Source organism: Pipra filicauda, unplaced genomic scaffold (genome assembly GCF_003945595.2).
Source record: "Pipra filicauda isolate LSUMZ 115617 unplaced genomic scaffold, ASM394559v2 scaffold54_size4384275_pilon, whole genome shotgun sequence".
Lineage (NCBI taxonomy): Eukaryota > Metazoa > Chordata > Aves > Passeriformes > Pipridae > Pipra > Pipra filicauda.
In genome coordinates this window covers 2,663,587-2,735,675 of record NW_024104698.1, presented here as the reverse complement: position 1 = coordinate 2,735,675, position 72,089 = coordinate 2,663,587, and the positions used below count along the sequence as shown (strand labels likewise).

The 72,089-nt window shown below is 37.4% G+C and overlaps 1 protein-coding gene across 3 annotated transcripts; it reads right to left on the bottom strand.

Moving 5' to 3' along the window:
- Nucleotides 1-35,058: 35,058 nt before the first annotated feature.
- SLC6A15 (solute carrier family 6 member 15) lies at nt 35,059-71,832 on the bottom strand. 3 transcript variants are annotated; one of them, XM_027718306.2, is made up of 12 exons: nt 71,605-71,832; nt 60,706-61,185; nt 51,616-51,773; nt 51,037-51,163; nt 49,020-49,201; nt 47,694-47,804; nt 43,971-44,212; nt 43,673-43,865; nt 42,299-42,491; nt 40,281-40,440; nt 37,905-38,067; nt 35,059-36,521 (listed from the first exon to the last, which is right to left on the bottom strand). In XM_027718306.2, exons 2-12 carry the CDS (start codon nt 60,992-60,994, stop codon nt 36,150-36,152), a joined length of 2,190 nt encoding a protein of 729 aa, XP_027574107.1. In that variant the 5' UTR covers nt 60,995-61,185; nt 71,605-71,832; the 3' UTR covers nt 35,059-36,149. The 3 variants fall into 3 exon arrangements, with proteins under 3 accessions (XP_027574107.1, XP_027574108.1, XP_027574109.1); XM_027718307.2 differs by lacking the exon at nt 71,605-71,832 and adding an exon at nt 71,191-71,208; XM_027718308.2 differs by lacking the exon at nt 71,605-71,832 and adding an exon at nt 54,339-54,421 and having other exon boundaries at nt 60,706-60,842.
- Between the last annotated feature and the right edge of the window lie 257 nt (nt 71,833-72,089).

The following is a 72,089-nucleotide window of genomic DNA, read 5'->3' as shown; positions in this document are numbered from 1 at the left end:
ATGATATAACCAATTATAACTTCCCTGACTATATGGAGAGATGGGCTATTCTCTTACCATCAGATACCTTGACGCTATCAAATGATTTCAAGCTGATGAGATCAGTACTAAGATTTCTTGAAAAAATTTTGGAATGTATAGATATTTTTAACATTTTAGCAATGCTAAAAAGAAATCACTTTAGTTTTCTGCTGTTTTTCAGATAGCTTTGTAGCTGCTACTAACAAAACACCTCTCTCTCTTTTGAAAACAAAATCCATGTTCGTTGTAATAACTGCAGAGAACATAATTAGAGAACTGCCTACAGTTTCAAAATGCAATTCATGTTGTATTACATTTGAAACACCATTACTTCAATTCTGATTATAGGGTTCAGTACATATATAAGGGACTTTGAAATCTGACCACAAGTGCTCTGAGCTGATGCATTCTTCTCATCAGAGTTCGTGAAACTAAGCAATGTGGTAAGACATTAATTATACAAATCTTTTAAAATCTTATTTCTGCCATAAATACCATTTGTTTGTTATTAGTGCATTTGGTTTGACCACTTAGATGCTGTGACAATCCAAGAAGCTGGCAGAAGTTGCAGCTTGTGTGTGTTATACAGTGCTTCTTTTGGATAGAATTAGTTACAAGAATTCATTTTATTTACGTTACTGAACAGCTAGAAAGCTCAGATCTTGAATGAGGATCCCACAATGTTAGATGCTGCCTACACTAAAAAGGGAAATGAAGGGAAGGGCAAAGGAACAGCATTCTTGCTTTTTAGAAAGATAAAATAACTTACATTGAAAAAGGGAGATCATCAGCTCAAAGCAGATCCACTTAGATAAGGTAATGCAACCTTTTTCCAGGTGAGTTTTGAGTATTTCCAAGGATAGAGACTCCACCCTCACAGAGAATAAGGTTTTCTTTCTATCTAATTAATACATTTTGAAAAGAATCTGGTTCCATCATCTCCACACTCTGCAATACACAGCAAAACATGGCAACAGTCTCTCTCCTTTGCAGGCTGAGCAAGCCCTACTCTCAGCCTCTCCATATGCCTGTGTTCTCTAGCCATCCTGGTGATCCTCTGTTGAAATTGCTCCAGTCTGTCGATGTCTTTCTTGTACTGGAGAGGCCCAAATGGGACACAGGCCTCCAGATATGACCTCACAAGTGGTGAACAGAGGGAAGTCCAGTCTCCAGACCCAAATAGAGGTCTGGAGGGTGTTGGATTCTTCTGCAAAGACACACTACTGTCTTATGTTCAATTTGCTGTCTAGCAGGACCTCCAGATACTTTCTGAAGATCTGCTGTCTCCCAGACAGGTCCAGCCTGAACTGCTGCATGGGGTTACTACATCACAGGTGCATACATATCTCATTGAATGTCATGAAATGTCTGTCAGCCCACTTTGCCAACTTGCAGAGGTACTTCTGATAGCAGCAGTGCCCTCCAGGGTACTGGCTTTTTCTCTTAGCTTTTTACCATCCAAGAACTTGCTGAGAATATGTTATGTCTCATCATTCAGGTTGTTAGCACATATATTTTTCAATATTGCTCCAATATCAGCCCCTGAGAGATGTCACTTCTAATCAGGCCCCAGTAGGACATCGTAAATTGTTCACAACCTTCTGTGTCCAGGAATTCAACCGTTTTTTACCTGTTTTATTCTCTCTATTATCTGTTCCATATCTAACCATTTTGGCTACGGATGTGATGGGGGACCATCCATTGCAGTCTTATGACAAGCAAAATCCTGCAGGAGCTGGCCCCAGGAGTAACAAGACACGAGAAGTTACCCAAAGTTGATCACTGAACAAGCTCCTAGATTTTTCCTGATTGTTCTTAAAAGAAAAGAAGTCAGGAATCTTCTAAAAAAATTGATGCGTTTCTGCTCACTTGTATCCTATTTTTCCATTTTTTATCTGGTATCTCAGAACAGGACCTTACAGAGTCCATTCTCCTTCTAAGGTATTTATTCAACCAAAACTCTGCCTCAGTCCTTTGGTGCCTTGGTCATTCTTCAGGGTCTCTCATTTGATCCATGGATAGATTTCAGACAACTTTGCTTCTCTGATCAGACAAATATATCCATTTCAGCTGAGACATTTGAAGGAGGCAATGGAAAACAAGAGATAAAGATAAAAACATAAGGGTGAAAATTGTAAATAATGAATGACATGATTAATATCACATAAAAATCACATAAGGTCACATAACTAATCATCATCATCAAATGTTTTTAATAGGTATCAGTTCTGACATAATTTTTAAGAAAGGAGATAAAAAATCCTGAAACAAATTTTTGCTGCATATGTCTCATGAACAATGGGATTAGATATGAAAAATTTAGGGAAAAATTGGGAAGACTAACCACAGTGATAGACAGCTGCTCATTGGCAGGATGTTGTGCAATGCTCAGTATTTAAAATCAAAAAAAAATAATTTCTGTTTATTTAAGAGGAGAAAGAGGAACCAGATAAAAAGTAAAACCAGCACGTTCCAGTGATCTAGCAGTGAACTAACAGGGTGAGCCTGTGATAGTTCTCTAGCACATATTAATCTTGCAGATGATAAAATGAGGCTTAAATTCCCAAAGTGAATTTAAGGTTATTACTGTTTTAAAAAGTAGTATTTTCAAAGTGTTTTCTTCTTGCACTTTTCTTCTGTTATTGTACATTTCTAAGGACAATAGAAAAGAGGTAAAATATATAATATATTCTGGAGATAAAATTAACACTTTTAATAATACTCAACGATTTCTGAGTTAGCAAAGAACTGTGCATGACAGGTATAAAATTACACAAGATAAGCAATATAAAGGGTTTTTTTATTTTTTTGTTTTTCCTTAGTCTTGTTGATGTGAAGAGGTGTTTTATTTTCATTTCAGTGTCCCAAATTCTTGTAATGTCTTTTATGGACTATACCTACTGTTCTTGCCCTTTTTTAAGACCCTTAAGTGATAATGGATTAAAATGTCCACAGTACTATCATTTGAATTTCTCTTTGGTCATAGAATCATAGAGTAATTCAGGCTGAAAAGGACCTCAGGAGGTAGCTAGTCCATTCTCCTATTCAAAGCAGGATCAGCTTTGAAGTCAAAATAAGATGCTCAGGGCTTTATTCAATTGGGTTTTGAAAATATCCCATGAAGTTACTTTGGTAATGATACTCTCTCAGAAAGCAAAAAAAAATCTGAACTTGCTACAGAACTGATGACTGGATTAATTCCATTCCTATATAAACAATAGTCTCTTAAACCATAGTGTTAAAACAAATAAGATATTATAGGTTTCAGTAAGAGTCTCTGAATATATATTTTATGAACTTTAAAAACTTCCAATAACATTTTCTTATAAAATGTAAACGTGACAAAATAGCTCTAGAAACAAAAGATTCTGCATCTTTACCCCATCTAGGATTAAATTTAATTAGTTAAACTATACAAAAGTAACATCATGTGCCGAAAAGGCAACAATATAAAAGTTACTATGTTTATATTTTTAAATTACTTAAAACAAGGGGTTTATATTTTATCCTCTTACATTTTGTACTGGTTGGTTCTTTCTTCCTTTTCTAGCAGATCTCACCATGTGATCCTTTTGAAATACATATTTTTCACTTCATACTACAACCCCGTAATTTCAGTAGGGGAACTACCTGGGGTCTCCTTATTCTCCCTGACTCATCCATGAGACTGAGGAAACTAAAACACAGACAAAAGGCTTTGGTGGCCTGGCAGCATTTTTCAGGCTGTCCTTCATCACTTCTGGATTGTGACATCATTTAGGACAGTATGACGATTAATTGTACAAGCAGTTCCCAGGCCAGTACTCTCTCATCCACGATTTACCAGCTGCTTTCTTTTCTTAGTTACTGAACATGCTCTCAGCCAACTGTCTTAAATTTTCACGCAGTGGTTATATTCCCTGGAAGTCCATAATCATATTCTTATCTTCCCCCTAACATCTTCCGTATGCCAAGCTGCTGTTTTCTAGCTTATCACCTCCCAGTCAAACTATCCTTGCAAACCATCCCATCTGTTGCCTTTCTGTTACAAAATTCAGTATCTGAGAAGGTTCAGAGGAGGCTACAACTCCTGCGTTACTAAGCGAATCTCCCTCCAACTTCAGAAACATTGGCTCGAGTTTCTGGCCTAGGCTCAGATCCTCTCAGAGATTTTAAACAGTGCTTATAAATGTGAGGGAGGTAGTTTGAAATGAGACTTGTGAAAAGGAAAAAAAAAAAACAAACAGAAAGAGATGAAGAAAAGACCTGGTACCAGTTCCTTCTTAAAAGTCTGTGTTTAAAGATATCAGATATTTACTGGAACAGAGATGGGGCTTTGGAGTAGGTTTACACATAATTTCAGATATGAAATTGTTCTATATCCTGGTACTTGTGTGCATTTCAACAGTGACACTTGTGTTTCATTTTTGAGCTTTGTGGGATACAGCACAGTATGGAAGGTGAGGAGAAGGCAGGGCCAATACAAATCTCAAATGAACCTCCTTGCTTTTGCACTAAAATACATCATTCTGAAAACAACTGCATACATCATAAGAACATGTTTCAGTGTTCCACTAGCATTATTTCAGAATCTGCTGTCTTCCTAATATTGGGGTAGATTGGTTTGGTGAAAAATATACCTACTCATATCACTCTTCTTATTGAATCCAATCACTGTCCTCACCCTCTTTATGGCCTCTAGTATATTCTACTGGCCTCTGTAATCAAAATAAGACAGCTTTTTGCTCTTGCTGTTGTCTTTTTTTCAGTTTTAGAAGGTAAATATCTTCTTTCAGCTGGTCACTAAAGCTTGCTTCCATCACTGTTGATGGCTTTTTTATGCATATGTTTTCTTCTTGATAGTCTTGGGATTAATTTCCTGTAAACATTCATAAAGCTATCCCAATTTCCCCTTAAAATTCCTGTTTGAAACCCTTCTCTTTTAGGAATAGAAGATATCTGAAAATTATTAGCTTGGTCTAAATTCATGCTCCTCATACCTGGACATTGTCCAGGCGAGCTGTCTCCCTGGTTGTCTTTTTATTTATATTTAATGTCTCTTGTCCCCTTCCAAGACATTTCATACACACACACATACATAAACAAGCATACTCCAATTAATGTAAACCTACCCTTCTTACCCCCTGAGATTAGCTCAGTTGGTTGGAGCATGGTGGTAATAACATCGAGGTTGTGGGTTTGATCCCGTTATGGACCATTCACTTAAGAGTTGGACTTGATGATCCCTGTGGGTCCCATCCAGCTCAGAATATTCTGTGATTCCTTCAGTTTAAACAATTGCCTCTAGTCCTGTCACTACCTGCCTTGGTAAAAAGTCTTTCTCCATCTTTCTTATAAGCCCATCTTATATAGTGAAAGGCCAAAATAAGATCTCCCCAGAGCCTCCTCTTCTCCACGCTGAAAAACCTCCACCCTCTCAGCCTCTCTTCGTAGGAGAGGTGTCCCAGTCCTCTGACCTTCTCTACCAGGGCTGTGTCCTTCTTATGTTGGGGGCCCCAAAACTGGATACAGTACTCAAGGTAGAGTCAGACAAGAGTGGAGTAGAGGGGCAGAATCACCTCCATCAGTCTGTTAGCCACACTTCTTTAAATGGAGCCCAGGATACTATTGGCTTTCTGGACTGCAAACTCACATTACCACATCATATCCAATTTTTTGTCCACCAGCATCCCCAAGTCCTTCTCTACAGGGCTTCTCTTAATTAGTTCATTCTCTAGACTCTAATGGTATTGGGAATTGCCCTTTGTCCAGGGGGAGGACCTTGCACTTGGCCTTATGGAATGTCATGAGGTAAAATAGAAAAGCGAAGAGATGCAAGTTCACTGAGGCAGCCTGGACAAAGTGCTTGGTTACCACATCTATTAATAACATTAAAAGCTTCTGTAGTAAAATTTTACAGAAAAAAAGTCAAAACCAGATAATCAGAACTTTGGTTAAATGCTTGTGTATGTAAATTATTTACATAAAATATTAAATATATGTTATAGTAGCTCTAACAAGGCTTAAAGACATACTTAAACTGCTCAGGCCTGGCAAAAAGAGTGAGCTAGCAGTTCAAAAAAAGAAAAAGTAATCCTCTCTCAGAAAAATGAAAAAAATACCTGCAGTTATATAGATTCTACAGCTGGTTAAACTATAACCATTTTTTAAACTGAATCGAGCCATCAAAGAAATATGAATTTATATCCACAGTCTAAAATCTAGAAAGTAATTAAGAGATAAAGATGTACATCTTAAGGCATACATGTATTAGACATGAAACCAGGTTAAGGATGAAAAAATATTATGAATAACTCAGAAGAGGAAGAGGATGCCCAGTCATCAGTCCCAAAGCCTTGCAGTTTCTAGCAAGTTTTGTCTTCAGAATTGATGGAGATCTTTAGGCAGGTGGCATTTCCTGAAGTATCTCAGGGAGGCTAGCTCAAAAATACTGCAGACATCTGGTTGTTGCATTTAAGCAAGACCTGCATTTCGTATTTGTTTTACTTGTAATCTTTTGCCTCTCTTCCTAAATAAATCTTTTTTGTTTTACTATTAAGTTTGATGTGAAGAAACACTGTAAGTCAGCCCCAGGTGACTTAGAGACTATGCCTTGTAGAGCTGCTGGTAATTGTTATCAAAGAAGCCAGCTTGATAGGCCATTTCAGGGATGCTCTAGAGCGTATATAAAGACATAGAAGGTAGATGACTATTAACTAGGTAATAAAGCCTAATAAATTTGTAGGATTTTTTGGTTTTACCTGTTCTGTTAAGGGGTTTCAGCTCTTTGCCTCCTTGCTGAGGTGGGTAGTTGGTTGGTTTTTTGTGTTTGTTTTTTTTTTTTTATTCAACTTGGGAGGGAGGACAGCCCAGGATGAATCAGAATAATGCAAACTTCAGTGGTCTGTATGAATGCCTTTGACATCTATATGAAGTGGCATGCTATGACTGGATAACTAAGTAGGAAAAACAGGTAGGTGAAGCTGAGAGTAAGGAGTGTTGGCTTGTAAAATGCTAAGTTTGTATATGAATCTTCTTATAAGTCCAAAGTTAGTGCCCTTCTTGTAAAAATCAGTTACCTCTGAGACTCTGGGTCTACTTTTAACCTTCTATGAGGTATGGGGAATAGTAAAAACATCTAGTCTTTTTTCAAAGTAGAAAAGAGCATTTATATTAGTTTTGATGTAAACCTCTCCCAGCTGAAAGGCCAAGCAGCTTAAAATCAAGGCTGATCATGATAGAAACAATGTGAGATGCTAATGGTGCTAATTTGAACATAGCAGTTGAGGTGAGGCTGCTTTGCAGAAAGTCTGAATACCATGTTTTTCTCTTGTACACAAAACTGTTTGTATATGGTTGAAAAAACAGTTAATATTTACTTAAATCAACTTGTTTCAAATGCTGGGAATGGACTGACAAGAGGCAAAAGTAGGGTCAAACGCAGACACAAGGACTATTAGAGACCTGTTTGCTGTGACTGGTACAGATGATACTTTCTGACTCTGTCACCTGAACACTTCCTAGGGGTGAAGCCCAGCTGTGATACTCCTGTGTTTCCTCTCTACTAAGCTTCCAATAGATCATTACTCATAAATAACAGTCTTTTAGCCTGATTTTGGAGGGATCCCAAGGAAGTCTCAGACAGTTCCCACAGATGTTTTTCTGGATATGCTGTGCCTAGGCCTAAGAAGGAAATAGGCATAAGAATCCCCTAGAACTGATTGACTCAGCAGAACTAACATCTTTCTGTTTCTATTTCTTTTTGTTGATGCTACAAAAAAGTCATGGATGGATGCTGTGTAAGATGTTTCATCTGCTTGGATTCAAGGAGTACATTGTAAAAATCCAGTCCACAATGCATTTATTATAGTGTACTCTTGCACCCTCAGCAACAGCATTCTTGTGTCTCACTTTTGTAATCCATTCATGGTATTATTCCTATGTGTAAGTGTTTCTTATCAAATCCAGATGTTGCACAATTTCTTGTCATAAACTTGCCAAGGCGTCTGATGCTAGAGCTGTGATGGCATCCATCTTCTATTCACAAACACATTAATACATTGCTCTCCTAATCATAGAGCTGAGCACCTTTTCAACTCACATTCATACTAAACCAACTTCTACAAAATAGTAGTTTTGAGAGCCCCTTTTCTCTTTGATGTTGTTCTTGTTGTAGCACATCAAGCACAGATGGTTTGATACTGGGGAATGACTTGCCTAGCCTAGAAATTAGGCTGGTAAGGGTGACCCATTGGGTAATCCTGACACAAAGTTTCAACCAGTTTAAAGACAGGGCTGCCATGCGTATCCTGTCAGTATGTCCCTTGTACACCGTGTGAAGAAAGGTCAGGTACAGTGATTTGCAATCGGCTTTTAGACAGCTGTTCAAAGACAATGTTCTCATAGTACTGATGTTTTACCCCCTTGAAATCAGTGAACTTAGAACTCTGCTGAATTTCTTTGATGGTGACCTGCATCTTGAAGTGTTTAAGAATCTGACTCTGAATTAGTAAATTCATTTAATAAATAATACAAATAAACCAGCTATGCTTTCCTCAGAACAGAGCAGATATTTATGCCCTCTTTAATAAATGTTACATCACCAGTGAGCAGCAAAAAGAAGTCCCTCTGAAAAAAAAAATAGTATTTTTCCTTTTTTTATTTGAAACTGTAATATTGCATTTCTGGTACAATGGGATGCTGTTCAAAGATGAAAATTAATGGTACTTCCCATATCACTTTGTCACTCAGAAATCTGCCCTTCAGGAAAAACTTATTTTTTCCAAATTTTTAGTGTAAATGAAATCCAGAGCAACCAGCAAAAAGAACAGGCAATACTGTCCTGCAGTAATGTAATACCCGCCTCTGTTGGAACTCTGTATTAAACTTCGAATTCCATTTTTCATGTTATCCAGATTTTTTTTTCTTTAATATTTTTACTGAGTTTTCCATTGAACTCTCTCTTGCTGAGATGGTAGATTACTGCCCCACTGAGAATCTCTGGCTTATGCTTTTATTTACTTATCTGTCCATCTAGTTATACATTTGTGGCTATGCAATATATAGAAACATAAACCAGAGAGTTTTCATATTGAGGTCTTATGTAATATATTGAATTCACACATTTTGTTATGTGGCTTTTATTACCTTAAGCTAGCATGAAGGAAACGAGAGGTTAAAGGGAGAATTTTTAGTCTGATCAACTACAGACATTTCATTTTTTTAACTATTACATTTTCCTTAGCATCTTTTGTCCCTTCATCATCTTGAAGAAATTTTTGGATACCTTTATATTTGAAGATGTTGACAGTGAGGACAGCTGTTTAGGTAACTGTTACGATTTTTTTTTCTGTTTAGTACACAGCTACTTCTGAAAAGTACGAGAACTAAGCAAAGCTCAGAAAAAGTGAGCTTTTACATTGTAACTTCACATAGATGCCCCCAGGAGTAAAAATACAATTCCTCTGCGTTATCCATGTAATTGCACACATTCCATCAGATGACACATAGGAGCAAAGTGATTAACTGGTATTTTTTATTATATTGCATGTATTACAAGGATTGGCTATTAAATAAATTTTTGAACTATATTTCTTAGTGTGAAAACATATACTGATTTATTTATTTAGCCTCTGTTGGCATGTGAGCTCAGACCTGTGCAAGTCCTCATTCTTGAAGTAGACTTGTCCTTATGAAATTGTTGTAAGTCTGATAATACTAAAGAAAAGAATGGCACATCTGATGATTTATTCTCTTAATATAGAATTCATGTATATCAACAGAATAATGCCAATTTTACATAATTATTAATAATAGTATAGGAACCAAATTTAGGCAAGTCAATAAAATGCAAATATTTATCAGCCCTAATAATGTGAATCAGTTATAAAAATGTGCAAGTCTCAGGATTTCAGCTAAAACAACTAAGAAATTGAACAAGTTCAAATGTCAGTTTACAGGGTATCATTTTATTACTTGCAGACTTTTATAAACTCAACTTCTTGCAAAATAGTAAAGTTAATTGGAAAGTAAAGATGGAGAACATTCCTCATAAGCATATTTTACCCTTTCCTCTACAATTTTTAATGGGAAATCTACATTTTTTTGTCAAATCTAAAAACCCAAACACTGATTTTTCTTCTTTAGAAAACGGAAACCTAGACATTTTTGCTCATAAAATTCAGAGATCTGTATATGTGTTGGCTAAAGATTCAGCATTCTTGCCAAAACTATGTGTTGGTCAAAAGAGCGTTTGAGGAAACTATGCACTCTTTTCATTTAATTGAAAATTAATTTAACTATTGAAAAAATATCAATAGAATATATTTCTTAGCACAAATAATAAGCCAAATACTGTGTGATTTAGGTTGCCCACCCAAAGGAGCAACCACTTATTCATTTTTCTGCCATCAAACATAGTTTTGAAAGTATTTAATGACAGTGGTCACCAGGATAATAAGTTTTCATATTCTACAATTCTATTCAGAATTTTTAAAGAGCCTTTGAATCATTTTCCTTATTTCTCTGCAGCTGAAATACTTCAGGGAAAATATGGGCTCAAAAAAGGAGAAAGAAAAAGCAAGTCATTATAATGAAATTTTTGGTTGCACACAAACATCAATTTGGTGTTTCATTTTGTTTTAAAGGGAATACTATAACCTTAGGAAGCAAAGAGATTTCTGAGTTTTTAGGTTATGTAATTATCTAAAGTCCACTGAAGAAGCCTGAGTCGCTTGAAACTTGTGTTTTGCAGCTATAAAAGAGGTAATGATTTAATTTTTTCTTAAAGAAACATTTAAAATGTAACAGCAACTCAGTTTATGAAAGTACAAATATTAAATCTCACATTAAAAAAAACCCACTTTCCTGTTTTGACCTTGAGAAACATTTCACTGTGTGGTCTGTACAGGTACTTCTGGTCAAATTACAATAATGAGTCAGATTTCCTCTCTACTTTGTGCTGTGAATAGGGAATGCAATTAATGTGGAAACAAACATTGCATAAAGCAATGTACTTTATTACAGGATGCTGCAATAGACACGAATTCATGTAATGAATTGTTATTGACACACATTCACCCATTCTGCCTCATGGAATGAAGGTTGGATAAACCACGTTTCCACACCCAACCAATATAACTGTAATGTATACTGTAGCTTTGGGAACATCTGTGCACCATTTGTCATGCCAATAAAGATTAAAGATCAAAATGCTTAAATCATTTACCTGTTTTACAGCAGAGGGAAACAGGTGTTGACACTACAAAGCTAGCTAAAATAAAGAGAATATAGAGGACAACAAGAAATTCCTGTGAAAGTCATTGAATATTCCAGATGTCATTGTATGATTATAATCTGAAAAAAACCCAATAACCAACAACCTGAGCAGTTTAGTGTCCTGTAAAATAAATGGCAATCTTTCCTTCGAACAAGGTACCTGTCCCATACTGCACAGTGTGTATTCGCCATTGCATTGGTTCAATTTTAAAAGCTGTACTCATTTCAAATGATATGAAATTGAAATCTAAAAGGAAATGCAGAATTGTAGTATATGTAGAAGAAAATTTTATTAGACTTCAGAAATAGTTAACAAAATGCAGTCTTGAAATAGAAAAAAATTTGCAAAACAGAAATATGAGATAAGACTTTTGTCTCAATCAAGAGGACTTTTCCAAAAAGTGTGAAATGTAATGGAAAACAGGGTTACATTTTTATATCATTTTTAACAACTTGGAAAAAAGAGTACTAGAGCCACAATGTTGCCTTTAATGTTATTTTCAATATTCCATCATGATTTTTATCAGTCATCTCCCTTTGTAACAAGTCCTTTTTTCTCTTTCCATGTTGGGGCCAATCTTACTACAAAGCAAAACAGATCTTTATTTCCTTTTTCATCTTTAGCACAGTCAAATACTGAGTAGAAACATACCATCTGAGACTGATATGCTCCCACCCTCTCTTTTTTATTTTGTAAAATGAGATGTCAATAAAACCTTAAATCATTTCAAAGTGTTAGGTAGAGAAAAGTGAGCTATCTTAGGTGCTAAACACAATAGGAAAATCACAAGCCATATTTTAAAAAGCATCAATTTTCAACTGGTTTTACAAGGACTAGGCAAGGAAGGTGAAAATAAAACAATGTTCAAAAAAAAAGAAAAATATTTGAAGGAAGACTTCTTTCAGCAAGGAGGAAAAAAGCTGATACAATAAAAATCAAGTTTTTTTAATAGATGTGGGGGAGGTACTTGCAGGCAGTTGAAAAGAATTGGAAAATGAGAAATCACAGGGAGAAAAAAGTTTAAAAGGTGAAAATAATGAAATGTAAATAAATGAAACATAAATCAGAACCAGACTGGCTAGAATAAATTGAGCAGAATTTACAAGGGAAGAAAGAAATAAAAAGAGGCAGATTTACTTCAGAAACAAAGGCCCTTCAAAGGAATCAGAAATGTGTAAGAAAGTTGACCTAAGTGAAATGATGCGCAGTTAAAACTGGAAACATAATTAAAAGTAAAGTAGTTGGATATATTATTATGAACAAAATCTGAAGACTTAAAAATTGAAAATAACTAAAGAATAAAAATTAATACTGGGAACTGAAATATAAAACTCCAAGCAAATAAAATAGAATTTGATTCAGAGTGCAAAAATAATAGCACGAAAAGCTGTAAGAATTGAATTTGCTCATTTCAAAAACCTAACCCAATGGAATAGATCTGATCTTCATTTAAATATACAAATTAAAATGGGAAACCATTCTTTTCCATAGGCAAAACCAAGAGCTGTCATTTTTAATTTGCAGCAGAGTTTTGGTTTTTTTCTTACAATTTCTCAATATAGTAGTTGAAACTCACACTGAAAACACAGATCTCTATTGTTATTGACATTACATTGGCAAGTACATACCCTGAAACAAGCCAAGACAATACTCTTTATTCCCTGATTGATTCTCTCTTGACTGACATGTGGCTACAACAGGGCACAGAAGTTTGTTCATACAAAATCTGTTTTCTTTGCATATATATTTATGCCAAAGGACAAAATTAATATTTTGTTCAATAAGTGGCAGAATAAGTGAGAAAAATCAAATTTCTAGCAACTTTCTTGAAGTCCCATGAAAGTTGCTATTGAAGTTCCTTAACTGATCAAAAAGGCAGGATCAACTTCATCTTTATTTTATGTACTGTTATGGGCTACATGAGGTAGGAACCTGTTCTTTTTCTGTACTCAGTAACTCAAGATGAGCTCTGAAGATGGCATACCTTTCTGAAGGTTCCTATAGAGGAAGACTAGACTTTTAACTCATCAGTGGCTTAAAGGTATGTATCTGGACATAAATGCCTTTTCTATTTCAGCTGTTCATTAATTTCAACTTGAGGTCAGTGAAAAATAAGAAACTGCAGTGTGAGTTTGGTGAAATGAGGCTGCCAGGATGTGTTTCAGGTATTTTTACTTATTCTGTTTTTAGAGTTTTAAATTTGCTAAGATTTTATTCGTAGTATTTCCTTGAATCTGCTTATTTGAAGTATCACTACAATAAATAGCTCTATTTCTTGTTTCAGAGTCATTTTCAGGTTATAATATGTGGATCAGAACTAAGGAAAAACAACATTTCTGAAATTGAAATACCATGCCACCTTTGTTTTCTTAAAAAAACTTTAGGAATGTAGTATAAAGTTATTCTGATCCACATTTACAGTAAGTAAGTATGTGAGAAAGAGACTTTCAAGACATAAAATCTTACTAATGAGTATTGTATTTCCTACTATTGGAATAATAATATGCCATTCTCTTTTAAATAGAGTATTTTATTTCAAAGTATTACCTTTGGTTACGATTATAGTAGCAACCCCAAAGGTTTAAAGATCCTTTTAAAACTCACATTGATGACAATAACAGTGAACATGTGTTTCCGTTGCCTGATGATTTGGTAAATGTTTTCATACTAAGAGACATCACTTTTCTATTGTCTCCAAGTCAGCTGGCACAAGGACTCATGATAGAGAAAAAAGGTATTCTCTCATTTCATTGGAAGAGATAAACTTCAAGGAGATCCTACATCAGGAGTGCAAATCCTTCATGATTCATAGGCTGACATACAGGATCATAGGGCTGTCACAGCAATAAAAGCATTGACACAGTAATAGGCTAGGAGAAGATGATTCTTACAATGAGGGAAAGGAAGGATGAACATCTGTTAGTGCAGCCAAAGGCTACACTTCTGCACATTCCTGGATAAAGTCCTACAGACTATATTCCACAAGACATAAGACTAGGTGTCAGGATCATTAAACCTATTCTCGGTTTCCATTTGCCATACTCCCACTATTTCAGCAGTGCCAGTGCTGCTGGGGTTTGACCTATTCAGACAAGGATTCTGTGTCCCTAAGTTAGACCCTTCATTGAAGGAAGGGAGTCTTTGCTATAGACACTATGCAGCTTCAAGCACAGTTTCTGAAAAACATTTGTGAAAATGAACTTTTCCTAACCAGAGGAGGATGGAAAAAAAATAGAAAAAAAGCACTCTTTGCTCTTTTGTCCATACTTACTGCACCAGAGGGGGGTTTAGCAGAGTTTCAAATTATTAGTAAGTCTTCCAGTTAAAATATGGCCCTATGCTTCAGTGTAACTTACTGTGGATAAGAAAACACACTACTGAAAGTTAAATCATCTGTATCAAATGTTATTATGTTGTATGAAAACTATCTAAAGGAACACTATCAAAGGTTTATGAAAAAAAGGTATTGAAATTCTAGAAAGATGATTAATTGCTACTTGCCACAAACCTGGTGCATGATTTGGAAGTTTTAAATACATTTATCAGTTATCTAGGGAAAATGAGTAGATATGAATACAGCATGCATTTGTCATTAAGTTGAGAGGACAGTTAAAAATAAAGTATGAGAATAAAGAATACAAAGGAATCTAATATGTACGTAGCTAATGATTTTTAGTATATTTATTGAGAGAAAACACAAAATTGTTCTTCATTAAACTTGTAGATGACACAAAAAGAGAAAGGGTATTTGTATTTGATTAATGTGGTAGAGTTTGGCAGCAGGGGAGCTGCTGGGGTAGCTACTGTGAGGTCAGAGCAGGTTAACACACCACAGACTTTTCTGGTGCCACACGTGGGCTCTGGAGGAATTCAAGAAAAGGACAGTAGGTAATGGGCAAATCTTGATCTGGACACTGCTAGAAAGCAGAATATTTGTGGGGAATGTTTTGTTGTTGTAATTTGGTATAGGAATGAGGTGTGTGGTGTGCACGTGTTGTCCACTGTAGTTGGTGCAGTCATGATATCTGTTCAACCTTGTTGTGGGCAATTCTGTTTATTGATGTGAGTGAAGTTTATGCAGACTGTATGAAGAATGTATACTTTATGATAATTCTTAAATACGTGTTTCACAAAGGTGAGAGGTGGATGTCTGGGGTGCAGACGACCCGTTGCTGGCAGTGGGGGTTGCAGAGGCTCCTTGAGGAGAGGCCAGGGCTGCCCTGGGCCGGTCACGGCCAGTTCCAGATGTCAGACTGTCCTGCAGGGCACAGCTGAGGCTCTGGCTGAGGTGGTGGCACTTCTGGCAAAACAGATTTAAGGAAGAGTAAAAGATGCTACATGGCAGCTGGGAGAGAGGAGTGAAAGAAAAGTGAGAGAAACAGACGTGCAGGCACCAAGGTCAGGGAAGAAGGAGGGGGGAGGAAGTGCTTCAGATGCTAGAGCTGAGATTTCCCTGTAATCCATGGAGGAGATCATAGTGGGGCAGGCTGTCCCCCTGCAGCCCATAAAAGACCACATTGGAGCAGATTCTGCATCCCACGAAGGACTTGATGCTGCAGCAGAATAGATGTAACTGAAGGAAACTGCAGCCTGCAGTAGCAGTTCTGGAAGAGCTACAGCCCATGGGAAGGACCCCACGATGAACAGGGGAAGAACATGAGGAGGAAGGAGTAGCAGACCTGAAGCATTATGAACAGATCACAATCCCATTACCCATCCCAATGCTCCACTCTGGAGTGGGGAGACAGAGGTAGAGGAGTCAGAAGAATTTGAGCCTGGAAAGCAGTGGGAGTGGTGAGAAGATGCGTTTAGTTTTGGCTTTGTTTTGGCTTTGTTTCTCACTATTCTACTCTATTTTTAATTGGCAATAAACTAAATTAATATCCCTCAAGTTAAATATGTTTTGCCTGTGACAGTAATTGGTGAAAGATCTGCCTCACTCAACTCATGAGCTTTTTCATCTTATACTGTTCCCTTGTTCTGCTGAGGAGCAGAAGAGAGAAAGTAGCTGGGTGGGCACCTGACAGTCGGCCAAGGTCAACCCATTGTGGTATTGAATAATGAAAGATTAGTTCTTATCAATATCCATGTTCTGTGCAAAGTTTGTGCAGATAAAAATAAGGTCAATCAACTAGTGAATTTTAAAAAGCAATGACTAAGAAAAAGGTACTGAGACAGCCATCTGAATGATAATCAGTTGAAATTGCCTTCTGGTAAATGTAATTTTAGGGAATGTCATGGTGAATCTCTTACGTGTAAGCAGAACATAAGGATTGAAAGGTGCAAATGTATATACTGTCATTTCCTACTGCTTTTCTCTGCATAGCATTTGTGAAATCATTATTTGATGATGATGTCCACATCTGGTGTTTATTCAAGAGAAAAATAAGGTGATTGCATTACTTTCTGTAGTTAAGTGTGGAATAAATTTCTTAAAGTATGAGCATCTTTAACAGGCAGAAACTTCACAGTATGCAATGGCTGGAGGCTAATGTAAGACAAATTCAGACAGATATTGAGGAAGACATTTTTTAACACAGAGTATCTAACCACTGAAATAGCTTTTCTAGTGAGGCATTGGATTTTACATCATCTGCAGTCTTTAAATAAAGCCTAGATCATTTTTCTAAAAAATCTCTAGCTCAGAAGTTGCAGACTGGATAAATCACTTACCAGTTTAAAGTCTACAGCTTCTACAAGCAGGTCAAGCTAAGGTGATTCCTTGCAGACTTGAAATCTGTGTTAATTCTTGAGAGATATTAAATGTGAGTGATAGGTTGGAAAAGCAATCACCAAGAACACCAAGGAAATCTAGGCACAAATTTGCAGTGAGACACTTGTAGAGGTGAAAAAGGCAAACATAGACTTTTTTTATAAACACAAAGGTCTGCATCCAGACAAAATGTGTGGATTCAATGCATGACTAGTGATCTTTTAATGCATTTTACTATAAGTGTTACCTTATAAGACAAACTAGAAAGATTTTGGAGAAAATCAACAATTCCATAGGACAGAGTTGCTTTTTTATAGTAGTATTTGAATTTAATTATGTACATTTCATGTCTGAATGGTAACATTTTAGTCAATGGGTAAAAATGGCAAAGAAAGTAAAGATAACATGGTGCAGGATGCTTATATTTCTGTATATTTACCCCTACACAAACCTGGTTTAAAAGTAAGATCACTAGTATTTCAGCATGTCCAGATTTTGGATGTTTTCAATTTTCCTAATTCAAGTGATATTTATTGAAGAAACAGTTCTAAAATAGGGTGAAGCCAGATGCTTATCACAAACCATATTGCACATATAATCGCAGATCATTTGTTATGACTATAGATATCCACGTACCTCCATTCAGGCTGAAAGTTTCACCAATTTTTAGAGGTGTTTACAGAATGCTTGGAGGAGCTACAGAAGAAATTGCTCGTAAATGTATCCAACTTGGAATAATTAGGAAAGTGTTTCTCCTTGAACTTTTAGACAACAAGAAGCTGACTTTTATGCAGTTGCTTACAGCAGGAGAAACTGGCAAAAATAAGGCATCTACCGTTAAACCTGAAGCAAATTTACAATTAAGCAAATAACCCTAATAGACTGGTATGTCTGACACCATGCAAAAGGTTTTTTGCTTTCCAATCTACTTATTCCATCAGAGTAGCCATATGCTGTTATTAACGGTAATGATTTGCTCCAGAAAATAAGAGTGATTAATGATGCTTTGCCATTGTACCATACTTTACCATGTGGTTCTTACTATGCTTCAATTTAAATGCAGGTTTTATTGCCAACAGCTTTGTTCTACATCCCTCTAAAATTGCTTTTACACAGTAGGAATAGCAAGGAAAGCTGCCAAAAGAAGGCCAAACTTTTCACATAGCACCTGTGCACACAAGAGCTGCACATCACTAGTCTGTCACAGAGCAGACCAAGTTGACCAGTATGGTTCTCCTTTCTTTTAAGGACAGCATAGCTTGTGGAAAAGCAATGTCTGAAGTTTTAGTGACTCTTTCTTTCAACCTCCTGCTATGCACTTCCTAGTCTGACAAATAGAAATTAGAGTTTTTCCAGTTCATATGAGGGCTGTTCAGATTTGGGAGTCACATATAGTGCAAGTTAGTTAGTATCAAGTCCATTTTCAGTTCTGATTTGATTATTCCCCCTGCTATTAGCAGTCTACCTGGTCCAGCCAAACTCTGTTCTCTCCTTTTTTTGGATGGCATTCACAGGCAGCTCATTTATCACTTCCACACTGGAACAAAGGTTTCCTGGAGCAGTTCCCCTTTCTCACAATTGAGGATGACAGCTCAAATGTTCTTAGAGCCTTTGTTAAATGGATTTTGAGTGGTCTCTTAAGAAGAGGCAGAGCTGGACAGTGATTAGGATGTCTTCCTGTACTAAACTAAGATGCATGGGTGCAGCAACCTCAACCTTTTTTTTCATTTTCTCCTTGACTGCAGGGAAAAGGCATTGTGCTAAACCACAGCAATGTAGATTCAAATACAGGCAGAGTTTGAAATAATTTTATGATAAGTATCCCTTGATTCTCCCTCTTCTTGTGGACCCTACTAGTTCTGCCTCTTAACTTACCTGGCACCAAATCCCCATCCTTGAATCCCTTAGGATATAGGGATTATTTTTAACAAGTGGAGCTGATGTTTTCCTTGTGCAGTAGGTGGAGTGGCAGCCACTGACACATTCCAATATTATATCCTGATTCTAGACAATGTTTACCCTGTAAAACACATTCATGAAAAAGAATCCTACATCATCATGAAATCTTTTAGCATTCATGTTATATATCAGCTGATTTCCACTATCCACTACCTGTCCAAAAAAAAAAAAAAAAAAAAAAAGAAATCTCTTACACATGCATTTACCCTGATTACTGGGTGTTGACTATGTGTGACTCACTGGGGAAAGTATATCACTACTTGAGAAATTTGAAAAGATACACCAGTGTTCTCATTGTGCAGTTTTATGAAAATATGAAGCAGTGAATTGGTTTGCTTCAAGTTATTCTTTATTTGGTTTCTGTTTTACAGGAGGATAAAAAGTACTTTCCGAGTGTGAAAACCAAACAGACCATTTTTATATCAAATCATTCATCTCCCTCCACACAAAAAAAACACTAGCCCTGGAAATGTTGCAAAAAAAAATTGCACAGTTGATTTAGGAAAATTGGGGTTTGGTCATAGTAAAATGTAAGTATGAATTCCTTTACAGTAGCAAAGGGAATGAAATCTCTTCCTGGCTTATACTTGTGGATTGAAACAAAAAAGGGCAAAGTTCTCAAAGTGGGGGTGTTTTTCGCCTTTAGAAACATCTCCCTTCATGTTTTAAAATTAAATTTATATTCTGTATATGGAGAAAGTAAATTGAAGATCTATTGATAACTGGCTTTTTCTGCATCTTAAGGGGTTTCCCTAGTCCATTGTTACTAGATATAATGAAACTCAACAGCATGACATGTAATTAATTTTCTGCTTAACTTACTTGGCTGGCAGTACTGTACGTTTTCAGCAGCTACATGCCTATGCTGTACTGTGTCTTTTTGTGTCCATGAATTGTGTGTTTCCAAAGCTCAGAAGTCTGATTCAAAGAAACTATTAAAATGCACGCACAGCAGAAATGGTAACCTGCAATATCTTCTCTGGTTCACGATAATGTGGGCCATGACTTCTTACTCTTAGTACTTTGCGTGGGTGGTCACTTGACAACTTACACAAGTTATCTGCAGGGATATTACGAACACACTGATTCTTTTATTTGAAGTCCAAGCCTATCTGTTAGAATGAAATCATTCTGAAGAACAAACACATTTTATGAGGACAGGGAAGATTTTGAAATGAAATTTAGCCTTATGAAATCCATAGCTCTGGCAAGTGTCTCCAATTGGCTGACCTATTTATCACCAGCAGTTTCTGCGGTGGGTTGAAGAAAACTATCAACAAAACACCTCATTCCCACAAACATCAGAAAATCCCTGCTGCCAAAAATAGCCTCATTTTTATGGCTACATAACCTGCCAGAGTCTAAATATGACTATTAGCCACAACACTATGAAGAAAATAACTGCTTTGATTTTGTGAGGTGTTCCCCATGACACAATAGTCCTAATAAGAAATCCAGGTCTCATATGGCCTGAATTTCTAGGAAGAGCTACTCCAACGAATTCTCAACATCTGCATGCACATTAGCTATAGAGGTATTTCACCAAAAAGCCACCAAAACTGCTTGTACCAGTCTATACATGGTACAATTTTTCCAGAAAAAGATGAATAAATACTTCCATTAAAAATAAAATCAATCTTTAATAAAAGGTTTCAAAATGTGATGTTCTCACCCAACAGGGTGCTTTTTATTTTATTTTTCTTACCAGAAATAACAGGGGAAACTGTCATATTTTCAAGAAAATTTCAGTACCAAATTAGCATCTTTCTTCCACAAAGAATTTCCAAGCAACTACCAACTTCAGCTTGTCAACTTTGCAAAATGATTACGAAGTCCCAAACCCTCCTTGAAACCTGCACATAAATTATTCTTTTTGTCCTGCAGTTCTTTGAATGAAAGCAGCCTTGCCTACATTCTCCTCTATGTGGTGTGACTGGAACAAACTTGGACTAACACTGCCAAATTATGGTGTTAAACTTCTTGAGAAGAGCTCCAGCTAATGCCCCTGCTGGATGCTTTTTCAAGTTACATTCTGTATGGGGACAGCATTATGCATCATTCTGTCTAACCCACTTCATACTTGATTACCTCAAGCCTCTTTCCATAAAACTGAAATATTATGCACCACACTGTATTGAATGGGCTGGAGGTACACTTATGACTGCACTTGAAAATGAAATGGGTAGACACTCTGCCCAGAATATAGTGCTTTATACTACCATAATGGAGAAAACAGATCAGTGTCACAGGCAACTCTCAGGCATTTCTGACACTGAGAAGAATGGTTCTCATGGGGATTCACTGATCTGTCTCTGTACTAATCCATATTTCTGTCTTCATTAATCTATTTCCAGAGAGATATGCAGTGTTTCTCCAGATGTGCTGCACAGATTGGAATCTGTGCTCTTATCAGCAAATCTTTAGACCCAAAGCACTTTAACAGTATATCATGATGGACCCACAAGAAATGAAAATCTACATTTGTTTACAGATCTGTTAATCTCAGCTTGTATTTTAGTATTTTGCTTTGCATTTGCGAACAAACTGTTGACAGAAAGGTTAAAAAATTAATTTCTTTTACCTGAATCTCATTTACCTGACTCTCATTCTGCCTAGGGAGGGGCATAATTTTACTGTTCTGCAGATCAGGTCATTCTTATTGTTATTACAATGATCAGCTTCGTGGATGTACTATTTCACTCCCAGTGTGGTGATACTGGTAGAAAATTTGAGCAGTAGATCAATGACTCCTGCCCTTACAAAGACAATTTCTGTCCTGACCAGCCACAGATTAATTAAAAAAGAAAGTGAAATTACTTATGCACCTAATAACATAAGTGCAAAGCCAGTTTCCTTCAGAGAAAGAGCAAGCCTATATTTATGTCTCCAAGTGGCCGCAACATATGTGACGCAAGACGTGAGCAACCTGAGCATTATCTTAGATCCTAGGCTGTAAAAAATCTATGTTTTGGCCAAGTAAGATGGTGGTGAATATTTTTAGTGGAGAGCAAAAGCCATAGAATCACAGAAAATGCTGAGTTAGAAGGTACCCACAAGGACCATAGAGTCCAACTCTTAACCCTATAGAGGACCATCTCCAAGAGTCACGCTATGTGCCTGGACTATGGAAAGCTTGGTGCAGTGACCACTTCCCTGGGGAGCCTGTTCCGGTGCTCAACCACTCTCTGGGTTGAAGAATCTCTTTCTAATATCTAGCCTAATCCTCCTCAAGGCCATTACCTTGGATTCTGTCACTGGTCACCACAGAGAAGAGATCAGTGTCTATGGCTCCTCTTCCCCTCACAAGGAAGTTGTAGACTGCAATGAGATCTCCCCTCAGTCTCCTCCAGGCTGAACAGACAAGTGACCTCAGCCACTCCTCATACGGCTTCCCCTCAAGGCCCTTCACCATCTTCGTTGCCCTCCTTTGGACACTCTCTAATAGCTTAATATCTTTCTTATATTGTGGTGCCCAAAACTGCACACAATATTCAAGGTGAGGCCACACCAGTGCAGAGCAGAGCGGGACAATCTCCTCCCTTGACCGGCTGGCGATTCTTTGCCTGATGCCCCCAGGACACGGTTGGCCCTCCTGGCTGCCAGGGCACTGTTGACTCATATTCAACTTGCCACCAACCCGGACCTCCAGGTCCCTTTCTGCAGCACTCCTTTCCAGCATCTCATTCCCAGTCTGTATGTACATCAGAGGTTGCCCCATCCTGAGTGCAGAATCCAGCACTTTCCATTGTTGAACTTTCCGTGGTTGGTGATTGCCCATTTCTCTAATTTGTTGAGGTCTCTCTACAGGGCCTCCCTGCCTTCGAAGGAGTGAACAGCTTCTCAGAGTTTTGTGTCATCTGCAAACCTGCTTAGTATCCCTTGCAGCCCTACATCCAAGTCATTTATTATGATGCTGAAGAGCATAGGGCCCAAGACGGAGCCCATGTGTGACAGGTCACCAGTCTGATGTTACCCCATTCACTATTACCCTCAGTGCTCAACTCGTGAGGCAATTGCTCACCCACCCCACAATGTGTTTATCCAGCTGTGTGCTGGACATTTTGTCCAGAAGGATCTTGTGAGAGACAGTATCAAAAGCTTTACTGAAATCCAGAAAGATGATATAAATTGGCTTCCCTTGATCATCTAAGTGGCTAACCTTGTCATAAAAGGAAATCAAGTTGGATAAGCAGGACTTTCCCCTTATGAAGCCGTGCTGGCTGTGACCAAAAACATCTTTCAGATGTTTTTCAGTATTTCCCAGAATAATCTTCTCCATAACTTTACCTCCTTTAGCTGCAAGAATCGCTGTACCATCCTTGTCAGAGGCCTCCAGACAGACAGACCTGCTGATGGCAAATGCAGCTCTCCAGGTCACAGGTTGCCAGGAGTGTCTGATGCCTCTTTATGAGGCTGGGTCTGACAAACAGTTCTTTTGCAGAGGGTGTGCTGTGGTTGAAGAGCTATGTCACCAGGTGAAGGAGTTTCAGGAAGAAGTGAACAGGCTTTGTAGTATTCGAGTGAACGAGCAAGAGAGACTGATTATTTTCAGAGATGCTACAGTCTCAAGGCTCTCGGGAGTCTTGAAGCTCCATTGCAGTGGAGAAGCAGGTGGACTCAGAACCCTGCAGGGTAATTAGTCAAAGGACTGTTACTCAAGGGTCTGACAAAGGCTGGAAGCAGGTCACTGCACGTACCAGGAGGAAAATTCCTCCACCTTCTCAGAATTTGACAGGTAGGACTGGCACCTTCTACAACAAATATGAGGCTGTGGAACTAGAAGACCAGACAACTGATGAGGTGAGCAAAGGTTCTTCTGGAGTAGTGAGGCATCCTAAAACAACACCACCCGTACCCCACACAAAGACCTCCTCTGTTAACAGGTAAAGAAGGGCAGTTGTAATAGGAGATTCCTTTCTTAGGGGAATGGAGGGCTGGATATGCAAACCAGACCCAACTCACAGGAAGAGTCTACTGTGTCCCAGGGGCTTGGGTAAGGGATACTACTGGAAAACTCTCCAGTCTAAGAACATACTCTGATTACTATCCTGCTATTGGTTGTTCAAACTGGCAGCAATAAAATAACAAAGAGAAGTCCGAGGGCAATCAAAAGAGACTTCAGGGCCCTGGGACAATTGGTAGGAGGATCAGGAGGACAGGTAGCAATTTCCTTGATCCTTCTGGTAACAAGGAATAGTATTGATAAGAATAGGCAGATCCACCAGGTAAATGAGTGGCTCCAAGGTTAGTGTAATCAGAAAAATTTTGGGTTTTTTGACCATGGGATGATCTACTCAACACCTGATCTACTGACACTTGATGGGATGTACCTATCTCAGAGGGGAAAAAGAGTCTTAGCACAGGAGTTAGCAGGGCTTGTTGACAGAGATCTAAACTGGCTTGGAAGGGGGAAAGGGGCATAACCAGGCTGGTCAGTGATAAGCAATGGGATTGTGTGCCAAAACTTGAGAAAACCAGCACTCATGGGATCACTCAATCTGCCTCAAGAGGTGTTGGCTACAATGCACCTGAAATATACCTGGAATGTTTCTATCCCAGTGCCCGTAGCATGAGGAACAAACAAGAGGAGCTGGAAGCTTTAGCCCGGGCCCAGAAATTTGGCATCATTGGCATAAGTGAAACTTGTTGGGATGAGTCCTGTGACTGGAGTGCCCTGTTAGATGGTTACAGGCTCTTCAGGAGGAATGGGCAGGGTAGAAGAGACAGAGGGGTGGCACTGTGTGTAATAGAAGGGGTAGAATGTATGGAGCTCCCAGTTGGCAATGGCACAGTTGAGAGGCTCTGGGTAAGAATCAAGAGGCAAACAAATAATGGAGATGTCATTGTGGGAATCTGCTATAGACCTCCTGGACAGGAGGATGATACCGACGAATTATTCTTTGACTAAGAAGAACTTTGAGGAACTAAGGGACAAAATATTTTGGAAATAAGGCAAAAAATGCCTATGCCCAGTGGAAGCAAGGTCAAGTGACATGGGAAGAATACAAAGATGCTGTTTGCCACTGTAGGGAGAAAAATCATATGGCTAGAGCTTAACTGGAGTGGAAGCTGGCCAGAAATGTGGGTGACAATAAAAAGAGTATTTTCAAATACATAAATGGCAATAGGCAATAGAAATATCAATAGAAATATCATTCTCATCCATTGCAGGATGAGAACGGTCACCTCACAGAGACAAGGCAGAGGTGTTTAATCCTTTCTTTGCCTCTATCTTCAACACAGATGATCGACCAAGGAGGTCTCAGTGCCCTGAGCTGGAGGACCATGACTGCGAGAATGATCAACTCCCCGTCAACACTGAAATTATGCGGGATATGCTGCTCCAGATGGATCCCTAAAAATCTACAGTGCCTGATGGGACTCATCCCAGAATCCTTAAAGAGATGAGTGATGTAATCGCAAAACCTCTCTCAGTGATTTTTGAGCGGTCTTAGCAATCCCCAGAGGTCCCAGCTGACTGGAAGCTGGCAAACATTTTCCTGATTTTCAAGAAGGGCAAGAAGGAGGACCCTGGAAACTACAGGCCTGTCAAGGGATTCTCTACTGCCAGTGGAGCTGCCTGAGTCCAATATTGACTTCAAGAGACCCAGCACTTTATCACTGCTGATCTGATATAACTTTCCTTCACTCGAGTGCAGCTAGAATTCCTTATGCCTTCTTGGAAAGAAACTATATAAAACCAGAAAACTTTTATTAACTAGAAAAAGAATATTCACTCTCCTATTTTCACTGTCTTCAATGTATCAGTGAAAAATTTATTATTATGGGAATATTAAGATCAGTGTTGCAATATATTCATACTCTATGCAGAAAATGACAGATAGAAGATAGATGAAATAAAGTCACACAAGAAATCTCTGTCAAAGTTAGGTTTAGAACTGGTATTCCCTGACACATGATTCCATAATTCTGTACTCAGACCTTAAGAAATTCTCTTCTGTCAGCTATTTATAGCAATTGTTTGTAGATACTTGCTGAATATGTGGAACAGGCTTCAAGCTTGCTTGCATTCTATATCTGTCCTGGCATTTTTGGTGCTCAGGTCTTTGGACATTTGTGCACAGAATGTCACAGCTCCACATGTACCTTGTCTGTACAGCACCTTATTCTCAACACAATCTTGTTCTCCCAAAGGATAGTCAGGTGCTATATTTAACTGCACACCATCAGGAAATATCAACATGTATTTAAATTTTCTACTTTTAAAATTAAAATGCTCAATTAGTTTATTTCCACTTTAAAAAAGAAATTACCAGAAAAAAAAAGATAGCTAAACCCCTCAATTAAAGTAGGTAACTGCCTGCTCCTTCTATTAGTTCATAAACTGCTATAAAAACCTATAGTAAGCACATTTTCCAGGGGTTATAGTACCAGTCAGCCCTGCATTAGACATGTGAAATTGTATAATTATCCAGTGTCTCCTAATCCCAAAAAATTACATTTGGAAGTAAGGACACATTTCTTTTTTTGTCTTAATAAGGAAAGTGTCAGCTTCTTTCTGTCCTTTCCAATGAGCATGACCTGATCTTCGTTTCTAAATTTGTCACAAACTTCATTTGTGGTCTTTCTAGTCCTTTTCTTCCCTGTAAAATGGAGATCAAACATCCTATTTCATGAGAGCCTTGTGCAAGTACAGATTTAAACTAAAAAATAAGAAAAAAATCAAAACAGAAAATGTGTTCCATAGGTCTCGCAGTTCTGGGAAGGAGCTAAAATGATCTAAATTATTCTTGTGTTTTCATAGGTTTGAACTGTTGGAAAGTCAACTTCAGCAAAGAGGGAAGACCTGTGTAGGTTGTGCAACACCCTGTGCACTGCCTGTTGTTTCCAACAGCAATAACAACTCTTATTCCTTCATTCCCAGTTGCTAGCAGTGTCCTGACTCCTCTAGGTTGGCACCTGGCCCCTTCCCAGGGTCAGGGGAAGGAGTTGTATCTAATGGAAATTGCACCAGAAGAATCCTCACTCATGTTGATTTAGAGAATTTTACAATATTACCAAGCATTACTCATTACAAAGATGGTAATTTCACAGGTCTGGTAAAAATCTGACCTCACTAGAATCAATTCCCAAATCTGTTTGTATTCCTTTTTTTCTTTTTCTGTTTTAATAGAAAGATAGAGATGAAAAATTAAAGGTGGGGAAATATCACATATACAGTGACCTACAAGTATACTTGCCCCTGCATGTAAGATATTGTCTTGGCAAAATTGTCTTTTTTTACAATCAGAATAATTTAATCTTAATTTAATCTACTCACCTATCAGTGAGTAGAACTGTCTCCTCCATGTGGAAAGGAAGCACTTGCCAGCACAGATGAATTCTTTCTAATGCTAGTGATGATGCAGTTATATTAGTTCAAGACTAAACTGTCAACACAAATTAGGGGCCAGAGCACTGAAAATTAAAAATATACTGGCACACACTGCACAGTTTGGCACAATTATGTGACATGCAAACCAGGATGTGTAGCACATGAAAGATTTAAAAATCAAAAGCTTCATCCTTAATGGTTGCATAAGCACATGTTTTCACGGGGTTAAGGTGCATGACATCCATTAAAGTAAACAGAAGTTTAAAGCTTAAATCTTCTGTCCCACTTTCAAGACCTTCCTCTTTTTAGTATATATAGAGCATGAAATATCACATTTTCCTCTTAAGATTAACTTGCAGCCCACAAAACAAGGGGTTAATCCATTTGGTTTATTATGCACCACCTGACTCACCTCCTTAACATCAAATAAACAAAAAAGCTGTAGAGAGGCGTTATTTTCTCAGTTTTGGAGGGGTTTACTCCTGTATTTTGTCTGTTAACAAAGGAAAGTGGAGAGGAATATAACTGAGCATCTCATTTAGTGACTCATTTTCTTGCTTTTGCATTTTTCTCCCTCTTTTAACAATTGTCATAAATCTTCTGGGGTTAGGGAGAGGCAGACTCGGGGGACAGAGTGATGCTACCCCACAATTTGCTTCTGTCATAAAGGACAATTGTAAGACTGTTCAAAATCTCTGAAACCAAATGAGGTTTCCTTGGCTTTTGTTCTATTTATATTAAAGATTTACATCTAGGTCTCAGTAAAGCTGAGTACTCATTTCTACTAGCTCAGTAAAACACTGTCTTGAGGGAAGAGTAAGTATCTCCCACTGAATAGGTTTACCTATACCACTGTCTGTCAGTACCTTGCCTGAAGAAAACCCCATTTTTCTTCATTTCTAGACACAGTCTTAAAATCTGTTATACCACATGCTGAGTTGCTAAAGTATTTGGCCTGGACAGCACTCAAAACTTCGTATATGTCTATAAATGTGTTAGGAGTCAAATCTCAGATCTGGTTTTAGACACATTTTCAGTCTTTAAAGAAATGGCTTCCCATAGCTAAGTAATGCTATACTGTTAAATAAAATTAGCTATTCAGTATTATGACTGTGATGATGAAAGGTCAACAGCACACTCAATCACATTTCAAAACAGGGAAACTTATTGAGTCAGTTCAGCAGCAGCAAGAAAGCAGAGTTAAAAACTAAAGGAGTGGCAAACTATCATATTCACTTTGAAGACATGACAAGGCACTAACATATCTCTCACAATTTGTTCCAGAGACTATTAACATGCTTTAATAAGAATGTGTTTTACCAATTCAATACATAGTGTGAAAGTTCATGTACACATAAGATAGGGTTTTTATTATATAGGGGATTTGAGAATTGTTCCTACTAGGCCAAAATTTAGATTATCCAGTCATACATCTCTGTCTTGGTCTAATGTTACATGATTGAGCATATACAATAATTTCATTAGTACTAAAAGAGAGAGGTCCATCCCCTATCCCACTCCACTGTCTATTCCTTTCCTGACTGTACAGTACCTCCTTTCTCCTGCATCTGTGCTTGCACTCATTACATCCTTGTGACCAATCACTTTGACTCACAGCTTAACAAAAGATAAATTGGAATCAAAAGTGAAGCAGTCTGCTGGGCTAATGAAATGGATCTGTCTGTGAATGTCTGAGGAATGCCAAAGTGGGAAGGAGTAAGAGTAGGAAGATAAAAAACAACCTCCTCTTCTTCCTCACCAAATTGCTAGATTTGTTCAGTTGCTTGTTCAGCACATCCCACAACAGGTGCTCCATCTAAGAATGGTCTGAAGTGTTTCAGAGAATAATTATATCCCTGTGTCCTTTACACAGACAATACAAAGAGAAGCAGTATGTGTACACAGTCAGACTGTGATTTGGACCAGACTCTTCTGACCTATGCAGTGCTGGCACAAGGTTTTCTGTCCAGCACAGCAATACAGACTCAGCTGCTCTGCATTCAAACTGTAAAGGCAATGAAGAATGTAGATAATGTGAAAGTCATTTGTACGTGTGTGAGATAAATGCTCTTAGGTTGCTTCTGCAAGCTCCAGGTACTTCAACAAACTGGTGAGTCCTGAAAGTTGCTGATTCTGTAATGGGTAAAAGACAGATACGGAAGGCTAGAAAAAGTTATCCCTGAAAACAGAAGAAAAAGGCTGTGTAAAGAAATTTGAGAATTCCAATTCAGTCCATTCTGTTGTTATTTAGTGATTGTTATAAAGTCATGATTTAGTGCCACCAGTGCTTTTTATATGGCTATATGGCCATATTATCTGTATGCCATGTGTTGTATAATTTTCAGCTACCTGACAACTCCAAATTATCTAAAACCTTTAAGAAATTGGATATTTTTGCTATTGTTTATTTGTTCATAACATAATTTTCATAGAGAGCACTGAACATTTCTAAAGCTGAAACCAAAAATCCATGTTTCTTTGGTGGCAGTGCAGGTTTAAGCAATTTCTGCTCTCAGCTTTGCCTTCCTTTCTCCACACCATCACATCCATTGTGTCAGCACAGCTGTTTGCGCAGCCCGTGGTGAAAATGGGAACCATCTGAGAAATCCTGGGGCAGCAGAGAGGAATCAAAATCAAAAGGAAGCTTATAACAATGTGTCAATTGAGATGTATGAGAGGCTGACCTTGCATTGCAACATCTAGGAGGTCTATGGAGGCCTTGTTAAGTTGACTCTAGAGGATCTGGGGAAAATTTTAGAGTCTCTTATGAAATTTCAAAATTTCATAAGAGAACCTTCTTGGTTTTTTAGTTCAAAACCTCTTTCTTTATCTAGTGACCTCACTTTTAGCCTTTCACTGCTTTGAAGATTCTTTATGGAATAATATTAATCTTATTTGAAAGTAAACCTTCCTGAGGAGTAAAGAGAGATCCTTAAGTGCCAACTCTTCTATCCCCTTTTTGCTCTTCTCTCAGAAAGTAAGGTGAATTGTAGCTAGACATATGCTTATCTATACATATAGACACAAGGAATGTGTACAAAATGTTTGCAACATTTTTCACAAGCCTCTCTATTTTTTGTGTGAGGTAAGTAGTTTGTCTTTTATGTTTTTGCTACCTATGGGAGAGCAGAACATTCGTGACAACTTTATTATATACAATATTTGTGTAATTAAACTCAGATTTATTGAAAATATTTTATAGTTGAACAGAGTTGAACATTCAATTTCTGTAGCAATGCACAGACATTAATGCCTCACCTCTCCATCTGACAGTTTCTCCAGAGTGCCTCAGTTTCTCCTTTTGTGATAGCAAGGGGTTGTCACACTTAAGTTTCACACAAAATGTTGCCCATTTATAGGCATATAATTTTGGAACACTTCACTGCCCAGATGCATTGCATATGGGAGGCTGGGGATCTGGTTTCCATTCCAGGGACCAGGCAGTAAAATGTGTATCATTTAGGTGCTTTGAGTTTTTGGCTAATTTCAAGTCTGTGAGTAATGGCGGGTACTATTCATATCCTTGATGCTAGGCAAATGCTCTGGAAACTTACCACAATGCTAAATCACAGTAACACAGTGGTCTCCATATCAGAGCTTTTAGTCACAAACTCATTTTCCTTCACCTCATATCATCATACATGGAGCTTTCTGTGCTTTTAAGTAATTATTTTTCTCCTTAAACCTTAAATTTATGGCACAATTTAGCTTCTATTTTACCCTGATAGTTACCCTGTCATCAAATCAGACAGCTAAAATGAAATAATTTTGGAAGGCTGCATTTCTTTAACATCTTTCCCCAGAACATCTCAAAATGCTTTATGAAAAGTAACTAAGCTTTTCAGTATGTCAAAGGCTCTTGAGTACTTGAAGAGAAATTGATTCCGACACTGGCCAAGTCTTTCCTCCCAGCCCAGCATTCTCCTGTCCTGATTCATTCCTCCTCTCTCCTTCTTCTCCTATGCTAACAAAACTTCAACTACCTTTGATTCATACCTCTATTTAACAGCTATATCTAACTGAAGACTATTTCTTCTGAAGGCTTGATTACATCATACTTCACACAGCCATCAAAATCTGTTTTCTTTCCAAAGTCCTTTTTTTCCCCTATACCTCTTAATCTTTCCGATCACTTACTTCCTATTCAATTTATGCTTTGTCATTTATGAAAGAGTCTTATTTAAGCAGTATCTTTTTCCTTCTCCCTTCTTTTAATACACTCCATTTCAGTTCCAGTCCCCTTCATCAGTCTTTTGACATGTTTCTTAATTCTGTATTTGCAGGATTGCAAACCTGACTCTTCTTTTGCATATGTTTCCTTTTTGCTTGAATCAAAAATCTGAAAATCAACTAGACTTGCTCTGAAGGAAATTTTTTTTGTCTTTTCAAACCATTTTTCTTTTCACCAATTTGTTCAACTTAGTTAAGAGTAGTTCATATTCTTGAACTTCTAGTGTTGGAAAACACATTCTTCTTTTTCCACCTGTTGAGTTTGGAATGGACATGAGACATTCGGAGGACTTCACAAAAACAGAAAACAACATACTGAATAAAAAGGGAGAATGTTTACATCAGTTTTTTCACTGAATATATTATTTATCTTAACACTCTAATTTATAGACTATGCCATGGGAGCTTTCATTGCCATTCTGTGCACGTTGTTGAGAAAAAATCAACAAAGACATGTACTGATGCTGATTTCGGACAAGAGTGTCTTGGTTAATATTTTTCACTCATTTCGCAGTAATGACGTATACAGTATAAATGAAAGGCTTGGTGGCTCTGTCAGAGCTAGTGAGAAATACTTTACACCTTCCTTACCAAAATGGTTAAACAGCTGCCCAAGGCATGTTTTACTAGCCGTACTACTTTTAAAACACTACCAGACATCTCAGTAGCTCTTTTCCTCAGAAGCAAAGTTGCAGGCTTAGGCTTAGCAGTCGTTCTGCTGCTGCCCCTTCTGAGGGCTCCTTGTTGCTCCCCCTCCCAACTTTCATCTACCTCCTTGCAACTTTCAGCATTTACTGATGATGGCAGTGAGAAGCACTGCAGTTTTCAATGAAATTATTAGTGTTAGCAGTAATATTATAGTCTGGGATTATTTTATTCCACTAATTAATTTGTCAACTAATTAATCTGCTAATTTAAGAAATGAGACTAGCAATTAATACAATATTAAAAAAAACATGCTAGAAAGTACTTACTTCAAAATATTGAATCAGGAAGCTACTGCTTGCTCTCAAGAACCAAAAGTGTACTACCTGGCAACAGGATACTGACAGCATGTTGTTGCTTTTGTTAGCATTAAAGATTTGTTTAGTCTTTCCTTTTTGAAAACAAACCCCAAAATATTATGAAAGCAGCAGAAGGTACAGATTAGTAAAGTTGTGAGCTTTAGAAAGACCATGATCATTCTAAAGAGTTCTGTTTTGGTAGAGAATAAAAATACATTATCCTGCCCTTTTCAAAACTCCTGAAATTGCCATTTTACCAACACACATGAGATATGAGCACCATCCAGTGGCAAAGCAAGTAAATTACAGCTTATATGTCGATTTCCTTCTTTTTCCTCAAACTACATAACCTGACATTTAGCTGTTTATATTAAAATCCCTTCATCTTTTTTAAACTAGCATATCTCTGCTAATTTCTCGAAGATGTGGTAGAAGTAGAAAGCTTTTTTTTTGAGTACACTGCATCTCAGCTGAATTCATTTAGTATTCCATTGTGGATAATACACTCAAGTATTTTCTGACTATTTAAAACCCTTTTGCAAACACATAATTTTTTCTCTGCTTACCACTATCATAATCATAACTGATTTCTCCCTAGTGTGACAAGATCAGTGTTCTCCTTATGCCAGCATGAGGATGGCCTAACATGTATCTGCTGCTCCCCAAGAGTAGGGTTACAATTGTTCAATCAGATCTCAGAAAGCATATTGGTTAGAGGACCCTTAGGCCCACTGCAACAAATCATATTGGAAATCTATTTTCACTTTTCACATGGATGATTTTGTTTTAGGCCATTTTTGATTGTCTAAGACCCAAATAGGATTTTCTTTAATTTTAAGCATGGCTGACTTTCACAGTGATCTTTTCCTTAAAAAAAACCCTGCAAATTAATTTTAGTTATGACTGACACAACATACAGTCATTCTGGCCTTTAAGTAGAAAAATACATTAAACCTCTCTCTCCTGCCCTCTTCTTTCACTACTTTGCTCCCAAAGTTGAAGTATCAAAGTGTTGTGCATTTCCTTGACTTTAACAGCAACTGTACATGCAATTTCATACTTTTGCTTCAGCAGTTCTTTCATTAATATGGAAGGACTTGGATGTCTCACTTTATAGTAATTATTTTTAATTTTTTTAAACCTTCAGATCTAACTTTTTTTTTTTTTTCCAAGTCCTGTTTCTTTAGGCTGGACAGACGGTGTCTTTTTAAGCCCATCATACTAAACAGGTCAAAGAACTTCTGCACTTGAGGGCGTTCAGTCATGGTTATGATCAAATTATGAATCGAACATCTGGCAGTAGACAAGACATACTTTCTGGGCTTTCTGAAGCCTGAAACATTTCATGAGGCTGAGGTGAGACGTGCCTAACTGAAGTTAATAGGAAGCAACCAAATGAGAAGTAGTTGTTTAAATGAGTGGAAAATTTTAATACTCGTTAAGTGTTCAAGGAAACAGCAAAAGGGTAGAAACAAGACATATATTCCCCAGTAGAATAATCTTCAGCAGTCTGCTAAAGTAGAATTAATCCCCGTTGTGATGCTTTAAACAGAGGTAGCTATTGCACCTTAATAGGAAGATCTTGCTACATTCATTTTAACAGATTTTCTGTAGCAGCAGACATTTGGCCATGACTTCACATCTAAAACTAGAGTCTATATAAGTAAAAGCATGTGTCGCTACAAGTAACTAACCTGTAAGAACAGACTTCTGCACCCTGTGGACTGGGCACAGAGGGATGCATGACAACTACCCTGAACAGTCACTTTAGAAGCCTGATGTTTTATGATGTTAGAAATTTGCTGCTGCTCTGCCACAGCAAGAATATTTTGTACGTGCTTGCCCTGTGTCTCTACTGGTGATCCATTACACACACGCTAATATTGCCAACTGGTCAGTTATAAAAGAATAACCTGCTTAAATTATGCCAGTTCTTAATGTACCATTAAGTGCATTTTAGAGGACTATTTTAAATACTATTTTATGTTCACAACTTTTATCAAATGTAAAATAAACCTGATAATTAAATATAGCTTTTAGTCAACTAATGCTAGTTTAACTTTTAAATGATTGGAAACATTTCAAAAGCTCTCAGGTTAGAAGCTGAAAATTATCTGGGATTATTCTCCTATGACAAAAGAGATAAGGAATTTTATCAAGTTGCTGAAGTGCTTTGGTTTAGGATTTTGCTCCTTTTCATTTGTTTGACATAGCTTTTCCACACTGACATGCTCAAAACTGTACTCTTGAGGCACAGAGCTTCAGAGACTTGCATTTATCTCAGACAAATTAATCTAGTTCTTTGATGCTGGGACAATGTAACTAGGTTCTGCCCTTTGCTTTATTAGAGGTAGCTAAGTCAGAATTTATACCTAACTTTAAAGCTCTCTAAGGTAAGGAACAGATCATGTACTAGCTTCCAGAGCATCCTGCCAGTTTACAGCGCTACATCAACTACTGTATTAACAGTAAATGCCCCTAAGAATAAAACACTGTTCAGTAGTTTATTAAGATGATTGATTTAGCATTTTGTTTCCACTTTCTTTTAACATCTTTATTTGGCCATTCTTTCAGATAGTCCAGATGAGGGAAAAGCAGCCTGTGTTATATATAGTAAGTGTACTAGGAAATCACAGCCAAATACCTTATCAATCTCTTTATTCATAGGTTAAAATGTAATGCCATACAGTTCTTAACAATTACTTACTGAAAAAGAAATATCTGCATATAACAGAAGCAAAACTGAAGGAGACTAATTAAGAAAGCCATCTTGCTTCAACTTTTGAAACAATTACATACAGAATAATATACATATTTACATTATTAGTATATTATATAAATATAATATATATGTAATCTTGTAACCACAATAAATATCAAGGTCTTTTTTAGGCACACAGCATAGAAAAAAATGCAGAATCTGCACAATCTTTAAGATTCTTGGAGTGACTCACTCTAACATTGTTTCCACACTGAAAAAGAAATATTTTACACAAAATATACAGCCACGGTTTATGCAGTCCCCAGTGAACAGGGAATCTTTGATCGCCTTCCTGTAAGTCTACTCCTTGATTTTCTAATACTATTGCTCTATACAGCTATTACATAAGAAAATAGTTTGCAGGTTTGTTTTTTACTCAGCTAAAAGCCTAAGTAATTATCAGTGCTAACAAAATAAGTACAGCATATCTACACAAAGTATATACAGGTGTTTATACAAACACAGGTGAACTACTACTGAGTACACCTTTAATATTGGGGAGTTAACCTGAAATTTAGTTGAAAAAAGGGATTTTCAATTATATAACCTCAGAAATATTTCATCATTTGAGTGAGACCTGGGCTTCAGAGACAGAGAGCTTTAAAGTTAGAAATTAATTTAAAAAATCAAATTCTTGGCTATGGTGGTAGAGTAGGCTGCCATTGAATTTGAATGTGTTTCCTTCAGTGCAAATAAAAGCCCAGAGAATTTAAAGGGAGTTTTGTCAACCTGTATGTACAGTCATGACATTTAAAAGACTGTCACTATGGAGCACCTGAGATCACACTCTAGTAAGTGAAGCTGACCACTTCTCATAGGAGAACCATGATCAGTGGGAGAAGAAACAAACAGCCATTTTTTTTCTGTAGTTACAAATCAGACTCCGGCATGTCAGGCATATCTGCCATCAGGTACCCAATACCATAACGTCCATTTGGAGCAGTGTCCAGAGTTGGTGAGCCAGTCTGTTTTCGATATATGTTTTTGCCAAAGTTTGGAGATGGCACTTCACTTGGACTCTTCCCATGAATCAGACTTGTACTATCTCCCTCCAGATTAACAGGTTCCTTTATTATCCGACCTCTTTTGTAGGATACAGATGCCAAACTACCAGAACTGTCATCGATAAGGTTGCAGTGGCGCACCATGAAGACTATTGGGACTGGCAGTATGGCCAACACCATCAAAGATATACAGACAATCATTCCCCATGTTGGATAGCTGTGAAACTCTTCCGTAGCCTGAGAAACACAACAGAAAAACTATTAATACATCTTTACCAAAAAAGAACAAACAGGCAGTCCTCACCAAGGCCTGCTGTTTTCAAACACATACCTTTTTGTCACCCTGCACCCACAATGTGGGCACCACTGCAGATATCAAATTTGAACAGTCACGGAGATGTAGGATTTCTATCCGTCTGCCATTGAGTAACACTAACTGTTGCACAGTTTCTGAGACGTTCAGAGCACTCTAGAGGCACCCAAATCAAGATTTTCACATTAGGCTGCTACATTTCTCTGTAGTTGTTCACTGATCCTCTAAAGGATGCTCATAACAGACAAGGGTGCAGTGGCATCTGTAAACTATGCCTGGCAAATAAGTCCTTGTTCTGTAGGCTAATAACTGGCCTTAACAGAGACTGTCTCAATTATTCCACTTTGTATAAACTTCATGTAAACTATAATGCATTTACTGGGGCACTGACTATTCCTCACACCTCCACCGCATCCATGCATCACTGGCCAACAGGCTTCCTTTGCCTAATTTTGTATGTGGAAAGGAACGATACATTTGGTATTCTAAGGTATTTCTCTTTCTAATTTTTCAGGGCAAGAATCAAATGCAACAGGAGTATTGTTCTGAGAATCATGAGAAACCAGTAGTTGTCTGGATAGAGGCAGGCATCTACCTATAGTAAAGCCAATCTTGTATTTATCTTTTACCTGTCTTTGCTGCGGTTTCCCCCCAGCTATTTTGGACAATTATCCCAAGATTATTTTCTCTGACATTTTACTCTCTATATATTTTGCATGACAAGCCTGCAGAAACAGCTGAGGGCTGATGAGCCTATAACTAGCAGAACTCTTAGAAGTTACCTTAAGTGAATCTCTTCTTGGAGCCAATGCACAGAACTGATTGCTGCTCACTCTGGTAAGTTTTTTTCAAATCCAATACTCTTATTAGAAAAACGTTTTAATGCAGCTGCTACCTATATTTTGATATGTGTTTCCAAAAGGAAAATTTATGATATGGCTAAATTTCAGTATTTAATGCCACGTAAAAAAACACTGATGAGATATCGAAATGATTTATTCAGTGTTATCACCCAACTCTTTTTTGCAGTAAAATAAGACTTCATGAATGTGAACAATGTCTCCCAGACTTAAGAATTTCTTAATCATACATCAACAAATTAAAAGTCACCAAACGCATGAAGGTTTGTGTCAAAATTAGTTGAGACAAAAAAACACATCATTATTTATACTGATTTTGAATTTCTAATTCCAATTTTTTTGTCTGTTCATGTATTTCTGAAATACTTCAGATATGGTCATTATGATGATGATGGTATCATGTATATATACATACCACATATATACACATACATACTATATACATACCGTATCTTCAATCCAAGCATTGTAGCCAGGAGGACTTAATCCCATTTGGACAATGCTAGCTACCAGCAAACATAACAATACAAATGGTGAAACATACTTCCACATGTAGTAATAATACTGGCTTGGAGAAAACCCAAGCATATCCTTCAGGTCCTCCATAAATCTGTGAAGGGATTAAAAGGTTATTGTTAGTCCAGACATTGAGATTTTGAGCACTGTAATTGATACATATCACCTAACTTGAGGGAACACACTGAAACAATGCATATATAGAAACGGCTGCAGTTTAAATTACTTGATGGGCTGAAAAACAGAGCTTGTATTACAAGTTCTTCAGAACAGATGAATAAAAGGCATTGCTGCACAGTACAGTGACTTAGTAAGCTGCTTGCTGGACTGTGCTGGAAAGATATTTAAACACACCTTTTTTTATAAGATTTTTTATATCTTCTTGTATTGTATACTGAGTTGTTTATTGAGGCATATGTCATTACTTCTGAGGACATACACAACCAGCACCTCTTACAGATTCTGCAAAATTAATTTTGAACTCACAGTGTGCTGCAGTGTAAAAAACCAACTTTACGCATAAGTTATGGTTTGTATCATATAAGCTGCTTAAATAAAACTTTGCCAAGTTATAAAACTGCCTCCTTGTTCCTCAAAATTTTAAGTTATAATATGAACAAAACTCCTATTTTTGTACTTGTGATGGAGTATTCCAGAGCCAGAAGAAAGAGAAAATACTTTTAGAAATAACTTGTTAAGAGTGTTCACAAGCAACGATTAACTCCCTTGTGGTCCTACTTCCTTTTGAAATGTCCATCTAGAAAAGGCTCTTACAGCAATAAATATGTTTTCAAAGAAGTTACACATATGAAGTTTCTGTCATATAGTCTCTCAAAACATTTTTTTTAACTGCACAGCTTGGGCTATTCTATTGTTTGTTTACACTGAAATTAAACACATCATTAAAAAGAAACTGAATTTACAAATGGATTGTGCCCTTTACAAATAGCCCTCTTTCTGAGATCTCCAGTTCTTCATCCAGTTGAACATAAATCCGTTATCTTTAAAGTTTTTCATTGACTCCATCCTACTTATGCTCTTCTAAAAGCTATCAGGCTCCGCTAGCAGTGATTCCAGATTTTCCTTCTTGTCTACGTTGTCTCTTTTCTATCCTTTGGTTGTAATCCCTTTGGATGCTATGTTTTGGTTTTTTACTATCTGATCAAAGACAATGTGTCTAGTAAGAAATATACATGGAACTTCATCTACAAGGAACCCTTGGTACTATCAGCCAATGACAACCTGAGGTTGTTGATTCTGACAGTGTTTGCAAAGAAGACTGCCATGTTTCTTAAGGATATTCTGGAGAAATATACATCAGAAGAAATATCAGGAATAGTCCAGAGGGAATAGTCCAGACTTGGGTGTCATTATGAATGAGAAGTCTGGCTGTTAACTTTAGACTGCATCCTGTCAGAACCCCTTCTGAAAACATGAATCACCTGCACCCTGAGTCAGAATCAAAGGATTACCATATTTTAGCTATGCCTAAACATCAAATTCCTCACAGGTAAGCTGCTGGGTTTTGGCATGTCTATCTCCATTCACAGTGGAACACTCCCTGACTGATAACCAGGTCATTTGTTTCATCTTTTGTTTGCCTGTGTAAAATCATATACATGGCGTTTTTATATTTTTGGTCATAAAATGAAGAAAAAAAAAAAAAAGGGGCTTGATGGTCTATTCTCTTCACCCCATCACTGCCAGGTCACTTTACTTCATTGCCAACTGTTCTGCTTCCAAGTAAGTTTTGACTCGGTTCTTTGCTGTCATTTCCTCTATTTCCTCTCTCACAACTAATGCAAAGAAAAATTAATTGCTACAACACCCCAAACTAAATCTAGTTCATAAACTGAAACTTTCTTCTTGTTACTTCCATTGAGTTTGCTTTGTTCCTTTCTCAGACTGCCTGGAATACTGCAGACCTGTTCAGAATACTCATTCTCATCTGCTGCTTAGACCATGGCTATTACTTCTTTAAATCTTTCTTTTCATGACTTATTTTGATACAAATTCCTCATACTTTCATATCCAGCCTCCTTTCTAACTCTCTAATTTTGCCTCTTTAACTTTATTCTCCTTTCTTTGGACCTCTTACAATCACTCTTTGGGTTTCAGTACACTGTCCTGATGTAATTTATGTTGCTCCAAACCTGTTCTTAATAACAGACTAGATTCTTGACCAGTTTCTATTTACTTGTATTTGTGTGTACATCACAAATACTTCACAAAATATAAGTAAAATAGTAATAATTATTGTAACGAGTACTGTTGATATGGACAGGGAGATACATTTCCTTCACTTACTTGTCTATTCCATAAATTCGGATGACCGCAATATTCTCCAAAATGACCACAATTAGCAGGGGCAGAGTAGCTGAGTAGTCATCAAACATTGTCACAAAATAATTTCCAGAGCGCTGTACGAAGATCAGGCCAATAAAAAATGCTACCAAGCAGCATATGACTGGAATAAAGAGAAATTCATTATTTCATATAATTGAAGTTGATAACATTTTACTTTTTAGAGAGTTTCAATTTTAACATTAGGTATTCTACCTCTCCCCTACATAATAGAAAAGTTATGAAATCAGAATTATTCGAATTGCCATATTACAGCAGTCCTGATTAAGCAGCAGACATTAATCAAGTGACTATTTCTCACTAAATGTAATGTGAATGCAAGGGTAAAATGAACTGGTAAGCAAAACATCATACATCACGTTACTTGGTCACTACTTTTTGGAAATCAGAAGTGAAAAGAACTTAGAAGTGAAAAAGTGGAAAAAGATAGTGAAAACATTTCAGACTGTGATTCTAAAAAATATCAAGGCTGAACAGACTTCCCCAAAAAGATCATTCATGGCATGAAGTTCAATTAGGATCTGTCTAAATGTATTTGTGCATTAAGCATCAACATTTTCATCCCTTCTTTTCATTAGAACAACCTGAAATGTATTCTTTAATGCCTGATCCTGCATAATGGATCTCAATATAATTTTTTCCTACTAAATTTGTCAATAGTATTATTACAGATAATATTATTACAAAATGCTTAAGTAGACATAAAATAAGTCAAATTTCAATAAACTGTGAAATCAATTGTAGGCTGAGCATCAGCCAGGCTGATTATTCCAGTTAAGGTGCCTTCTTTTCTCCCCACTGGAAACTTAGGCTAAGGATGATCCTCATCCCTGAGTGAGCTGTGGGATATGCAAAATATTTCAGCCACTGTGTAAATGAGCACCTGACAGCTCCAGTGCTGAGATAACTGGGCTAGTAGCCTGGAATTAGAGGGTAGGAAAGTCAAACAGCTGGGATCACTTTCTATGGAAGGGGGCATTGACAAAGTGATTGGAAAAGGGACACAAGTTCTTAGCCTCTGGATATGATCATGTCAGGCATGAAGGAAAGACATTCCCTCATATAAAATGTTATATGTCACCCAGGCAAGTGGACCATCATGGAAAGATGTATTCAGTATCTGAGAGAATTAGCTGTGCTAGAGACTACTTCTTATGACCCACCTGAGACTCCCTGATTCCCACTCATAAGATGATTTGAGTGACAGCCTAGAAGCAATCAGCAGGACTCGCTCACCCTTTAACAGCCCCATATGGCCACTGTGGAAGTCTGTTGGAGAAGGGAGACTAACAGCAGGCTATCGTGGCCTGCATGATGTCACGTCACTGCTGAGCGCAGCTGTGCTGGACATGCTGGAACTTCAACACACGCTGGAGTCAAAGGCAACCCGGTGGTATGCCACAATTGATAGCACTAATGCATTTTTCTCAATCCCTCTGGAGGAAGAGTGCAGGCCCTCTAATTCCAAACTACTAGACCCATTCACTTCCACTTGAAGGGATGTCCGTTTCTCTAGAGAGTAACTATACTGATTTTAGCATAATAAAAAATTCATCATAAATTAAGATTTCATATAGCTTATTTAGGGATAATTTGCAGTAATTTGCAATTTATTTTCATTCCTTCCTTTTCCTTTGTTTCTCTTATGCGTGACACAAATTGGAATGGAAAGTATTCTGGAACAGCCCAACAGGACTGACCATACAGAAACTTGTAACAGAAATTAGTCCTTCAATAAAATTTAAGTTCTAGGATGTTCCTGCTCATGTAACACTCAGAAAAATGTGTTACTGGCATATATTAATGTGCCTATGTATGGAAATACAGTCTGGAATACAGTGATTTACTGCTCTGTAAAATGATCTTTACACTTTCATGTCAAAAAAAACCCAACAACTTCATACTCTCAAAAAAAAATTAGCTTATTCCTCTATGGAGAAAAGAAAGTTTGTGTAACTCACCAGTAAGAATTTCTTTCCTGACTTTGAAGGTATCAACAATGGGTGTGATAATGCCTTCAATGGTTCCAAACATACTTCCAAGTCCCAAATTTACTAACATGAGGAAGAACATGACTGACCAGAAGGGAGAAGCAGGGAAGTGGGTCATTGCTTCTGTAAAGGCAATAAAAGCTAAACCAGTTCCCTGAACTGCCTGTCAGTGAGAAAAAAAAAATAAAAATGTTATTGTTCCTGAACTTTTTTTTTGGTTTTGGTAGAGTGACAGTCTGACTTGGTAATCATGCAGTGTCATCAACTACATCTTGGAAGGCAGAGTGGGAAGCTGCTATCTAATATGCAATTCTTCCACTTAATTAATACTATTTAGTGAAACAGTGGATTTGGCTGAGAATTTGTAAGTTGATTGACATTAACAGTTCTTTCATAAAATTATAGAATACTAGGTTGGAAGGTATCTCAAGGATCATCTGGTCCAACCTTTCTCGGCAAAAGCAGTCTAGAAAAGATGGCCCAGCACCCTGTTCACCTGAACCATATAAGTGTTCAATGCTGTGGAATCCACCACTTCCCTGAAGAGATTAGCCCAATGTCTGATTACTCTCATTATGAAAAATTTTCCTCTTGAGTCCAGTCAGAACTTATTTCTCTCTTTCACTGACGATTTTGCATGTGAGCTATTATAAAGGACTGCTACAAAATACACTCTGTTTTCTCCAGTAAGTATAAAAAAGACTTAATTTCTGTATCTTTGCTTCAAATTTAAATGGCAGGAATAGTACAGAAACTTTTAAAGTCTAAGTCACAGATTTTACATTTTATCTTCAGATCCTGGTGCAACTATATAGAGATCAGTGTTTAAATATGCAAGTCTTTCCCTAAAGCAAGAAAACTATAATTTCTTTTACAGATCTGTCTTACTGTAAGATTTCAAAACAAATTGCTATTCATTAAGCAATTACCTGATAAGTAAAGAATAATTTTTTACATTCAGTATAGTACTATTTATATCTAAAAATGTATCTTTACATTGTAAGACATTGCAGTGTGAGGCATCGAATAGGTGAACCTCTGTTTAGTCTTTGAAAAAATCCTCATGGTCAATTCTTCTAAAAAACAGAACTTTAAAAACTTCTCATCTCATAAAGGAAATGATATAATGATCAAAAAAAGTGAAGACTATATTAAGACATCAGACCCAAAAGTCCTCAAGTGAGTTGGAATGCAACCTTGTTTTCATTTAGGTATTTATAGATGCACAACTCATAGGTACATTGTACTGATACTCGCTGTAGGTACACTTCACAGTTCATTTCAGGTCTAAAAATACGCATCTGTTCATATTCTCTGTATTTAAGACTTACTTAACACTCTCACCTTGTTAAGCTCATCTTCAATTTGACAAGATTTCAGACCAAGAGAATCAAACTCTTCTTCTTTAACTTTCTGTATAATGTCATAAACTAAATTGTAATCTTCTGCTGTAATGCTTGAGAAATTGATATGATGTGGGATCATATCCTGGCTGAGATTGCCCATTTTCAAAAGTTTTAAAATCTTCTCTGAATTCCTGTAAAACACAATAAAATAGAAAGATCAAACTCAGTGTTCTGTGTTAATTCATGAATAAAATAAACCATAAAAATAATTTAAAAAAAGAAATGGATATTCATACTGGATAACACATTTTTCATTTATGATATTGGCTTTGAAGCCCAGAACTGCAAACACCACCAAAGTTGCCAGCACAGAAGTGAAAAAATTGATGAAGGACACCAGTACAGCATCAAAATGGCAGTTGTTGTCTCTCTTGTTGTAGCTTGAAAAGGCAATGACTCCACCAAATCCAAGCCCTAAGGCAAAGAACACCTGAGTAGCAGCTTCTCTCCAGACCTTGGGCTCCAGCATTATTTCAAGCTGTTTGAAATTAGATATAATATATGTCAGCTATAATATGCATTTCTATTATACGAAATAAAACAACAGAAAAAAGATCAGGAAGACAATCTATATCACAAAATGATCATACTCCACTACAAACGTATTTTCATTATGATAAAATGAAAGCTGAGGCATCTAAATTTGAGCAAACTTATGGGCCAGAATTTCTACTGACTTTATATTATCTAAATGTCAGAGAAACATGCTACACATTATGTTTCCAACAATGACACACTACTGGAGCTATGTAACTGAAATAGCAGCAAGTTACACTGAGAAATAAGAGAGAACTTTTTTTTTTACAGTATATACTGTCTTTGATTTACAGTATATACTGTCTTTGATATTTGTTAGAATTAAGATGTATTTTGGGATGATCAACCCTCATAAATCCAATAAGTATGATGAAAGTTGCTTTGTTGTTACTTTTCAAACAAACATAAAAAAAGTGAACATAAGATACACATGCTTATATGGAATTCTATTACATGCAAATATATAAAGCAAAACGAAATATATGAAATGAACACTGCCCATCACAAGCTGTATAGTCCACAAGTCAGATCTTCCTTAAGTCAGATGCCTTGAACTTCACCCAATATTAAATGGTATTTGAGGGCAAAACAGCTTTTTATCAAAAAAATTGAACTGTATTGCTCATTTAGAGGAACTGTATTGCTCATTCAAAAAAATCTTTGTAACAAAGTTAGAAGTCTCCATTTGTCTACCTCAAATTCTTCTAGATACTGAATAACAAAAAATAAAAAAAAACTAGATGTCAAACTTAGATTTTCTCAAGCTGATTCAGGACCTCCATTAATGCATATGATTTTTATTTTTTTTAAGCCCTAGGTTTACTGATAACAGTAAAACTAAAAAGCATCAACACAGATGACAGCATCATTAGACTGACTGTCTTACTCTGAGGAAAAATAAATCTGCTACTGTTGTAACATTTTGAAAAAATTTTCCGTTTTTCATGAAGATATAATATTTATTTCAGATAGGTAGCAGATAGCCTCTTTAGTCATTTATATATAGATAAAATACAATATATTTGGGGAAAGAAAAGGTATGTACGGGAATAAACTTGTTCCTGACTTAAAATTTTTATTATAATTACAATGCACAAGTAGCTATTGCAAGTAGTTCAACCTGCCTGTATCACAGTCATGCCAGAGTTTTTCCACCAGAGGGAGCTCGAGGAATATGCAGAATTCTACCAAATCTCGAAATGGTTGAAATATCAAAACACTTATCACTTTCCTCAATGTATCATTTGGTACCATCAAAAGTATTGTGTTCTCAGATACACATCATCTAGACTTTCAAAATAAGCTTATAATTGATTTCCTATTAGATACTGCTTGTGAAATTTTGGGAGCTCTGCATTTCAGCTTCAGTCCTACAGTTTAACTGCAGTAGTTGATTTAAGTGGGTTTCTCATGTATCTTTCTTTAGGTTTTCTGTTAAAATTATTATTTAGAATTTCTGCTTTGTTCAACAACCATGTCAAACAGAGAAATTCTCCCCTTCTACATTAGCCCTGGGCTTTCACATATGGGCACCAATGTGTGCCAGTCCTCTGCCATGCTGGCAACAAGTCTTGTGGGAATGTGCTGTGATCGTCTGTGGTCAAAACGTGGTCATTTGCTCAGCTAACTGAAGCTGAAAAAGATGTCTCCTCTTCCTCTCTCACATCTATCTACCTGAATAATTTTCAAGCTAGATTGGTTTAGCACAATTTTGTACAGTCTGCCTGCCCAAATAAACTGTTAGCACTATGGAGTAAATGGAACAACAGATGCGGCAAGTCTGAATTTCTTCAGGTAGTCTTATATGAACCTACAGTCCAAATTAGCGCCCGGGTACAGAAAATTATAATTAAAATACTTTTGAAGGTTTACATTCACATATAATACATGTGACATGGAGGTCTCCTAACTTAAATTTAAACCACAACTTAAATTTTGGGATACAGAACTAGAAACTAGCAGAATAAATTAAAAACAATTTTTCTTTCGAGATCATTTATCTGAACACTTGAGACAATTGTATAATTAAGTATAACGTAACTATAAAGTAAGCATCAGCTGCAACTTATTTTAAGTCTAACTCAGATGAAATAGTGAGTAGTGAAGAGGTGTTGGTATTCAAGGGAAGTTTTTGTATTTATATTCCTTCAGCATCTAGTGGTACTTCTCCAGTCAAAGAAAGGATTAACACTGTGGTTGAGAAACCAAATTATATTTTCAAGACATCTGTATTCCACCTCTGTTCTAGACATCCTCTCATTAGTAAGCATTACATTTTTCTGTTCCTCAGGTTTCCCAAACTTGCCTGAGCAGCCTGCAAGTTCCTGCAGAACCACGACTCTCTAAAGTGGTGACAGTGAGTGACATGGAGCACAACTGCACCAAGGTGATAGCTAACAAAAGTCATTTTTATAGAACGACATTTCTCTAGACTCAGAACACCTGGAGTCAAAACAACTGACAAGACCCTGTCATCTGGCATTAGCCACTATGTGCATTGATTTTGATCATCTTATTATTTAGCTTTCATTTTTGAAATGTTAGTCCTGTTCTTCTCAACTATATTATGAAATTGACCTGTTGGAAAGTGCATTTCACAATACAACAGGAAGCCCAGCATTGTACATTCCTGAGGTACGGCTCAAACTACTCAAACATGCTGTTCCTGTAGTATAGATACAGTTGCAAGCATTTGAGATGGGTGTGGGTAAAACTTAGATCTTCAAGCTAAACAATGATTCATAACATCCCTTATCACCTCCATAGTTAGAAAATTTAAAGCCCTGTAAGGCATGCTCCTGGTAAAAATATTGGCAGTACAAAATGTACGTTTAGAACTGCTGCTATCTTGGCGTGTCAACCACAAAAAACAGGACAAGGAAAGCTGAGTGGTGAGTACTTACACTACTATTAAATACAGGTCTCCTGTACTTGGGGCTACTATGCAAACAGCATTAATTTATTTACAAAAAAGGAAAAAAAATTGTTCTTTTTCAAAAGGGATGAGATAACTATGTAACGTCATGTGACAATTCAAAGTAAGGCACTATGACATCCCAGGACAGAGCATTTCAATACGAGAGAATGGCAAGATATGAAGATTCACTTCTTCTCCATATTTGGAACTCTCTAAACATCCTGAATCCTGTAAATAGCACTTTTAGTTGCTTTGTAGAGGCATCTAACTCCAGGAACCCTTATCTAAGGAAGTAACTTTACACAGACCCTTGGAATACTTAAGGGCCTTTGGACTTTAGGGCTTGATATTGTGCCACTGAGGTAAACAACAATTTTGTAATTTAACCCAACAGAAACACAGCCAAATGTTCTATGAAGACAATAAGCTTAAATGAGAGCATTCATAAATGGTCAAATTGCCACCGAAACTTTTAATACTCTACAAGCAGAAATTAAGCACATACCTTAGGTGTGAACATGTGACGAATTCCATCCACTGACCCATTAAGAAGCAGTCCTCTGATCAGAAAGCATAAAAGTACCACATAAGGAAAAAGGGAACTAAAATACATGATCTGAAAAACATTAAGAAGAAATTTAACATGACATTTAATGTGGACTTTATTTTCAATAGCTTCATTCACTACTCAGTATCCTCTGGATACATGACTGTATTGATAATCATATGCTCCAAGAACTATGCAGAACACTTCCCGTTCCCCTTGTCTCTGCAGAAGAAAGCAAAGTCACATGACTATAATAGAAATTCTGTACTTTACTAAAATAATACAGTTGCCAGTGTTCACTAACTGATAACGAACCACTGGGCTTCTGGGGAAATTCAGTATGAATTCAATGAGATGACAACAAAGACAGAAGCAGACTTGTAGAAATGCTTCGCTTTACAATTGCACTTTGACTCAAGTACTGAGGATCGTAAAGATATGCAGTGTGCATAGAAACTCATTGTGTCTTCAGAAGGAAAGAAAACAAAGAGTCAATAGAAAGTACATAACCAATGAATTCAATCACTAAGTAATGCTTACTGCCAAAACAACAAAAAATATTAATCAAATCTGATCTTTCATTCCCCATCACTGAAAAGAAAACTTATTCTGTTTAGTTTAGTAAAATGATTCTCTGGTTAAACTTTAACTGCAACGCTCTAAGGAGGCCACAGAAATTGGCATACCAGTGCCAAACTTTCTAATAGCAAAGAATTTTGATACTGGAACAAATTATTTTTCCTCTGAAAATCCCATTAAGATCAACAGATCTAGCAAATCATTCATTAGCCAACCCAGCTGGCTGCATGCAAAGCAAAGAAGACAAGGTGACAGTACTCAGGTGGCAAGCGATGGTAAGCCATTAGTTAAAAGAAACAATCCAGAATCCTACAAAGTAGCTGTGTTAATGACAGAAGCTTGCATACGTGGGTGCACTGCAATCATAATGTGAGTACACATGGAAACCTAATTCCTTAGACATTCAAAACACACAGACATGCTGTACAATAAAGCTGAGGTACAGTTAATTGCAACAATTATGCTGATGAGAAGCAAAATATTTCCTTAGATCTCAATTCCCACTATATTACTACAATTCCCTCTAAAATTACTGTAATTCTAATGCTTAACTAACATTCCTCTACTTGAGGATATACAAATACTGGGGTGAGTTCCCACCTGCTCCTACAGATTTCATGAGAATAAACAGAGGGTTCAGTGAACAGAAATATCCTGAAATGCTTCAACGTAAAACAATACCATGCAGGTAAGCAGTATACTCACTTTGCCTGAAGACTGAATGCCTTTGATCATGGCTAAGCATACCATGACCCAGGCAGCCAGCAAGCAGATAGTCATCTTCCAGTTTAAACCCCCACTCTCTGAAAGAGAGCTGGAAATATTCAGTGCTTCTCTGTACCAGTAATAAGTGGTTGCAGAACTTTTTTCACACTCTGGCTCCACAACTGTCAAAGAGATGTTAGCAAGTAAAAAATGGGTTTGGGAGACATATTTCATAACCATGTTCTACCAATTCTCAATATTTGTAATTGTGCCATCATCATTTACTGAGAAACTAAACTCACAAAAAAGTCTTAAGACATTCTCTAGAAGAAAAAGTGACTGCTATCAGTCAAAGGTTCTGGGTATATATTTTAAAACACCCCTTTGGGCTAATGTATTTCCTCCACATTATGGTTAATCCTAGTCCAAGACAGAATTTATTTCTCACTTCACAACTAAATAGTAGGCAGGCTTAGATGAAGACATACATTCCACTTATCACACATAAGATTACATCATCTATCCATGACTTACATATTATGAAAACTATCTCTCTGAAATGAACACAAATTTGAAAACATGGAAAACAAAACCTCGATTGTATCCACTTTGATAAGACACTCAAATAAACAGGGAGTTAATTACTATTATAAACAGTAAAATAATAACATGATACCAAAGTGATAAGAAAAGGAAATAAATGGCTCCTACACAGTTATGTTAAATGAAAGTTGCTATGTGTATTCCAGAAGTGACTTTTTTATTATACTGTAATTCTGTTATACTCATGTTTCCAAACAGGTTAAGAAACTGTGTGTATCTAGAGATATAACACATAAAAAGATTTCTTCAAAGAAAATGTTTAAGTTTTTGTAAATTATTTATAACTAACAATCAAGCACATAGCTAAGGTATGTCCTGAGTTAAGATAATTAAGGGAAAAAAAGGGAAAAATATACTAATTTTAAGCAACTTAACACAGATGTCAGATCTTCACTGAAATAGCCTATCAAAAATGATGTTATCAAATACAATAACTTTCTCTAAGATTAGTTCAGATGGCCTCTGCTGAAGTTAGCTGACACATTGTATCTTAATATTTAGGCAGAATAAAGAGTACATAAACAACCACTGTGGCTCAATTAATGGACAATAGCTTGTGGACTACAGTCAATTTGACTGTGTGTCAACATTCACAAATACTGATTATTTCAAATAACTGAAGCACACAACTTTGGAAAAAAACAATATAGAAAGGTACAACTTTTCAAATGTCCCTAATTATGTTCTTTATTCAAATGGTAAATAAACACAGAAAAGATAAAGAAAATTTAGGATCTGAAATAAAAACAAAAATAAATAATTCATATTTCAATAGCAACAATAATGCAAAATGTGTAACTGTTACAAGATAACCAAACTCAAGGAATAAGGAACTTTTAATGCTGTTATATAATAAGCCCATGAAAGATCATCCCATTACAGAACAACCCAACGATCAGTTATTTCATCTATATTAATTTACAAAGCAAATAGTGCTTTTATCATTTGCATTTCATTGATGTTTACAGTTTTCCATTTTCTCCTTTGTTAGTAACACAACAACTTTTTGCTGGGAAGTATCCTACCAACTGAAATGTAAAAATATTCTGCCACCTTTGTTTTTCACCAAGTAAGCATAAAAAGTAGTATCAACATCAGAAAAAAAAGAAACCACATTATTTTTCTTCTCCAACACACAAATAGCATTCTCCTAATTTCATGACCATTTAAAATGCTGTTGACAGTGATGTTTCTTTACAAATACAGTGTATTTCTCTTAGATTAAGCTTCTCTGTTGTATTTTTTCCAAATACTGTAATGTGGCATCTTATTAAGACAAAAAAACAGCTTTGCATACAACACTTTTGCCCACAAATACCTTTTTTAATTATATTTTTTCTCCTTTATGTTTCAAAATCTCAAATTTTATATATTTTATATAATTTTTAAGAATCTTATATTATTATAGACTTACAGGTATGAGATGAATTTTTAACTAAAGGACACTGGTCCCATGGTAGTGGATGCTGAAAAGACTGGGAAAAATAAAACAGACTCCATCCAATAATGACATTGTAGTATAGAGCCACAAAGAAACATACCTATTAAAAAAAAAAAAAAAAGAAAAAGGGCAAAAAGTTACATTTCTAAAGCAATATTAAAAAATCCCTGCTGAACTTCTGCATATTCTGCACGTTTGCCACTGAACCCAATTTTAATTAAGTCAGAATAAAAAGGGAATAGCTTCTCCCATTTAAGTATCTGACATTTTCTAAATTTTCATTTTTCTCTGTCTTTATCACATTACACCTATACTTTCACAGGCCTTTTTTTTGCCCAGAAGGCTACTCCATTCCATAGCTCCTAATTTCAAAAGAACCATAAAACACAAGTTGACTGGTTTAACAGACATTTTTAATGGACCAATTCAAGTTTTAAGATCATTGTAAACTGACCTTGACACCCAGCTACAAATAGAGGGCCTTTCCCTGCAGCAAAACAAAGTCTAAATCATGCAGCCTAAAAGCAAACCACACAATGTCAAAAAACTTACTACACAGCTTGCAAATCCAATTCCACCAAGTTTGGGGCTGATATAATTCCACACACCAATACTCCCTCGGCGTATCCTCTGCCCCACAGCAAGCTCCAAGAAAAAGAGTGGAATCCCTATTATCAGTAGCAAGATTAAGTATGGCACAAGATAGGCACCTACGAAGGGAACAAAGTATAAATCAGAGTAAATGAAAGAAGAGTCATAACTTGACAGAACAAATGTGAAAACTCCTAATTGCTTCAAGGTTGGATTACTGTCATGCACTGCAAAGCTTTTTGATCACATGCAAAGAGTAATTTTACCAGAACCTTGGTCATACATCTTTGTAAGATATTAAAAATCCAGACACACTGACTTTCTAAGGCACTGTAACATTTTTGAGGCAAACCTTACTGAAAGTGGGATATTATTAAAACTAGTTGTTCACTTGTGTGAAATTCTGGGCATTTGATCAAACTTTTTAGAAATATAAGCATCAGGAGCCGACTTAACACTTCTTAAAAAACCTTACACCTTGACTTGTATTGTAGATCCAGATCTTACAGTACTCACCAACTCTCTTCTTCAAGGCATGTTTGAAAATGCAACTACTACTTATGCAACTACATGCAAATACTGTTATGCAAACATATATGTAAAAAGAATTCCTGATTTTTGAGGTCTTATTCACATGAAGTGATCATACACAATCCTAACCAAAGGATGTATATCCATTTATTTCAGTAAGTCTAATTGCAAGCAAATATACACTAAGTGCACTGAAAAGTTCAGAGCCTAACCTTCTCCTTAACGTTGTGGAATACTTAGTACTAGAGTTAAGAACACATGTAGGCATCAGCAATTAGCAATGGGGCACTCAACTTTCTTTCACGTGCGACTCTTATACTGCAATATAGACTACAGCGCTGCCTGGCCAACTAACTCAAAGGGCTTAGAATTTCTGTTTGCAACCATTGCTTAAGAAAAGCATTTAAGAGATGCAGACTGCAGCATGTTAAAGCAAGACCACAGAAGCTTAGACTCAGAGCTATTAAGTTGTATGATCAGTCTATTCATCTCTGTAATGAGAGAGATGCTGAACAAAGTTCAGAAACTAATTTGAATTTACCCTCAACTCCAACTAAGTCTTAATTCAAGTTTATTTATCCAGTGTCGACTTTCTAGGGCTTGTTTAGGAGTCTATCAAAATACACTGTCATTTTCATATACCTAGTGGGCAGCTTATCTCATGGAATACAGTTTATTTTAGAAAACTTAAACTTCCCTAGGCTCAGGGAAGGTGGTCTCAGATGTTTTTGGTACCATCCATTCCTATTCAGGTCCACTTGCTATTTTGCTCTTCATGAAATACACACTGATTGGACATCCCCTTCCATCACAAGTATCTTACATAGATACAAAGCATGGAGTAACTGCAGTCTTAAGGCCAAGACTAATGGGAAAAAAAGACAGAAGAAATAAAACCTGTGAAAAACTAGGGCCCCCAGCACAAGACATTGACCTGTTGGAAGGAGTCCAGAGGCAAGACACCAAGTTGATCACAAAGCTGAAAGACAGACCTGAGAAAGTTGGGGTTGTTCAGCCTGAAGAAGAGAAAGTTCCAGAGAGACCTTACAGCAGCCTTCCTGTAGCTAAAGGGGGCCTACAAGGGAGCTGGAGAGGAACTTTTAACAAGGGCATGTAGTGACAGGACAAGGACGAACGGACTTAAGCTGAAGGAGAGTAGGTTTAGATTAGATATTAGGAACAAATTCTTTAGTATATGGTTGGTGAGGCACTGAAACAGGTTACCCAGAGAGGTTGTGGCTTCCCCATCCCTGGAAGCATTCAAGGCCAACTTGGGTGGGGCTCTGAGTAACCTGGTTTAGTGGAAGGTTCCTTGCTCGTGGCAGGGGAATTGGAACTAGCTAATCCTTAAGGTCGCTTCCAGCCCAAAACATTCGACAATTCTGTGAAAAACTACTGGTGGACCAGACAAAGAATACTAATCTTACATACCTCACAGTCTACAGGCTATGTTAGCAATGAACTAGCTTCCGTGTTTTATTTTCATGACATGATAATATGCTATGCAATGATAGTGTCTGAGCAGCATTTGGTCAAAACCTATGCCAGGCTCTGAAAAATATACCTGTTTTGAGGTTACAATACTACCTTCATAGAGCCAAACATCACGGCCTATCTACCCATTTCAGCACACTACAGTGTCTACTGAAAGATTGTTTTTACTGAGGTAGCAGCTACATTCCCATTCAGTACTTCGGTGTCTCTTGTGGTTCATCTTCTATGTGCACATAATGGAAAGAATACAAAGGATTTACTTTCTACTAGGAAAAGAGAGACAGCAGAGACAGAAAGAAAAAAATGTGAGGGAAACTGAGGAACAGAGCAACAACCACATTCCAAAATGAGGGGTACTATCTGTCTTAAGAATATGTAAGACAAATACCATTAAATACCTGTGATTTATCATCAACATCTGCTCAAAACTTCTGCAAGGCAGAAGTCAATTCATATTGCAAGTGAGAAGCTCTGGCATCACTATCATTAAAAATCCGGTCATACAATTAATTGAAAGTCAACAGTACATAGTTTTTATATCATATAACTGTAAATTGATACAGTAATTGATACATTAGATCTTAATTAGGCAGGTGTGGCATAGCTGAGCAGAGACAAACCTAAACAGCTCAAAAAAAATTGGGGCCTAAGTGACTTACCCTGTATCCCACTGGATGACTGTACTAGAGCAGGAACTGAACCCAGCTCTTCAGTGTCCCAGTCCACAACCTTAATCACAAGGCTGCAAAGTTAAGCACATGTTTAAAGACTGGGTGGATGTGGGTATTTTATGGTGCAGTATGAATGTAAGTTGCAAGATTTATCAGTTGGATTCTACTAAATGAGTTAAATAAATGTGGTGTTAAATCTACATTACATTAGACATGACAAAACCCTGTAATTCAGCATGGGTAGCCAGACAGCAGAGTTCACCACTATACTGCTAGGTTTGTGCAAAGCACCTGAAGTGCTAGTCTTCTGCTGAGCTCCTTTCAGATCTTTCCCCTCCCCAAAAAGGACATAGGGAAAGTTGTGCATGTATGAGTTTCAGTATGATACAGTTTGGATGTAGCTGGATTATACAACTGTATATCACAGGTGCAAAGGGCTTCTGTGTCTAGAGTCAACATGAAACCACAGCATCTCTGGGCATATATTTTGCTGAAGTCTTCCCTTGAAGCTAGACATACTTCAAAGTAAGACATCTTCCCTTCATCCTAAAACAGAATTACTATGGAAACAGCTCAGCATGTCTCTTACTTGTCTGGGCATGAAAACACAGGTCCTTGCAGTATTGGATAAGGACTATTTTCATTTGAATTAGAATAATAAACTATACACACTGGTCTTGAACAACATCCTCCAATCAGTTGTCTGCTACCTCTACCAGCTAAGCTGCCTTCTGAATACTACAATTCTGTGTAGTTCTGGATCTCCAGGTCTCGTTTCTACATATACGAAATTATTCTACTGTGAAGTCACTTTTATTTTTTGGCATATTTTGGCCTTAAACACTGGCTTCCATATTAAAAAAATAATCTCAACTTCATAAGGAAAAAACATACCTCTTCCTTCTTCAGTAGAATGAATAACAATGACACAAAAGATTTCATGAACTGGTGACTGTTAACACTGTGCACAGCATTGCTTTGATTTCTTAATTTTTTTATTTAATCAAGCACCACAACGGGATAGCTGGTAAATTGTCTCTCTTGATATTACAATAAGTACTACATTTAACAACATTATTGACAGAAGTGGAATAACAACATTTCAATTTAAGCTCTTATAAATGCTTAGGAAAAAAATCATAAAATTACATGATTCATAGTGATTAAAGAGTTGGAAAATAATTTCAAAAGCAGTAATGCAAGGTGACATAACCATTAGCATCTTGATAGTACAAAAGAACTTTTCTTCTTCTAGCCATTTGTGATGTAACCTGAAAAATATATTAATTTTCCAGATTTGTTTCATCTGCTTCTGTGTGAGATTTTGATTGTCTAGTGTCCGATTTAATTCTTAGTCAGTCAAGGTGAAGTTTATCACCGTCTTGAAGAGAGATCCCAGTTCTTATCACTTACTAGACTATTACTAATAGAATGCAAGCAAGAAGCTAACATACAGATGAATATCAAGTTATGTTCCATGTCAAATGCTAAAATTTTCAAAGTTATTACAAGCGGGCAACAAAACACTATAGGTTAACGGTCTGCTAGGCTTCTGTAAGTGAAATTATTTACCACTACAAAAATACGAACTGCTTTTATCAGAAAAACTCTGATAGATGGTTTTATGATCTATCTGTACTATCCTACTGATAGGATAGTCTTCCTGTCACTAGTTTCATTAAAATGTTCAGGTATGCCTTTTTACAAAACTGTGCTTAAAGGATGAAAATCCCCTTAGCCAATAAGCTTCAATGAAGAATTACACTTGCAAAATAAAACCAAAACATTTTCAGCACACTACAGTACAACTAAATTTCAGGTCTGATAATACAGAACTCACAAAAAAATATTGAAGTCATCAGTAAACTCAAGGCATGGAATATAAATTATTGATCAAAAGCTAAATAATAAAGCCATTGAATCCATACTCAAGTGTTGCAATACAAGGAAACGCTTTGCTTCCATTTCTCTTGTATTAGGACATTCGAACTGCAGCTCCTAACAACTCCCTAGTCTTTAACAGTTTTTATATTTCTCTCTCTGCAGTTCTCCATTATAACTGCCATGCTTTTTATGAAATCACAGAACTTTACTGTTCCATCTGCTGGTATTTCAGTAGAAAATTCAGACTATTTAACTGTAAAAACTCAGGATGTGACTCTACCCAGGTCAATCTTTTCAAAACATACTGATGATATGTTCTGCTATAATTTTCCCTACACTGCTCATAGTTTTTATCTGTTTATCATTGTTTACTAGTTCTTTTGACTTTTTACATCACAGAGATATTAAAGATTGACTTAAAAAAAATCAGGACAATTAAGTTAACACTCACAAAAATACAACATTAAATCTTTGGGTGTGCGGTATTTTGTGGACTCTTCACTTTTCTTCATAAAAACACTTACTCATTTTAGCAGAACACCTAATTTAATTTGCTTTTGTTACTTCTACTTAGCTGAAAGAAATATTCTACTTCTGCTAATCCTAAAGGAAAATGACAATATTTCCTTTGTTTGAAAAAAGTGAAAGGTGTGCAAGCTGTTCTCCAGATGACAGCAATGAGCAGTAGGAAAATATAGGTCTAGTTTGTCACTATTTATTAGCCTTCTCAGCAAGACTAGGTAGATAGACCTGAGGGGTTCATTTTAAGGCTCACTATCAATCACAGAAAACTGAGGCAGCTCTAAACCTATGGCATGCTAACAGAGGTTATGAAACTGTTATACAGGAACTGTGCCTATCTGAACAAACACACGTATTCATCTTTATGTAGTAAAAGAGTAATAAACAAACTGTATAGTGCAAAATGGATATTAAAAACATTTAAAGCTAACAGAGCATACCCAGCTCCAGTGCAAATCACCTCTCAAGAATCAAGAAGAAAGAGCTTTTTTTATCTATTGGGCTGTAAAGAGTGGAAGAGGTCCCCCAAGTGCCAGATAGGGACTGGGCATTGCCCATCAGGGGTAAAGAGGGTCTGTGGTGAGAACAGAGAGATCTATAGTCAGTTCCTCAAAACTTTACTGAACATCTTCAGCCCCTCACTCCCAGAGCTTAAAATTCCTTTAGGACTTCCTTCTCAAGTCAAGAAAACAAGCACCCTCAAGTGTGCTCAGTTACCTCCCAGCCTCTTTTTTTTCCTTTCAATACATTGTGCATTACAGCTACATCCCCAGTGTGACAAGTTCATCTCATGCATGATAGCCTTTCCTCTCACCTCTCCCAACAAACACTTTTCTGGGAATGAGATAAGTGTGAGTCAGCAAAGAGCTGCCCAGTCTAACTGTAACTTAGTTAACCACAAAAAATACCTGATGTTACTCTAAATATTTATGAGTTTATATTAATTAAAGCAAGAGGAGAAACTGTTAAATAATCACAAGAAATAAAGTGCAGGAAACTGGTTTGGTGGTACAGACCAGACTCAGAAACAGAGACTGTAAAAATACCCAGGGACGCCCAAATTCTTTGTGCAGTGCAGCACTACACAAGTTACTTTTAAGGATGGTATCACAGGTATCTCATGAAGCAGTACAGAGCCCTGAAGTCAGGATCGTCGGCGTACCACAGGCCATAGCCATTGACAAACTAAATCTCTACAGAAAAGAAGGAAGGAAACACCCAATTTTTTTCTGCACATAATCCTTGAATAACACATCCATTTGGGCTAATCTGACTGTGCCTTATCTATGTTTATTTTGCTAGTTTTGCTGTTCTTGTCACAGAGGTTTAAAAAGAAGACAAAACTGAAGATTACTACATCTTTAGGATTTGCCTTTTCTTTTACCGGTGGCTTTGGAGCACAATATTGCAAGAAACCTGTGAAGCAAAGTAGTGATAAATGAGTAACTATGTTTTATACTTCTTTTTGGTTGAAATTGGAACAGGATTTATTGGTTTACCACTTTGTAATATATTCCCCTCACCTGATGGTATTTGCCAGATATAAGTTCCTTAAACACAGGGAAGAAAATGAAAAATGTTTGGACTAAACTGAAGGTGGAGACATAGTCATGCACTTCATAGAAAGGCTGTTCACCTTATATTAAGAGACTTCAACAGGTATTTATAGTAAAGCTTTATCAGCAGAAGATTACAGAACAGTTCTGACACTAATACTTAGAATGGGTTACATAAAACCACTCTAATTTTACCTAGAATAAAATATATTTGAAATAATATATGTAGGAGAAAAACAGAACCTCATATAAAATGTGTGTAGGTTTTCTTACCATGTGTTTGAGGTTTTCCCTCCCTCCCCCTACTCTTTTATACACTTGCGAGAATTATCTGTCCATCTGTGCACACATAAAAAAGCACCAATGTACTTTACACATTTCTAAGTTTTGTGTCACCTTCTCCATCTTGCATTATGATTAACGTGAAAAATCTAGCAAGCTTTAGCTCTAATAACCACTTCCTTTTCTCTGTTGTTCAGAAGGCTGCAATTTGCTAAAATGATGCAAAATTATTGTTAAAAGCTAAAAACATCCTTGTCTCAGCCACGTGCAGAAAACATATCACCACAGACTACATTACACATCCAAGTTCCTGCAATCACAGCACAGGAGAAAACCTTCAATCTGAAGTGACACCATAGTTATTTTTTCAAGTTTGAGTAATGAAGTGCCATAATCCCTGAAGGTTGGTTGGTTTAAGGTTTCAGGGGTTTTTTGACTTTTTTCTAAAATAAGAAATTATTAATTCCTTTAATACATTTATATTTGATCTGAATTAAATTTACCGTCACTGGCAGAGTAACTTTAAAAGCACCTGACAGCATGAAACCAACACCCTAAGAAGCACACTAATGGATCCTTTCTGTTGGTTCTAAGAAGAATCCAAAGGGCTTGCAAAATTAGCAACTAACTACAATAAACACTGACTTTAAAAGGGACACAACTACACAAAATAAACTGTTGCAATGCATTATCCTTGAGACTACATCTTGACACCATATTCCAGATGAAATTATAGAGAATATAAACATTTTCATGATACACTTTAAACTATGAATCATTTTGTTTCAAAAATTGTTCATTAACAAATGTATTTTTTTAAACTAGTAGTGATAAGTGATTAATTCTATACTGTGTCTAGTAGTCTAGACAGGATTGCTATCCACTGAAAAGCTACAGGTTTTGAGAAACTACATTCAACATGTTCTCTCAGTTAATATTAGTCATAGATGAAGAAAATTTTAGGTTCCACACAAATCATTAATCGACCATTTAATGACTTACTCTCCAGAATAAAAGAAAAAAAAGGGCAGTTAAATGAGTGAAAAAAAATTTACAGGAACTAAATATAAAAGAATTTAGGCTTTATCGTGGAGATAGAACATTTGAAAGTAGAAACTTCATTTTTACTGCTTGAACTGAGAGAAAACAAATTGAGAATTATACATTTATTATATTCTAAGTTCATTTCTATCTTCCTTAATTACATCAGTTGTGTCATTCAATTTCTAAAATTCACCATGAGTAAAACGCTGTTCTTTATTTTCTGTACACATTCACTTTCTGTATCATAAAAAGTGACAGGTTTGTTTTGAATTCATCTAAGCAATTAGCTACAATAGGATGTGCCTTAACGTAGTATAGCAGGGTACAGTATAGCATAGGATAAAAAAAACTAATCCTGCACTCATAGAGGAAGGAAAGTCTCTAGCCTCATACTTCAAACTGCATACAAGACCATAGATGGTCAATGAACAAACAGCCTGATGTTACTGTTCTAAGTGAAAGGTAACTTGTTATTTAGGAAAATAGTTAACCGTCTAACAGCACAAGAACAGATGCTGTCTCTTAGTGTAATGATTTAAATTATTCATTATCAGTAAAAGAAAAAAAACAAACAAAACCTTTTTCCCCCCTCCTACAGAATTTTGGTCTTCTTGTCAACAGTAAATCATGAGCAAATGGCCAGGAGCTAAAAGCTAGGAAGTTAAGGTGTGAAGCTCAGTACTGTTAAATTCTAAAAGACCAAAAGCCTTGATTTATTGACCAAGTACTATAAAGAACACTTTAGCACAACAGTAACCAGGTCCAATATAATGCAGCCCTCCATAAAAATGTGTTTTGCTTAGCCGCTAGTTTGACCACTAGTTAAGGTCATATCAAGAACTTTCACCTGTAAAATGAGGAAATGGCATCTTAGAAGAATCTGCTACTAACTTAAATGGATACCTCTTTCTAAATAAAGAGAATATGGGTTTTTCCTCATAGGCTCTGGCAAAAATTAAAAGAAAAACCTGACAGAAAAAGCAGGTTTTACTAAGTTTTTGCTAACTTCAAAACCTGCAAGGTTAGCATCATCATTTAGGTACAACTAGCTATATCACAAAACTTACCTCCACCATTTTTCTGACACAGATATGGGAATCGCCATACATTCCCCAATCCCACAGAAAATCCAACTTGAGCAAGGATATACTGGAGTTTGCTGTTCCAAGCAGGTCTTTCATCTTCTACATCTGAGCCTTCTTCAACATCTACATCTTTTTCTTCCCGGTCATCAACCATAAGTTCACTCTTCTTAAAGGCATCATCAGAAGAGTCCTCATTAGAGAGCAGGTCCTTAACTGACTCAATGACCTCATCATCTAATTCTCTTTTCACTACCTTGCTGTTCTTAGGCATTTGTAATACGAGACAAACACCAAGAAGTCAAGTTCAGCTGAGACAGACAGACAAACACTGAAGTAAGCTCTCCCTCTGCTTGGACAAAAATACTGAAGAAACAGACTGAAGACGGTGCCTGATGAGTCCTTGATACCAGCGAATCAAGAGTAATGACTTCTGTTTCTGAACGCTTGTTCTACCGAAAGTATCTGTGGGGAAAAAAAAATAAAAAAAGATATTACACTACTATGCAGAGGAAACTTAATTTTGAAATCACATGCTTTGTTTTACCCATTTCTGCTTAATGATTTGACAAGAGGAGAAAAAGAGAAGGAAGGGATGTTAGCCACTTCCAAACTGTAGGAAATAATTGGTCTTAAATATTTACATAGAGTACATTTCATTCATTTGCTGAGGGTTTTGTTTTGGTTTTGTTCCTAAAGACTGATGGGCTAATTGCTCGTATTTTGATAGCATAACAAGATTCTTCTTAGTAGGCACAATGGGATATGCACTTTACATAAAATTTAGGAGCCCAATTCCATTACTTCCTGACTTTACAGCTGTACTTGAATTTATTAAAAGTATATTTTAACCTAAGTAGATTAAGTTGTTCAGTCCATTTCAGAAAGTCATGCATCAATTAAAATTTTGATATATGGTATGCACTTGGTGCTTCAAAAGCAAGAGTAACTTATTTTCCTGTTATTCTTCACCAAGGAATATATAATCACAACCATAGTTTCGAAGGAGAGATGCTCATCTCTTACGAGCTTTGATGCTTTAGATATTTTTAATTATTTCCTATTTCTAAGAAACTATCTGAAATATCTGAAAAGCCATAACCAAATACACTTAAAAGGCCTACTGTTTCAAACTTATATGTACGGAGACAAAAATGCCCACATTTGAATATGTGTTTTTCTTAAACACAAGGAATCATTTAAAAAGACAGTCAGACTTGCTTGCAGCTGCTATACTGAAGGTAACCATAATATTTTGGGGAGGAATGTTTTTCAGTAAATTCTTCTCTAATCACATGGGATAAAATTAGTATGTGCAAAGCCATCTGCACAATTAAGAGTCTTAAAAGGGATTTAAATTATGTGTTAAGCTTCATGAAAGCCCTAAAGAGGGTATACACAAGAAGTCTAATCAAGAACTCCTAACTGATGAGAATCAGAAATTACTCCAGGAAACATAAGACCTTTCAGCTTTTGCTTATGGACTTGCTGCAACATCTGGTCTGTAGTACAAAGGCTGTATCATGTCTTGACAAACTCTCATGCAGTAGAGAACTGCAAGGTACAGTTTGCACAGTAACTGAGAGATAAAGCACCTCATGGCTGCTTCTGTGACTGACCCAAAGGAAAGACGCTAAGCCACTGGAACCCAGCACAAAGCTTATCAAGATGAGACTTTACAGCAACAGAAATAAAACCTGTCACCACAAGTACTATCACTAGCCTCCTAGCCAACAGGGCAATTACCTTTTCCAATAATTTCCAAGGATTTGGAAGTTGAACTTCACTCCAGTTGCCTACTGAACTCCATTGTAACCTCTTCTCACTCATTCCCTAGACTCCCAACACTGTCTTCTCACTTTTCCTTATGTTACTGCCTCCTCTCAGCAACTCCAGCTCTGGCAGTCAGCCCAAATTTTTTAAGCACAGTAGAGCCTACTTGGCTTGTGATCTGTTTCATGTTCACCAATGTCACTGGAGGGTTCAGGGTCCTATAAACCGTTCTTCTGCCATGCAGTGGAACTAGTATCAGGCTCTGACTTAATACTAGTTCTTAAAAAAAAAAAATTAAGCATATGAGCTATACACAGAACAGTAGAATGGGGAAAGAGAGTTGTTTAGACAATAGAGAAATCTTAACACAGTATCCTTCATATCTGGGTTAAATAATGTCTGTTTGAGCCTCTTTTTATCTGTTCTGTCCTTTGCACTGCGAAGTCTTCAAAGGACTCCACCCTCTTGTAGTTCATATATGATGAGCTCTTAGCTCTGACTGAGATACCTATGTAGACACGAAACGTATACACCAGTAATACATTATGTTGAAGCATTTAAGCAGTCCTAATGGAGCTTTGGACTATAAACCACAGCATCTGGTACTTCAAACACTACTTTTAGTCACATTTCAAACATTTTTTTTCCTTTTGTTCCACTGATGTAAATTAGAGCAGCTTCTCAGTTCCTGTAATTAGTAACAAGCTCAGGGATTACATTAAAATGAAACAATTTTTTCTCCGTACTTAATATAACAGCTGCACATGTGGAACTGTCTGTAGGTCTGAAATCCTTCTCTAACTGCAATAAGCAAAAGAGATTTTCAGTCAAAAAGGCACAAGTCATCCATTAGTATTTACTGAAATGTTCTAAAAGGTCATATCTGTATTAATTATTTCAGATTCAGTAACTTGCAGGGCAGCAATATGATTTACCTGGAGCTCTCACAATTGAGTCAATTCCAACAGAAATTGCATCATTCTATCCTATCATGCATTAAACATTGTATTGCTACACTTCAAGATAAACTAGGCTTGATACTTTTACTCCTAGCATAATACTGTATTAATTTCCCTTTAACTAACCTTCCATTAAGCAGGACATCATCCACAGAACTACCATTATACAGACTTGCAATACTTGCAGGGCTTGAGAAAATGTGGGAGACATGCTCAGCAGAATGGTCCACGGTTTTAACAGTACTGGTTTTCTAATTGAATATGTTATTATTGGCCAGACTGCACCAAGGATACAGGACAGTCCTTCAGGACACATCACAAATCCAAAGGCAGTCCTCAGAGTTAACAACTTGGTCTCTGTATTAAAGGAGTTGGTACTAAACCAAACGAGGAGTCCTACCTCATCAGATGCTACCATCAGGTACAAAGGTTTCAAGTGTGGTCCCAGCTGATTTGTGCAAGGACCCTGCCAGTCTATGCTCGGCGCTCCCAGATCACAGTCAGTGATGCGCACAGAAGCCTCTCTCTTTGATCCAAGTTAAACCCACGCAGAAGGCTGATATCAAACTACTCAGCTCAAGCTCAGTCTAGATATGAATGCTCCCAAGTGAAGACTGAATAGGGAGAAACTGAATAAGGTTACTCACCAGCACAGTTTAGATAAACATGAACCACTGAACAAGCTTGCTTTCTCTTTTTTTCCCCCCCATATCACAGTATTGAACTTTAGCAATTCAACATATAAAATGTTATTTTAGGTTCCCACATCATTTGGATGTAGTCCAGTATTGAACTGAAGTTCTTCATCAGCATCAAATTAGGAAATACCACACCAAATTCTCTTAAACTCCTTCTTCAGTTAGTTCCACCACTAGTTACCTTCTACACTGCCCCATGCAGTATTATGGCATTATGTGATGGACGTTTTCTCCTAAGTATCATTTAAAAACTTAAATAACAAATCACCATTTTACTAAGGATTTATAAAACTAAGTATTGTTACATTAGGACTCCAAGTCCTAAATCCCGTCAGGAATTTTAAAACATTACTATGCTATTACCAGCACCTTGGATTAAAAGTAAAATGTCTAAAATATCATTTAGCCCTATTAAAGTTGTTTGTTTGTAGGTTGGAATTTTTTTTTCTGTCTTGGATTTAGATCATGGAATTTGATCAACTGGCTTAGCTCTGATTTCCAGGCAGTTTGTCATCCTTTTCATGACTCAAATGATATCACCTGTCAGATAAAACACTGAAGGGAAATTTTTATCATCACATTTACTGAAGAATATGTTTCTCTGGACTTTTACACAACTGAAATGAGCAAATAAGGATGGTATCCCTTTTCATATGTAAAATTACACCTACAAAAAAAATCTAAAATTAAACGGACAAGTCTCTGTATTGTTTGAGGGAATTTAACTGAATGGAAATTGATAAACAGCTAGAGGAAATTGGTTCAGCTAGAAGAACATTTAGAAAATTATTCTGTCAGTGAAATAACACCAATCTATAATCTGAGTTAGCGTAAACAAATTTTTGGAAAAAACTTACTAAACCAAACACATAAGCTAGATTTTGATTAGGTCTTACTAGCATTGTCCCAAATCTTCGTTCGCGAAGCCTAGCCATGATGACTAGCATTGTTCCTGATATTTTAAAATCTATTTCTTTCTCATAGTGGAACATAAAACAGAGTGAGTCTTTTTTGACATATCAAGCAAACTCTAGACTCCAACTTTCTCTCTCAAAACACGGTGAGAATTTTGTTATTTTCTTCTATGGAGGAAGAATCAAGCCTTAATGCATCAGCATGCAGAAGTAAAGTAACCTGATTAGACTGCCACATTACTAGCAGATTAAGCAGTAATAATCCCTTGCAACAAGGAATTCAGATCCAAATTAGCTCTCTGGGAGATCCAGGCTCACTACAGAATTTTTACTTCAGCTGCAGGCCTGCATTCAGAAATCCTGGCAAATTCACAAAATCCACTGAACAAACTGCAAGCATTTGCAGTAAGACCCAAAGGAACTTCATTAGTCAAAGCACCAAAAGACACACTGAAAAACTTTGCTTCACACTCTTTTATCACAAACTTTCTTGTATGGAATGTGTAGTAAGGGAGTTGTGCTGATTCTGTCCGACACTCTCTGCTCCTCTTCACCGTTACACTGGTAATGAATCTTGTATCAGGCTCCTTTCAACACATCTCTATCAGGCAGCTCTGCATGCCAATATACAGGCACCCACTAGAAGAACATATACTTCTAGTTGTCTCAACTGTGTAATACAAGTAAACAACTAAAAGTTATGAGGCTGGAGATTTTGCCAATATGTACAGAAAAACAGGCACAAAAAAAGTCTCACCAATTTGAAAGTATAAACGAGTACAACTGCCCCATGCATTTGTAAGGTAATTTCATGTTTAAAACATCCCACAATATTATTGCAACAACTAACTAAATGTTAAAGAACTTCTAGTGTTGCTTTTCTGACATAAATTACAACACAATAATTTTACATTATGTTCCTTTTTAAAACCAGCAGTTCCCTATGAAAAGGAAAGGCCAAAAAATTCTCCATTCTTTTCTAACAGTGTACTTTTTATATTTTTATAATCTTACTTTTACATACGATGAAAACATAGCAATTTGGCAAAATTACCTACATTTAATTTTTAATGCATTACAAATAATCCTCAAATCTTCACTGATCAATAACTGTTTCAATCTTCAATATGAGTTGGAAAGAAAGGGGAAAAAATTAAAATCATGAGTTCATACTTCATAAAAGACTATAAAGAAAGTCCAGACTTTCTAGAAGGCTACTGTCATATCATAAAACCAAACAAAAAACACCAAAAAAAACCAGACCAAGAAAAGAATGGGTACCTTTTTAAGTTCAATGTTTGTCATTAAAGGAATAAAGAGATCAATGTTCTGTTCTTCAGAGCACTGTGTTCTTCTCCTATGAAGCAGTTAACATAGCAATATGCTACACGAGGGTAGCAAAATGCAATAAAAAGCTGCAGCCAGTTCACATTACTTTAATCTCGGCTTTGAAAAAAATGCAGTGTACCAGCCCAGTCCCACAAGCTTACGTCTCACATTCCTGTTCACCAAATCTTCACCTTGACTCCCAATGAAGAAACCAGGATGATTCAGCAGAGGACACAGAACTAAAAGTCAGAATCCTCATCATGGCATATGTTCACAGAAGATTTTTATTGATATTCATGCCAAAGGTTTCAGTCTGTATGAAATCACTGCAGGAGAACTATACGCAAAGGTAAAGAAGAGGAGCCTTTGCACCAAAAGGAAACCTACAGAATGCATTTTAAACATGAGTCTATGAGCTGAGAAGAAGTACAATGGGAACAACCAATATAGAAAAACAAAAACCAAAATTTTAGGAGCAAGGGACTGCTGTGAGTCTACAAAAAGGAATCTGGTCACTGGTGCAGACTGGCTGAGAAGAACAGCTAATGACCATCACATTTGAGTGAGAAAGAGAGGAAGAAGACTGCAGGAGCAGACCAGGTTTTGTGGGAGTACTGTGATTGTGAAGAATGGCTATCGCTGGGGGAATCTGTGTACAGATAATTATTTCAGCAAGAGTTACACTGTGTTACAGTACTCATTGCACAGACTGAATTACTGCTGCAATGCAGCATTGTGTTCTTTGGCGGAAATAGGAATATGCACCATAGCCTTTTTGCCTAGCCAAGCCCATTTGTATCTATCTACTGAAGCAGCCATTATGCTGCTCTTCAGCATGAATTACATGATCTAGCATTTTGCCCTACCTAGTTTAATACAGCCTGTCAGTAACAGATAGAGATTCGATAGGTGCTTATCGTAATTATTCTACACAAACTTGCATTAGCATGTCTCAGAAAACATCAGTGAAGAATGCAGAGAAATCAGTGTTATACGTACACAACACCATTAAAAAAAGGAGCTCTGTGGGCTATGGGGGACTTGAAAGCATTAGAAAAAGTGAATGTTTTTTATTCTGTCTATATAATGAAATAATTTACACTACAGCAAAACTATTTAAAAACGCAAGACTAAATTCACACCTTCTGCAGATATAGGTAGTTACACAGACTTCAGTAACACTGCATTTGTTTCGTATTGCTGGGAAGTTTATTCTCAGTTCCTACAAAATGTTCTTCCTGGCTTCATCTTACATCAAGACCCTGCACAGATTCAAATGCAGACAATTTCTGGCCCAGATTAGTCTCCTTAAACTTTAGTTACAGTAGAATACTTTCTACTATTATAAGACAAACAAAATGATTTGACAAAAATAGCAAAATTTCTTTCTCAGGATTGTTCATTATCGATAGAATTGATCTTAACAGCTTGCATTACTACTTTTAAATCACTGGCCAAACAGAAATACTTAAGAGACAGATTGTTACAACCTAGAGCTCTTAAATGTCATTTTGCTCTTTTCATTGAACATAAACTCTAAAGATTTTATTGCTTTACTGTAGTTTCTCACCTGCTTTCACAGATTTCTCAGTATTTTCTTCTCACAAATCAACTTCAATTATATACTTCACAGACTTACAGTATGAGCTAACTGTAATCTCCTATTCAGATGGAGAAAATGCATCAGTTATTCTGCAGTCTTTTATTTACATGTACTTTATTGAAGAAACAAATTCAGTAGTTACCACTCTTCCAGCTGAAGACAAGTAAAGTAATCTCACCAGCTATGAAAAAACTCTACCCCTTGTTGGTCAAACTCGAAAGGTGCAACTACTGGCAACTTGAAACAAAATCTCCATTTTGTAACTTCAGCATATAAGATACAAGAGAACCATGGGTTTATTGTACAATCTTATCACAGTTCTCAGAACTGAGAGGATATAAAAGTATATTTAGTATTTCATTAAAGTGCTAATGTTAATTTAAGTCGTAAAATCAAGTACTGAAAATTTGACTTTATCAGACACATAGTTGCCCTGAGACCCTAATTGTCTGCCCTCAGTTTACTTGTTTTACAAGTAAATCAAGCAGTCCTTGGGAAGAATTTCTGTGATTATTTCTTCCTCTGTTTTTTATGCATAAGCAAATAAGATGAACTGATCATAGATGAGTTAGCAGAAATCTTACTTCCTCTGATTATTTAATTTCATTATATAAATCATGCTTTTAAGTAATGTTACAATAAATCCCTATGTTTTTAAAAAGAAACACTGCAAATGTCTTACTGGAGTTACCATCCCTTCTCCATTTTCGCTCAAGGAGAGCATGCTGAATCATTAACACTGCAGTACACATTTCTGACTCTTGAAATGCAAAAATACCATTCGCCAGCAGCAAAAAATTATTTTCCCAAATTGGGAAGTAGACTAGGGGCACCATGACTCAAGGCACTGCTGTCCACAGCGTTACATAACCTTTTCCTTTGCTTTCTCCCGTACAAATAAGGAATCCCTAGTCTTAAGAGTGAAGGATAAGAATGCAGAGATCTGTTTCAGTGTAGACATATGGGAAGTTCAGCCCAGTTATTGCCATGGCCTAAAGCAACCATTCTGGTAGTTACCACCGTGCTTTCACATTACTTTGTATGGGTTTGCCAGGTTTTGTGCTTCCAGCTCTTCAGTAGAATAGCACTGTTTTGTCAGTGATACTTTTTTTCCTAAATTATTTGAGAACATTTTTCGAATAATGGCAACGTCACTTTGAATCAATTTTCAAGGAAGAAGGGAGTTGCTCAAGATGCCACCTGCTGATATGTCAAAGTTATTCTGCAACTGAGAATTCAGAGATCTTTAAAGTCACATGGAAAAGCTGCTACCATTGCTATGGTGATCTATAAAACACAGGACTGAAAACTGTCCTTCTAAAATCAACAGGTATTTTGTCTTTTAATTAAGAACACTAGTGCTTGATATGAGTGAAACAGCACAATGGAAAGTACTTGGGGATACAGGTGAACATGTCCTTATATTGTGTAAACTTCTGGTTGTACTCTAGAGAATTTCAGAAAAAAGTCTTCCCAAAAAGATTCCTACCATGAATACTTCCCAAGTACTGTAATTCCTTGCCACCTGAGCAGCAACTACTCCAACAGATCTTAACAATGCAATTTGTATCAAAAGGAATAGCAGCAATTAGTAGGTTGTGCTTCTGAATAACCTGTGATATTTTTATTTTCTGACAAATTCAGTATTTTAAAAGTTTTGCACATACAGGCTTTTGCAACGTGAAAAGAAAAAAAAGCTCTCTAAGAATAAGACATGAAAGGTCAACAGGAATCAGCTTATGCCGTAAAACTAGTTTCAAGATGCCTTGGCAGTTTCACATACTCAAGTTGCACTACTGGTGACACATCTGAACAGCTATAAAACGGTTTTGTTTCTCATGCACAGATCAAAACCCATGGGACTTTTTGTTCTTGAGTCTCAATTGCACAGCTGAGCCCAAAGGGAGTGTCTGATAGGCACTGAATGCAGGCTGTAATTCTATCATTATCTTAAGATGGTCTATGTGCAAACAAAAATCTTCTGTATTAGCCAAGACAAAATTAAGCAATCTTTCCTAAGTATTTTTTACAGTTTCCTTTTTAATGTGATGCTGATAACGGGAAATACACTGCTAAACAGAAAGAAGCTGAGTATGTTGTCATTTTTTTAATCAAATGGAGTAAGCTGGCTGCAAAATACATCCAGTGTACATCAGATAACAAAATCTTTACCTTATTTATAATTTTCTTTGGAGGGGGGAAACAGAGAATTGGATCCCTGTCACAGCAACTCATCGACAGTGACGTACTACTTAAAAATTATTAGGCTTCTCTTAGAAATCCACCTTACAGCAGTGAACTTGTCATGTAGCAATACCACATGGAAAATAAAATGGCCGATGTGGTCTTTTACAAATAAAACAAAGTGCAATTTACTTAAACACATCAAATCCCATCACAACCTCTCATATGGCAGGTCAGTGTGACTGTGCAGCCACATTTCAGTCGTCTCATTTACTTTCACAACAAAAGCAACAAAATTCTTCTTGTGCAGAAATTGCAGTCTGCTCTAATACTACAAAAATCAGAACAAAACCAGTCAATGTGAGCATAGAAAATAAGACGGATTAACAAGCAAATCAAAGAGAAGAAGAAGAAGGAGAAAACTGAAGGTCTGAATCCAGTCGGTGGATATGCCGTCGCACACGGTGGGCTGCAACCATCAAAATCCCGAACAGAAAATAAATTCAAGAGGCACGAAGGTAGGGAGAAGGTCCTCATTACCATACCCACCCAAACATGGCTGACACCGGGGCGCACCAGCCCCCCGCCCGCCGGGGTTGCCTCCGCCTTCGCGGGGCGAGAGACGCGGGTGGCGCTGCGCTGGGAGGCACCGTGCCGGGCGACGCCCACGCTCCGCGGCAACAATGCAGCGCCCGGGCCCGGCTCTTGCCCCCGGCGGCGATGGTGCCCCGGGCAGCTTCCTCACCGCGCGGCACGGTGAGGCTCGCCCTGCTCTCCCAGAGCCCGGGGCAGCCCGTGCGGGGAGGCGCATCTCCACGGTGCTCCCGGGATGGAAACAGCCCTCGCCCCCGCTCCTTCCGAAACACGCGCTACACATGCATTCGAGGTGTTTTACGCAACACGCGGGAGATGAATGAAATTTCTTTCACTCGCGGTAGAAAAAGGATGTAAATTCTTCGCCCTTCCCAATAACAATAACTGAAACAACCCTGTACATCCTTTTAACCTACCGCCGAGTTAAAGCACATGGGCGGCTTCCAAGGGGCGCTCGCTATTGTTTCCCGAGGGCCGGCTCTCTCCCCACCAGCGAGAGCTGGCCCCGGGGCGAAGTCAGCCTCTCTGGTGGGCTGGCGAGATCCCCCCACAGGAAGGCGGACAGCGGGCAGACGGGAACCCCCCGCACATCCTGCCCCTTCCCGCCCGGCGACACACACGAGGCCGGCGGGGCGGCCACGCTGCCCCCGCGGCGGGGCCGCACGGCAGCGCTGGGAAAGCCCGGGGCCGCCCCGCCGCGGCCACTGCCCGCCCGCCCGCCCCGCGCACACCCGCACAGCGCTCGCCGCCCTGCTGTGCCGTGCCTTTTTCTAGCCCTGCCGTGCCTTGCCGTGCCTTGCCGTGCCTTGCCGTGCCTTGCCATGCCTTACCTCCGCCCGCCTGGCGTCAGCTGCGGAAAGGGGGGGTCGGGTGCCCCCGCGGGCGCGGATGGCGAGCGGGGCCGTGCGGGCGCGAGGCTCAGCGGCGGGCAGGCGGCAGCAGGCACATCTGCCCAGCCCTCGCTGCGGCGGCGTTTAAAGACAGACATAAAAGCGGCGGGGGGAGAGAAAGGGGGAGGGCAGCGCCGGGCCGGGGGAGCCGCACCTCCTGACGCAGGGAGGAGCGCTCACCACCCCACACCGCCCCCCCCTCGCCTGCAGCAGCATCTCCTCCGCCGGAGGCGGGCGGGGAGGAGGTAGACGCGGCAGCAGGAGGAGGAGGAGGGAGGCGCCATCAGCAGCGCCGCGCCAAAATCCCTGCGGCCACGCTTAGGCACCGCGGGTGCCTCATTTCTATGCTCATCTCTATCCTCTGCCGCCTTCTCTCCCCGCCCGAACGCGTGACGACTCCCAAGTCCCTTGTGCCGCTCACACGG

Bases quoted from the DNA above. Each gene is read 5' to 3' on its own strand.
- SLC6A15 (XM_027718306.2), bottom strand. From the start codon at position 60,994: ATGCCTAAGAACAGCAAGGTAGTGAAAAGAGAATTAGATGATGAGGTC. The intron at 51,774-60,705 runs GTAAGTTTTGTG...TTCCCTTCGTAG, and splicing joins GTGTCAGAAAAATGGTGGAG to GTGCCTATCTTGTGCCATAC. The intron at 51,164-51,615 runs GTAAGTTTTTTG...TTTTTTTAATAG, and splicing joins TTGGATTTGCAAGCTGTGTA to GTATGTTTCTTTGTGGCTCT.